Consider the following 59,423-nt stretch of genomic DNA (forward strand, 5'->3'; position numbering starts at 1 on the left):
CCCACTCACTCATCCACACATTCATTCACTCACCCACTCATCCGTCCACTTTTTTTTTTTTTTTTTTTTTTTGAGACAGACTCTCACTCTGTGTCCCAGGCTCGAGTGCAGTGGTGTGATCTTGGCTCACTGCAACCTCCGCCTCCTGGGTTCAAGTGATTCTCATCCCTCAGCCTCCCAAATAGCTGGGACCACAGGTGTGTGCCACCATGCCCGGCAAATTTTTGTAATTTTAGTAGAGTCGAGGTTTCACCATGTTGGCCAGACTGATCTCGAACTCCTGACCTCAAGTGATCTGCCCACCTTGGCCTCCCAAAGTGCTGAGATTCCAGGCATGAGCCACCGCACCCGGCCTCCATCCATCTGTTCTTCTATCCCTCGATCCACCCACCCATCCATCCATTCTCCGATCTTCCCATCCCTCCCTCTCTCCTCTAACTAGTCACTCATTATGACTTATTCACATACTTCACCGTCTATTCCAATTATCTGGACGAGACACGCCACCCCAGCCCTTCCCAGTCGTGCTTCTCTTGGGGTGAGTTGAGGGGAGAGGTGTGGGTCCAGAGCTGGGGGAGGACTTCTCCAAGTGTGTGCAGGCCAGCCTTGCTCAGCCCCATCCCACCCAAATTCCCCGGGGACAGAGCTGGGGGCTGGTGATTTAGAAGGATGAACCCCGCCCAATAGCAGAGTCTGAAATGATTAAATGTCTTTCCTCACAGTGAAAATAACTTTATTGTTCCCTTTATGTGCACAGCGCAAGTTTGCTATCACTGCTCTAACGATGCAGTGAGATGCAAGGGTTTCCGGGCTTCTCCCGCAGGTGCAATCGGTTTTTCCGACTGGCACCGCCCTCTGTCCAGCCTGCAGGCTCAGCCTTGCAACCAAGCCACACCTGACACCTCCGGGGACCACTCAGGCTTCCCTTCCTGGCTAAACCTCACTGACACCCAGGGGAGCAGCCTCTTGTTCTCCTGTGGACTCTTCTGTCTATGACACGACCTCCTGCTGCATTTCAAATCCCTGTCACACACCCATCACCTCCAGGTCCTGAGATTGGGGTAGGACAAGGTTATTCCCCTATAGTCCAGGACATGCCACCTAGTGACATCGGTAGAACGAATGAATAAATGAATGGCATGAATGAATGAGATCTTGAAAATGACTCTGAATTGTGTGTGAACCTGCCAATACCCTTGCTTGTGGGGTACACGGCATGTAAAACGCAATAGGGGTGAGGTGCAGTGGGCTGTAATCCCAGCACTTTGGGAGGCTGAGGTGGGTGAAGCACCTGAGGTCAGGTGTTGGAGACCAGCCTGGCCAACATGGTGAAACCCCGTCTCTACTAAAAATACAAAAATGAGCCAGGTGTGGTGTTGGGCGCCTGTAATCCCAGATACTCAGGAGGCACTGCACTCCAGCGTGGGCGACAGAACGAGACTCCGTAAAACAGCAACAAAAAACCACGATAGGGAGTGATGGCCCCAAGCTTGGAGGAGAGGCTCTGAGCCTCTCACCCACCCGAACTCCACCTGCCCAAGCCAGGCCTGCTCCGTTCCCCCAGCACTCAGGGATTCCAAACGGGAGAGCTGGACCACCCCCTCTGCAGCCCCAAAGACCACTCTGACTGCCAGCCTGTTGGCTCAGTTGTTTAATGAGATGATCACAGCCGCGTGGCACCCCAGCTCCATGGGCGCCTCTGCCCTCCTCTCGGAACTGGCGGGGAAGGAGAGGGGAGGAAGAGGGGGATGGGAGCGGGGCTGAAGCACGGGGAAGTGGGCGGGAGGTGTGGGTGGAGGGGATCAGAAAGCCCCACCAGGGAAAGTCGGGACAAAGCTGCCGCCTCCGCCTCCTCCGTGGATCCTCGGGCCCACCCGGGGCTCACCCACACTTCCTGATTTCCCGGCGGATCCAGGCGACATGGCTCTGGACGCTTGTGAAGACAGCTGGCAGCTGGATCGTGGAGCAGCCGATCCCCCAGCTGACCACGCCCACCTGGACCCAGGAGCCTCCCTTCCTGCAGACCAGGGGCCCTCCGGAGTCCCCCTGCAGGGAGAGGGGACAGTCACACGTCTCGCCAGGGGCCTTGGCACAACGGGACTCCTTGTCCAGCCTCGAGAGGCCCAGACCAGGAGGCGCCCCCGGGGCAAGGCAGAACCCAGACATCTTACCATGCAGGGGCCGCGGCCCAGGCTGCCGGCACACAGCATGTCTTCCGGGATGACCCTCCCGTTGGCACTGGTGTGCAGATACTCCTTGTAGCCCTCCTCACAGGCCTCATGGTCTTCCAGTGGGATGTGCACCTGCTGCAGGCGGTAGGGTGGCTGTAGTGGCGCTGGGGGTGGAGGAGGGGAGTCAGGAAGCAGCAGGGGGCTGTGTCCCCGACGCGGTGGATTCGTTCACACCCGCCACGGCCAAGGCGGCCATGGGGAGGGGTCCCGAACCGCCTGTGATGCCCGGGCCTGGGGCTCTGGTCCTGCTCTTGTCACTCCGACCTGGAGCCAGCCTGAGCCTCAGTTTCCCCATCTGTCCTGGGTGGGAGTGTGACCTCAGCCCATGCTGTGATAGACGGGCTCAGATTCCGCAGACAGACCCAGGCTGGGTGGTGTCCTGGCATTCACGTCCCTCCAAAGCTTCAGGATGGGGTCTTATTTAGAAATAGATTCTTGGCAGATTGATTAAGGTGGGATGAGGCCATGCTGGGTTAGGAACGGCCCTAATTCCAAGACAGGTGCCCTAATGAGAAGCGGAACAGGGGCGGCCCCAGCCCAGAGGAGAAGGTGACATGAAGACCCAGGCGGAGATGGGAGCCATGCGGTCATGAGCCCCGGGACACCAGGGCCACCAGAGGCTGGGAGAGGCCAGGAGGGGCCCTCCCCTAGAGCCAGAGCGGGAGCAGGGCCCTGCCCACACCTGGACCTTGGGAGAACCCATCTCCATGCTGTGAAGCACCCAGGGTGTGCGTCTTGTCATAGCCCCAGGACACAGACGGGGGGGCACCCGGGGGCCTGCAGCCCAAAGGTCCCAGAACACAGGAAGAAGCGTGACTTCCCCCATCAAAAAACATAACCAGATTCTTCCTCCCACCCCCACCCCAAAAACCCGCACACAGCAGAGTGTGAGGGCAGCAGGCTGCGGACCCGGGGACTTGAACCGATTCCGCCCCCGCCGCTGGCAGACCCGGAGAGCTGTGAAACGCCCTTTACCGCCTTTAATGTAAAATGAATATCAGAGCATCAGGGCGGCCACGGGGGGCTGAGAGGTCGCGCCGGGGGGACAGCTGGGAGCTACAGGACGCTGCTTTCCTTCCCTGTCCCATTTATTTCCGAGCTTCTGAACCAGCCCCCGAGGGACCTGCCTCCAGGAATGGGCATGGAGGGGAAAACTGGGGAACTTCACCATGCCCCTCCAGGACCCTCGCCCCCCAGCCCTTCTTACCGTAGTAGGACGTCCTGCCCCAGCCGGTCAGCCAGCACTCGTCCTCCGGGGTGAAGTTCAGGGCCTTGGGCGGCAGGGTGACCGGCTGAACGTTGCTTGCTGCGCCCACGCGGGTGGCCAGCTGCAGCAAGGCCAGGTCGAATCCGAGGTGGGCAGCGACGTAGTTGGGGTGGACGATGATCCGGCTGATGTTCAGCAGACCCCGGCCCCCGTACAGATACACGTCCCCGGCGTGGATCCGGTAGGTGGACGGGTCGGTGTCCTTCCTGGGGGAGGATGGACCTGGGCTGCTCAGGGGGCCTGGTCTGCGGTGGCCCCACTCCCACCTCCCCTCGCTGGGGTCCTCGGCCCAGGACTCACCGGAAAATGCAGTGGGCGGCGGTCAGCACCCACTGGGGGTGGATGAGGGAGCCCCCGCAGATGTGCACCCAGGAGGCCCAGTGGTAGCTGTAGATCCTCAGGCTGACCTGCCACGGCCACTTCCCCTGGGGGGCGTTGTGGCCCCCCACGATGCCCACCAGGTCATTCTCAGGGACGGGCTCTGGGAACAACCGAAGGAGGTCAGGGAGCCACCCTCCTGCAATGCCAGGAGCTTCCAGGCCCTGCTCGACGAGGGGGTCAGCTCTCTGTCCTAGCCCAGTCCCTGAGGTCCAGTGTGGGGTGGGGCCGGGACTCACCTGGGGTCTCGGGCATGGAGCCCCCCAGGCAGGGGAGGACCAGGAACAGCAGCCACAGCATCTGTGCAGGGAGGAGAGGGCTGGGTGGGAACAGCTGGGCAGGACCTGGGTCTGGAGGCCACAGATGGCTGCCGGTGGTCAGTGTCCTCACCGTGGTCTGTGGCCACAGCTGCCCTCCTGGACCCGCCAGGAGCTGCTTTATCTTCCTTGCAAAGGGAGTGGGTGGGGCTCGGTCACACCTTCCTCCCCTCGGGGGTGGGAGCAGTAGCTCCAAGCCCAGGCTGTGACCAGGCTGACCGTGAGGACAGGGGCCACCCCCAGCCCCTCGCATCCCCTCTGCTGGGCCAACAAGGGCCCCGCACCCGAGTTCCCTGTCTACACCAGTGGCTCCCACCGGGCACATTTATGGTTGTCAGGGGTATGGGGATACCACCCACATTTAGTGGGAAGAGGCCGGGGTTGGGGGGCTAAATGTCTCCGGTGCACAGGATGACCCCACTGCAGAGGATCCCTGGCCCCAAATGCCCACAGTGCCCGGGTTGTCGCCATGCTGCCCATTCTCGTGGCCAGTGCTCCAGAGGCCAAGGAAGCACCTGGGCCTCAGAGGAGAAACTGCCTGGTAACTAGCTCTCCCTCAGCCTCTCCGGCCACCCGGGACAGGACGGGCACTTGTACCCACCTCCACGGGTGCAAAAGCATCAGCCAGAGGGCCCGTCAGAGACGCTTGGACCTAGGGCCAGGGGACCCGCCTGCTCCATGGTGGCTGCCCCAGGCTCAGGCTCCAGCCTTGGAGGGAGTTTGCAGAGTCCACACAGGCAGAGCTTCTGGGTGGGCTCCAGGAACCTATTTTAATCAGATACAAACCTCAGATTGCAGGAGGGGCACACCCTGCTCTGGGAGAGGGGCCATCACCTACTGGGATTCTCAGAGGGTGGGAAGCTGCATTCTCAGGCCAGGACCCAGCCCCCTAGGCCCCAGCCTCCCACTGCTGTGCCTCGGGGCCCTGGCAGCAAATGCCTGTTTCAGCCCAGGTGGCAGACACGTTCTGGGGCCGACAGGGGCAGTAGAGGCCGAGGCCCAACCCTACAGCCTCTCCTCCAGGAGTCTTGCTTTGCCATGAGATTGTAACGGAGGTGATCGTGGGGGTATGGGAACACAAGGGAGCACTGTCAATGGGTGGGGTGTGTGCCTGTGTGTGTGCACGTGTGGGTGTAGGTGTGTGTGCATGCCTGTGCATGTGTGTGTGCATACGTGTGTGGGCATGGGGTATGTGCATGCCTGAGTATGTTCATGTACGTGTGTGCATGTGTATGCGTGTGCATGTGTGAGCTTGTGAGTGTGCATGTGTGTATGTGTTTGTATGCATGTGTGTGAGCATGTGTAAGCATGTGTGTGCATGATGTATGAGTGTGTGTGCATGTGCGTGCATGTGTAAGTGTATACGTGTGTGCATGTGTGTAAGCATGTGTGCATGAGTGTGTGCATGTGTGAGTGCATTGTGTATTTGTGTATGCGTGTATGAGTGTGTCTTGCGTGTGTGTGCATGCATGTATGTGTGCATGCAGGTATATGTGTGTGCATGTGTGTGTGTGAGTATGTGTGCGTGTGTGCATGTGTGTGTGAAAATGTGAGTGCATGCACATGTGTTAGTGTGTGTGCCTGCATGTATGTGTGTGGTGCATGTGAGTGCATGTGTGTGCGTGTGTATGCATGTGTGTGCATGCATATGTTCATGTAAGTGTGTAAGTATGCATGCATGTGAGTTTGAGTGTGTGTGCCTGCATGTATGTGTGCTTGCGTATATGAGTGTGTGTGCATGTGTATAAGTGTGTGCGTGTGTGTGCCTGCGTGTATGTGTGCATGTGTGTGCATGCATGTACGAGTCATGTGAGCATGTGTGTAAGTGTGGGTGTGTGCATGCGTGTGAGTGTAAGCGTGTGTGAATGCGTGTATGTGTGCATTGTATCAGCGTGTGCATGTGTGTCTGTGTGTATGTGGGTGTGTGCGCATACATGTGTGCATGCATGTATGTGTGCATGTGAGTGTGTATGACTGTGTGGTTGCCAGCATGTGTGCATGTGTGCCCGTGTGTGCGCCTGTGTGTATGAGTGTGTGCATGCATGTATGAGTGTGTGCCTGCGTGTATGAGTGTGTGCGTGCATGTGAGAATGAATGAGCGTGTATGTGTGTCTGCATGTATGAGTGTGTGCATACGTGTATGAGTGTGTCCATGCATGTGAGTATGAATGAGCGTGTGTGTGTGTCTGCGTGTCCTCCAGCTGGAGAAAATCCAGCTCTCTCCGTGCTACCAGCAGCTTCCTGGTGATGCCTCAGGATTCCCCGGAGGCTGAGGGAGTGGGTCCCGAGGCTGGGCCTGCAGCTGTGAAACCCTCTGCAGCCAGACTTCCGCCTGCATGCCCAGCCGTGGACCTCCCCGCGTGGGGAGGAGAGAAGCCCCAGGCTGCCTGGGATGGGCTCTCAGCCGCCTGTGCCCCTCCCTCCTGGCTGCATTCACCGGTCGTGGGCCAGGACCTCTGGCTCTGTTTTGGTAGCAGTTGCACCCCTCACTCCCAGAGCGCTTGACCCACGCCCACTTCAACGTGCTACCCAGGCCCGTGGAACGGGCAGCTCCACCTGAAGATGCAAGGAGACAGGAGAGCAGCTGAGGATGGGAGGCCTGGGAGGCCTGGCCAGGTGAGGCCAGGAGAGGCTGATGGGAGGGAAGCTCGGGTCTGGATCACCTGGGTTCCGTGTTTAGACCTAGAGGGCCAAGGAGAAGAGAGGATGGCTGCTTAGCCCGGGAGCTTTCTTGGTGATTCCTCTCCCTCCCAGGACACCAGGATAATGTCGCAGCTGCATCACAGTGCAGGACCCTCCTGGGCCCCCACCCAGCTACCGGGAGGCAGGGTCCAGGAGGCCCAGGTAAGGCGGGGACAGCACCAGCCCTGAACCAGCCAAGATCCGCAAAGCGCAGCCAGTCTGAGGGCTGCGGGGCAAGCATGGCCAGGGCCTCCAGGGAGGCCTGGAGCCTGCAGACAGGGATCCTGGGCTGTGGGGGATAGGCGGGAGAGGCCCAGGAGCCCTCGGGGCCCCGCTGAGTCCAGGCTGGGTGAGCCAAGCTCGCCTGGGAGAGGCCCAGGAGCCCTCGGGGCCCCGCTGAGTCTAGGCTGGGTGAGCCAAGCTCGCCCTGTGCGGAGGCCAGAACGTCGCATTCTCACTAGATGCAGGTGACACTTTCCTTTCATCTTTTATTCGGTGCTTTATACTTGGAATCGTGTTAGGTCGACGAAAATTGGGCATTGTTGTGTGGAGAAGGTTCTAGAAGTTGCCCAGTGCTGTGTCTGCACAGAGCAGCTCCTACAGGACGTGCAGGTGAAGGAGGAAAATACCTCGGGGGTCGGGAGCCAGGTGCCGTGGCGAGGTGAACTGCATTTGCTGAAAACACACATTCACCTGAGGCCCGGGACCTGTGAACGTGACTTTATAGGGAAATTGGTTTTTGCAGACAGAATTAATTATGTAATTAAGGACGTCAAGATGAGATCATCCTGGAATTAGGGTGGGCCCTAAATCCAACGACAGGCATCCTTATAAGAGAAAGGAGAAGGGGGTTGAGACCTAGAGCGGTGGAGGAAGGCCAGGGAAGACAGGCAGGGATGGGAGTGATGTGGCCACAAGCCAAGGACAGCCAGCAACACCGGACACGAGGAGACAGGCACGGAGCGGCCCCTCCCTCCAAGCCTCTGGAGCAAGCAGCCCTGCTGACACTCCAGGATTGAGAGAGAATAAGATTCTGCCCCTCAGTGTGCAGCACTTTGTGTAGCAGCCCCAGGGCACTGATACAGGTGATGAGAGATGGGGTGCAGGCTGCTCACCGTGGCTCATGCCTGTCATCTCAGCACTTTGGGAAGCTGAGGCAGGCAGATAACTTGAGGTCAGGAGTTTGAGACCAGTCTGCCCCAACACGGCGAAACCCCGTCTCTACTAAAAATACAAAAATTACCTGAGCATGGTGGCGGGCACCTGTAATCCCAGCTACTTGGGAGGTTGAGGCAAGAGAATCGCTTGAACCTGGAAAGTGGAGGTTGCAGTGAGCTAAGATCGTCCATTACACTCCAGCCTGGGCAGCAGAGCAAGACTCCGTCTCAAAAAAAAAGAAAGAAAAAAGAAAAGACCGAGTAGAAAGATGTCAGTAACACTTACTGTTGGCATCTGGGTGCAGTGGCTCACGCCTGTAATCCCAGCACTTTGGAAGGCTGAGGCAGGAGAATCGCTTGAGCCCAGGAGTTCAAGACCAGCCTGGGTAGCAAAGTGACACTCCATCTCTACAAAAAAAATCAATAAAATTGGCAGGGTGTGGGGGTATGCACCTGTAGTCCCAGTTACTGGGGAGGCTGAGGCAGGAGGATCACTTGATCCCAGGAAGTTGAGCAGGGAGCTATGACCACAACACTGCACTCCAGCCTGGGTGACAGAGCGAGACTCCGTCTCAAAATAATAATAATAATAAACATCACTGGATATTGGGATGGGCTGGAATCGAGCCCCCGGGAACCACAGTGGAGCCCAGGGAGGAGCTGGCTCTGGGGTTGGAGCAGGTGGAATGTGGGGACCAGCCTGGGAGTCGTTTTCCGTCCCTGGGCCGATGACAGTTTCGTCGCCGTTTCTGGTGGGCGGGGCTCTCTTCCTTGTTATTTTTTCCTCACATGGTCTTGGATACGGTGGCCCTTTCTCTTCTGAAATCAGGAGACTTCATATTGTGCTTTCAACTTAAATCCAACAAAATCTCTGTCTTTCTTTCACCGCCACAGCTGGTGTGGAGGGAAAACTAAACCAAGGGTTTTGGTGTCTTCCCGGCCAGCAAGACGATTTGTGTCTAGAGGACACTCCTGTCAGGGAGCTCCCGTGTAGGAGGTCCATGAGGGTGGTCAGTAGGTGAATCTTCAGAAGTTAGTGGGTAAATTTCGTTTCTGATGACAAGTTTTGCTTAGGGCTTTAAATGAACAAAAACAATTTTCTTCAACAGACGTTGGAGCCAATACAATTATAAAAACTTTTTTTTTTTTTTTTTTTTGACACAGGGCTTTGCTCTGTTGCCCAGGCTGGAGTGCAATGGCAAGATCTTGGTTCACTATAGCCTGAAATTCCTAGGCTCAAATGATCCTCCTGCCTCAGCCTCCTGAGTAACTGAGACTACAGGTGCACACCATCACGCCTGGCTAATTTTTGTATTTTTTGTAGAGATGGGGTCTTGCTGTGTTGCCCAGGCTCTGCATGGCTTAAAACAAATGTTTTTATAGAGATAGACTCACTATGTTGCCCAGGCTGGTCTTGAATGCTTTGGCTCCATCCGTGCTCCTGCCTCGGCCTCCAAAAGTGCTGGGATTACAGGCGTGACCACCGCGCCCGGCCGGGAAGCCCTGTGTATTGCCAGCTGTTGGTCTTGCACTGACGTGAGTCTGCTGCCTCACTGCGCTTGTGCCCCTGATACTGTCTGCAGGTGACCTTGGATGGTCTATGAAGATCACCGCATTGTGGGCAGACACTGCAGCCCTTTCCCTTCCTTTCCAGTCCTGACACTGCTTGTTCCTTTCTCTTTGGTTTTTGTTTCATTTTGTTTTTCTGTTTTTGTTTGTTTGAGACAGAGTCTCACTCTTCACGCCCAGGCTGGAATGCAGTGGCACGATCTTGGCTCACTGTAACCTCCACTACACCAGGTTCAAGCAATTCTCCTGCCTCAGCCTCCCAAGTAGCTGGGATTACAGGCATGTGCCACCACGCCTGTCTAATTTTCATATTTTTAGTAGAGGCAGGGTTTTACCATGTTGGCCAGGCTGATCTCGAACCCCTGACCTCAGGTGATCTGCCTGCCTTGGCCTCCCGAGTAGCTGGGATGACAGGCGTGAGGCGCTGCGCCCAGCCTGTTTCTCTTCACATATGTGCTGCCTGGGGCTGCCTGCACTGAGCTGGGCAGAAGGAGGGGTGGTGGTCCCTACCCGTCCCTCACTCACAGGAGGGGCTTCCCGAGTTCCACTGTTAAGTAGGACGTTTGCTGTGGGCTTGGATGAGATCCCCCTAAATTTGCTAAGAGTTTTATTGCAGGCCGGGCGCGGTGGCTCAAGCCTGTAATCCCAGCACTTTGGGAGGCCGAGACGGGCGGATCACGAGGTCAAGAGATCGAGACCATCCTGGCTAACACGGTGAAACCCCGTCTCTACTAAAAAATACAAAAAAGTAGCCGGGCGCGGTGGCGGGCGCCTGTAGTCCCAGCTACTCGGGAGGCTGAGGCCGGAGAATGGCGTGAACCCGGGAGGCGGAGCTTGCAGTGAGCTGAGATCCAGCCACTGCACTCCAGCCTGGGCGACAGAGCGAGACTCCGTCTCAAAAAAAAAAAAAACAAAAAAAAAAAAAAAAAGAGTTTTATTGCAGTTGGTGGTTGAATTTATCAACCAAAAGAATCAGATGCTTATCAATTAGATTATCAAAGGTGGTTTATCTCTGCTCCGTTAACTGACAAATTAGATGGTTAGATTTCCCAAGCGTTAAACCAACCTGATTTAGACCTGATTAGGTTTTCCTGTAATTCTGAGTACATTTTCTGAGTCAGCTTGTTAATGAATTGGGGGGATGTTTGAATCAGTGTTCGTAAGTGAATTCGGCCTGAAGTTTTCCTGTGTTCTATTAGTCTAGGCTTGTCCTGCAGGCGACACTCATCAAATCTGATCAGTCAGGACATTGGCCTCTTTTTTCTAGTCTCTGGAAGAGTTTGTTTGAAATGGGGATTATCTGTTCCTTGAAGATTTAGTATAAGTCTCACATAAAACCATGCAAGATAGATATATACACAACTATGTACCCACAAAAATTTAAAAATAAAATAGTTGAGAGAATTGGCCAGGGGCAGTGGCTCACACCTGTAATTCCAATACGCTGGGAGGCCGAGTGTGCGAGGATTGCTTGAGCCAAGAAGTATGAGACCAGCCTGAGCAACATAGTGAGACCTGGTCTCTACCAAAAATTTAAATATTAGCTGGACATGGCAGTGTGGCCCAGAGCGTCGTGAAATGAGGCTCGGGGCACACGTGGTGGACATGAGGAGTGGACGGATCCCAGGCCTTCCCGGCACAGCAGTGGGAAGAATGCAGTGGCAGGCACCCTCGGCCTGTCCCTGTGGGGCGTGGCTCTGCCCAGAGGCTGTCCAGAGGCTGTCAGACCCAGCAGAGGGTGGGTCACAGCACTGAGATGACCCACGGACAGGCACAGGACACCTCCGTGGGCCTGCATCCTCTATGAGCAGGGGGGACAACAGTGAGATTCCCGTCTCATCAGGTTGGCCCCTTTGTCCCTGTGGCAGGGCCCGGGAACAGCCATCGTGTAGCAGGTGACATGGGTGAGGGTGCCGGGGACGGCCATCGTGTAGCAGGTGATGTGAGTGAGGGTGCCAGGGACGGCCATCGTGTAGCAGGTGACATGGGTGAGGGTGCCGGGGACGGCCATCGTGTAGCAGGTGATGTGAGTGAGGGTGCCGGAGACGGCCATCGTGTAGCAGGTGACATGGGTGAGGGTGCCGGAGACGGCCATCGTGTAGCAGGTGATGTGAGTGAGGGTGCTGGGGACGGCCATCGTGTAGCAGTGACGTGAGTGAGGGTGCTGGGGACAGCCATTGTGTGTCAGGTGATGTGGGTGAAGGGCCTGCAGACTCACTCCTGGCCCTGGCCCAGGTCTTTGGGCCTCTGGACGGTTGGCGCACTGCCAGCTGCCACAGCACCCACCTGGCTCTGGCTCCCACTGCAATGTTGCAAAAGGACTTGTGGGTAGTGGGTTCTGTGCCGTTGTCCAGGCTGCATCCTGCCTTAGGCACCGGGGCCCTCACCATAGTTCTGTTCCGTCCCTGATCTGCCCCCCGCACCCCACTGTCTGAATACAGAGGCCCCTCCTCTCTGTCGGGGAGCCCAGGCATCCAGCCCTTGCCCCGTGTGGTTCTCTCCGGGTGCGGTGGGAGAAACCTGCCAGGAGAGACAAGATTCCTGCTGCTTTATTCACAGTGTGAAGCCAGAAGGGACCAGACCCAGACCTGCTCCCGGGCCGGCTTCTCTGTGCAGCCCCTTTCTCCAGCAGGAGAGTGCGGCTGCCCCTTCGGGTGCTCAGGGGCCTCCTCAGCCTCACCTGGCCCTCACCTTGGGGGTGGGGGGTACAAGAGAAAGGAGAATGAAGATTTCCCCATCTCAGGTTGAGGATGCCTGGTGCCCTGTTACAGCCCAGCAGCCTCCCTGACCCGGTGCTGGTCCCAGAGCTTCTGCGAGGTGGGCACAGGGCGGCCATATGGGAAGTCTCAGTGCTAAATGCTGCAATGCCCCTGAGCAAACAGTGGCCCGGCAACTACGGATGTCACCCTTGCTTGGGTTTCCCCAGAAGCCTCCCATGCAGCACCCTGGAGATGCCGTGGGCACTGGGCAGGGCTGGGCAGGGCTGCAGGTGGGCACTGGGCAGGGCTGGGCAGGGCTGCAGGTGGGCACTGGGCAGGGCACTGGGCAGGGCTGCAGGTGGGCACTGGGCAGGGCTGCAGGTGGGCACTGGGCAAGGCTGCAGGTGGGCACTGGGCAGGGCTGGGCAGGGCTGCAGGTGGGCACTGGGCAGGGCTGCAGGTGCCAGTTATTTCTCTCAGGAGTGGAGGAGTTGCCCAAGGGTTCAGAAGAGCTTGAATGGGAGGGGACTGAGAAGGAACTTAAAGAAGCACCCCCTCCTCCAAAACAAAAAGCCCAAGAGATCAGCAGGGCATCCCAGGAAGCAGCAAGGCAGCCCTGGGGCTACAGCAGGGTCTGGGATGAGCAACCCTGGGTGGGGACAGGGGGAGGTTGTAGGGGTGGACTTTGCTTTATCTGCTGCTTATCTGAGGGAAGGGAGTCTGCCCCAGACCAGGCACCCCAAACCCCTGCAATAATGGCATGGACCTAGAAAAAGGGAGGGGGGACAGAGGGGTGCATTAGATGGGTGGGTGGACAGACAGATGGACAGATGGACAAGTGGATAGATTAGTGGGTGGGTGGGTGGATGGGTGGATGGATAGATCAATAGATACGTGGATGGATGAGTGGATGGATGGATGGACAAATGGATGGACTAATGGATGGGTGGGTGGATGGGTGGATGGATAGATCAATAGATAGGTGGGTGGGTGGGTGGATGGATGGATGGATGGATGGATGGATGGATGGATGGATTAGTGGATGGTGGGTGGATGGATAGATCATTAGGTAGGTGGGTGGGTGGGTGGATGGATGAATGGATGGATGGATGGATGGATGGATGGATGGATGGATTAGTGGATGGTGGGTGGATGGATAGATCATTAGGTGGGTGGGTGGGTGGGTGGATGAATGGATGGATGGATGGATGGATGGATGGATGGATGGATGGATGGATTAGTGGGTGGGTGGGTGGGTGGGTGGATGGATGAATGGATGGATGGATGGATGGATGGATGGATGGATGGATGGATGGATGGATTAGTGGATGGTGGGTGGATGGGTGGATGGATAGATCAATAGGTAGGTGGGTGGGCGGGTGGGTGGATGAATGGATGGATGGATGGATGGATGGATGGATGGATGGATTAGTGGGTGGGTGGGTGGGTGGATGGATGGATGGATGGATGGATGGATGGATGGTGGGTGGATGGGTGGATGGATAGATCAATAGGTAGGTGGGTGGGCGGGTGGATGGATGAATGGATGGATGGATGGATGAATGGATGGATGGATGGATGGATGGATGGATGGATGGATGGATGGATTAGTGGATGGTGGGTGGATGGATATATCAATAGGTAGGTAGGTGGGTGGGCGGGTGGATGGATGGATGGATGGATGGATGGATGGATGGATTAGTGGATGGTGGGTGGATGGGTGGATGGATAGATCAATAGGTAGGTGGGTGGGTGGGTGGATGGATGAATGGATGGATGGATGGATGGATGGATGGATGGATGGATGGATGGATTAGTGGATGGTGGGTGGATGGGTGGATGGATAGATCAATAGGTAGGTGGGTGGGCGGGTGGATGGATGGATGGATGGATGGATGGATGGATTAGTGGATGGTGGGTGGATGGGTGGATGGATAGATCAATAGGTAGGTGGGTGGGCGGGTGGATGGATGGATGGATGGATGGATGGATGGATTAGTGGGTGGGTGGGTGGGTGGATGGATGAATGGATGAATTCATGGTTGGATGAGTGGATGGATTCAGTGGGTAGATAGATGGTAGATGGATGAAATTTGGTGATGAGGCTGACCTGTACTTTTAGTGGAGGGCTGGGCTGGGAGCTGGGCCCCAAGAGAGGAGTCATCACTGAGAATATTTCCCCGCTCTTGCCACCCATCCATCATTTCCCCCCACCACCAGTGAATGCCTGGTCTGGAGCAGCCATTTCTACAGCCCGACGGTCCAGAGCAGATGCACCCGCATCAGGAAGCCCCAGTCCCCGCCCCGCTAGCCGCACCCACACTCGGGAACACACTGGCCACTTCTGGTTTGCTTTGCTAACAGTTTAATGCGACGACACTGCAAACTGGCTCCAGGACTTCCATCCCTAACCTCACCCCCATTCAAAGCACCTTCCATGCCTCCTCCTCCCAGTGTGAGGGAGGAAGGTGCAGGTCTGAAAAGGCGGAGGGAAGTGAGGACTATGTGGGATGGAGGAGCAGAGAAGGTGGGTGCTGGAAGAAGCAGGGAGCGGAGGGGCCGAGACGAGGAATGAGCTGGATTTTAGGGAGCTGAGAGGGGCCCGGGGCTTAGAGGCGCATTTGCTGCAGGATCCAGGGCACATAGGTCTGGACTCGTGTGTAGACGCCAATGCTGGGCTGATGACTGTAAAATCCCCAGCTCACCACTCCCGCCTGGAGCCAGGTACCTTTCTTCTTGCAGACCAGGGGGCCACCTGAGTCACCCTGTGGAGAAGGAAGGCCCAGCTTGAGCAGAGACCCAGGACCCTGCTCATCCCAGTCCAGCCTCAGAACCGCAGACAGGAAAAGAGATGGCAGGAGAGAGGCGCCAGGTGTCACCTTCCAGGTGCGGCGGCCCGTGCGGCCGGCACAGATCATGTCGTCCTGGATGAACTTTCTGTCTCCAGCACCGGGAAAAGCATCGTGGATCTGCTGCTCACAGTCTGCGTTGCTCAGTGTGGGGACCTTCACCTGCTGCAGGCGGTAAGGAGGCGGCAGCATATCTGCAGAAACCAACCATGGGTGTCAGGAGCGGCTCAGGAGGGGCCCCCGGCCAGCACCATGGCAGGACCCCTCCCCACCCCAAGCCTCAGCTCAGGACCTGGGATGCTCAGCCTGCACGGCCTAAGGTGGAGTCAAAGAGGAGAACCTCTAAAGCTGCAAGAACGCAGAATGGAAATGCCAGAGTGGAGTACAGCGGCATAATCATAGTTCCTTGCAGCCTCCGCCTCCCAGGCTCCAGCAACACTCAAGCGATCCTCCAACCTCAGCCTTCCAAGTAGCTGGGACCACAGGCATGCAGCACCATGCCCCGCTAATTTTTTTTTTTTTTAAGATGGAGTCTCGCCCCGTCACCCAGGCTGGAGTGCAGGGGCACAATCTCAGCTCACGGCAGTCTTTGCCTCCCAGGCTCAAGCGATTCTCCTGCCTCAGCCTCCTGAGTAGCTGGGATTACAGGTGCCCACAACCATGCCTGGCTACTTTTTGTGTTTTTAGTAGAGTCAGGGTTTCACCATGTTGGCCAGGCTAGTGTCAAACTCCTGACCTCAGGTGATCCACCTGCCTCGGCCTCCCAAAGTGCTGGGATTACAGGCGTGAGCCACTGTGCCCGGCCAATCCATATTTCTCTTAATTCTTTGTAGAGATGGGGTCTCCCTGTGTTATCCAGGCTGGTCTTGAACTCCTAGGCTCAAGTGATCCTTGTACCTTGGCCTCCCAAAGTGCTGAGATTACAGACTTGAGTCACCGCGCCCACTCCCACCCCCCACCACCCTACCACCCCCATCCACCAATACCTCTTAAATTGGGAGAAGAGGGAGATGGGACCCTACACACATATTCTAGCGAACGGAGGCAGGACCCATGCGCACACTCTAGAAAAGGGAGGCGGGATCCACGCACGCACTCTAGAAAAGGGAGACGGGACCTATGCGCTTTGGAACAGCACCAGGTATTGCCTTTCAAAGAACAGAGGCCCGAAGCAGGAAATGAAGAAAGCCTCAGGGTCTCTGAAACCTTCAGTGGAGGAATGGGCAGATGGGTAAATTCGTGCCCTCTTTGAACCCATTTTCTTTTCCACAAAATGAAGAAAATGTCTTGCAACGAGAATATGCATAAAATACGTGTTCTAGACACGCACAGCACGGTCGCTGCCTCCTCCCACCCACCCCAAAGGCTCATTTTATTTCCTCCCTCTGTTTTATGAGCTTGTATCCCTAGGGTAGCTCACCTGAACCCTGCCCCCCCAACCCTAGCTAGAGAGACCCCAGAATGTGCAAACCAAGCGCTAATCTTTCATGAGCCTCCCAGGACCCCCACGTGTGCCCGTCCCGCGTCCCTCTGGTTCTCACCGAACAAGCCGACCTTGCCCCAGCCTGTGGTCCAGCAGTTGTCACTGTCAGTGAACTCCAGAGACTGTGACGGCAGAGCCACCGGCGCGAGAGTGTTTGTTTTCCTCACACTGGTGGCCAGCTTCAGCAGGGCGATGTCTGCCCCCAGGAAGAAGACAGAGTAGTTGGGGTGGACGATGATCCGGCTGACATTCAGCAGACCCCGGCCCCCGTACAGATACACATCCCCGGCGTGGATCCGGTAGGTGGACGGGTCGGTGTCCTTCCTGGGGGAGGATGGACCCGGGCTGCTCAGGGGGCCTGGTCTGCAGCGGCCCCACTCCCACCTCCCCTCGCTGGGGTCCCCGGCCCAGGACTCACCGGAAAATGCAGTGGGCGGCGGTCAGCACCCACTGGGGGTGGATGAGGGAGCCCCCGCAGATGTGCACCCAGGAGGCCCAGTGGTAGCTGTAGATCCTCAGGCTGACCTGCCACGGCCACTTCCCCTGGGGGGCGTTGTGGCCCCCCACGATGCCCACCAGGTCATTCTCGGGAACGGGCACTGGGAGCACCGAGAGGAGGTCAGGGAACTCGGCCTGTGCCACCAGAACCTCACCCCGCACCTGCCCTCGGGAGAAGCCGGTCTGTGCATGTGTGCCCTGGATCCTGGGGTCAGGGGTGGCAGAGCCCCTGGGAAGGGAGGGCTGTGTGGGGTCGGGACTCACCTGGGCTCCCCGCGCTGCAGCTCCCCAGGGAGGAGACGGCCAGGAACAGCAGCAGCAGCATCTGCGGGGAGAGGGCGTGGGGTGTGGGCTGGGGGCTCAGACCCGGGATCAGGGGAGAGGGCGTGGGGTGTGGCCTGGGGGCCGGGAACCGCCTGCAGGCATCGGGGAGGGGACAGTGCCCTTACCATGCCGGGACTCAGCAGCTCTCTTCCCCAGCCCCTGGGAGCCTCTTTATCCTCAGCCACAGGAGGAGGGCAGCAGGAGGGTGGGGCCCTGTGGTGGCCTCAGGTCCAGGAGGCGTCTCTTCACCCCCTCCTCCTCTCTGTCTCCCACCCACACTCCAAGTCTCCACCCTACCCACAGCCCAGGCTGGCAGGACAGGGGTGAGAGGAGAGGGTGAGGGCAGAGTGCGGCTGGGGCGGTGCTGGGGCCCTCTGGTCTGCCTGTTCCTCCAAGAGGACGCCACAGCATCACAGGGCTGGTTTGGAGGGCCAGGCCCTTGGAAAAAACTCAGGTCTGGAGCTCAGGAAGGAGCCCGAGGCAGCGGCAAGGCTCTGCCTCCCACCATGGGGTCCCCAGGACAGTTGCCAGCAGTTCATGTGCTGCAGCACCCCGTGAAGGCGAGAGGTGGCCCCGAGTGGAGGTGCGGCTCACTCCCAGGACAGGGGCCACAGGCCCAGCAGACTGTCCAAGGAAGGTGCCCACTGTGACGGTGCCCACCGCAACTGGCCAAGCCCATTCTGGCCAGATGTCCTCCAGCCGACTCACCCTGGGGTCTGCATGTGGAGACACCTCAATGGTGGGTGTGGTTGGGGAGAGGTCCTCTGTCCTCAGAGAGGCCTTCGGGACACAATTGAGTCAGGGTCTGGCTCTGTCGCCCAGGCTGGAGTGTAGTGGCATGAACACAGCCCACTGCAGCCTCCACTTCCTGGGCTCAAGCAATCCTCCCACTCGGCTCTCCCAAGGCGCTGGGACCAGCGGAGCACTATGCTCCAGAGACAGGAGAGAGACCCATGCAGTGCTGACCGGAGGGGCCCAGGGGCAGAAATGCTGCCCTGGACGTGCCACGGCTGCACCCTGGGTCTCGGGCAAGAGCTTCGGAGGTGTGGCGGCGTCAGAGCCGTGGTTCTCCCAGGGAGCACGGGACTTCGAGGACAGAGCCAGGACCGGCAACCACAGAGGCTGCCGGAAAGGCAGGGAGGGAAGGGACGGAGAGGAGAGAGATAGGGAAGAGGGAGAGAGGACCCGGGAGGAGAGTGGGATGCGGCTGTCCAGTGTTGGAGGACTCGGGGTGCCCCACATCCTGCAGCCCGGGCCATCTGTTCCCAGCCTCGGTGAAAGCTGGTCCTCCTCTGGGAACCCCCACCAACAGGTCACAGGCACTGTGAGAAAGGCCTGGCAGCTCCAGGCCCCTCCCTCCTCCAGCGGGTGCTGGGACCCCAGTCAGAGCTAATGAAGGGGCCTCGGGGGCTCACATCCTGCCCAGAGTGTAGGGAGCCTGACCCCCATGCTCCTTGAGGCCCCACGGTCCCTACTCTTCCCTCCCTCCCTCTCTGGCCTGGGCCCCCACCTGCTCCCCGACTTCTTCCTAAATCCCTTTCTCCAGTCTTAAGCCTTAAGCCCCTCCCCAATCTCTGTGTGCCCCCCACCCCTGCAGCACACCTCGGGCTTCCCAAGTTGGAGATGCGTGTAGTTGGGGTGGGCAGTTTGCACTAAAAGCCAGAAGTTCCTCGGCCAGAGGTGAGGAGGTCAGAGGTCTCTCAGCCCCTTGCCTGTCAGGCGGATGGACAGACGATCCCATCTGATGGTCACAGCCACGGCAGGGTGGCGAGCCTGAGAGCATCAGGCACCCAGGGAGACCCTCCTGCTGAGGCCCGGGGGCGGAGGCAGCCACTCTGGGCACCCCCTGCCCCATCCATCTCAGGGCGAGGCTGTCCTGCCCCAGCCTGGGGGCCGGCGGGGGAGCTGACGAGGCAGCCAAACACCCAGAGCTGGAGAGAAGGCGCCACGGTGTTTCCCCCGGCGTTTCTTCACTGAACTTTCTCAGCCGTTTCCCCGCAGACCCCTGATAACAGAAACCCGATCTGATGCGCAGTCTGGGGACGTTCAGGTCCACCCAGGGTCAAGGGCCCTGTGGCCCATGCAGACCCCCCGGGATCCCAGGAAGCCTGGGCTCTGGGAAGAATCCGAAATCCTGGTGGGGCTAGAAGGGGGTGCAGAGAGACCCCCAAGGAAGCTGTCTTCAGGCCCCTATCATGGAGGAGACCCTGGGAGGGGGGTGGATCCCCTGTTTCGGAGGGGCCCGGGGAGCAGGAGGGGCTCAGCAGGGCGGAGGCAGGGCCTCCCTATGGCTCCTGGAAGCCCACGCGGTGGGGGTGCTCCCGTCTCCCCCAGAGTTGGGGATGGGCAGTGTTGGTCCCAGGTAAGTGGGAGTGGCCATAGCTCACCAGCAGGGGCCCTGGGACCACATGGCCTCGTGATGCCCAGGCTGTGGCTGTGGCTGTGACAGGGCCACTGTGTCCTGTTTGGAGTCTTAAGGGCAACCATGGGGACCCACACCCACAGCGGCTCCTCTGCCTGGAGAGGAGGGATGAGGGAGCAGCTGCTCAGGGGCAGAGCTGGGGTACCCCAAATTCCAGGGCAGCCAGCTCCGCAGAGACCCCACAGATCAGGGAGGCTGTGTCCTCAGCTGACCCCGAGACTCCGGGAGGTCCAAGGAGGAGACCCGGCCGAGGCAGCAGGCTCAGGCTGCTGGCCCCGCAGTGCGGCTCCGTGTCGGAACTGGGGTGCAGCGAGGCTGGGTTTGATGTCACAGTTTTGGGGGAATGAGGGGAAGGAGCAAACAGCTGTCCCAGCCAGGGGTGGGTGTTGAGGAGAGAACAGGTAGCTCATCCCTGGGTTGTGGGAACCTGCGGGGAAGGCTGAGCCGCTCAGGGAGCTCAGGCACCGCCTCTGGGAAGCACAGCCCTCCCAGAATGGGCAGGAACCACACACCCTCCCCGTGGGCCCCCAGCCTGGCCTGATGGTGTGGTCACTCCAGGCTGGCCACGAGCCCTCCAGACCCTTGGGATGTGTACCAGGAAGTCCCACCACGGCCCAGGACGCATGAGAGAATCGGAGACTCGGAGGCTGCTGTTCACACAGTTTAATAGCATGGCAGACCCAGGCAGGAGGCAGGTCCCTGGGTGCGTCCTCCCCTCCCCCACATCCACGGGACACCAGCTTCTGAGCTTCCCCTGCCGCTGTGTCCTCACCCCCAGGTCAGGGAAGGACGGGGTATTTCGGGGGCCAGGCGGGGTGGACAGGAACAGGGCCTGGAGGTGGGAAGGGAAGCTGAGGGGAGGCCCGGCGGGGATGGCAGGGGGACAGGTCGGCTCCCCAGCTCTCAAAGCCTTCTCAACGCTCCAGCGGGACGTGCTGGCGGACCCAGGAGGAATAGGTCATCACCCGGGTGTAGACACCAGGGTAGTTCCCGTGCCTGGAGGCCACGCCCCAGCTCAGCACGCCAACCTGGAGCCAAGTGTCCAGCCAGTAACAGACCAGTGGGGCCCCAGCGTCGCCCTGTATGGAGAGGACACAGTCAGGGGACGGCCCCACGGCAAGGCAGGTCCCACGGCCGACACCGAGGGCAGAGGGCGGGGCCGGGGTCTCACCTGGCAGGAGCCCTGCCCCTTTCTCCCTGCACACAGCATGTCAGCCTTGATGACGGTGCCCTGGCCGTGGGCAACGGAGCTTTTGTGATACATCCTCTCGCAAGCTCGGGTCCTCACGATGGGGACCTCAGCCTCCTGCAGGTGGGGGGCTGGGGGCAGCGGTGCTGTGGGGAGGGACTGGGTGAGCATGGCTGGTCCTGGGGGGGGGGGGCTCGTGCCCTCCCTCCATCTGCCAGGGAGCCTGGGCCTAGCAGCCCCTTTTGGGCTCATGTTCCCACTCAGCAGAAACAACACACTGAAGCTCCAATGGAAGCTGGGAGGAAAGCGCAGGGCTTCGGTGCTATAGAACATGACTTTCCCAAAATTAAAGACCAGAGCTCCAACAAATAGGAGAAAAAGCCATCTAGAAAATAAGCAACAGCCACACTGAAGCCGTGAGTCACCCTGAGAGCTGCGCCTTCTGGCTTGTGGAAGATCTCGCTACTTTATTACCAGTCAGGAAGAAAAGTTGCAACATTCTGGACCTGGAGACAGCCAGTGAGGCGCCTGCAGCCCGGAAGGCCGCCTGGAAGGGAGCCTCAAACCCAGACCTTTTTTTTTTTTTTTTTTTTGAGACGGAGTCTGGCTCTGTCACCCAGGCTGGAGTGCAGTGGCCGGATCTCAGCTCACTGCAAGCTCCGCCTCCCGGGTTTACGCCATTCTCCTGCCTCAGCCTCCCGAGTAGCTGGGACTACAGGCGCCCGCCACCTCGTCCGGCTAGTTTTTTGTATTTTTTTTTTTTTTGTGGAGATGGGGTTTCACCGTGTTAGCCAGGATGGTCTCGATCTCCTGACCTCGTGATCCGCCCGTCTCGGCCTCCCAAAGTGCTGGGATTACAGGCTTGAGCCGCCGCGCCCGGCACCTTTTTTTTTTTTTTTTTTGAGGTGGGGTCTCGCTCTTGCCCAGGCTGGAGTGGAGTGGCGTGATCACAGCTCTCTGCAGCCTTGACCACCTGGGCTCAAGCGATCCTCCCACCTCAGCCTCCCCAGTCACTAGGAATACAGGCGCTCCCACCACGCCCTGCTAATTTTTTTTTTTTTTTCTTAGAGACAGGGTCTTTCTGTGTTGCTCAGGCTGGTCTGGAACTCCTGAGCTCGAGTCATCCTCCTGTCTGGACCTCCCAAAGCGCTGGGATTGTGAGTGTGAACCAGTGCACCTGGCTGCCAGATGGCTTTGAGAGAATAAGCCGGAACTGGCTGTGGCGGGGTCTTGTGATTCTGGGGAGCAGCGAGGTGCAGTGGCCTGTCTTTGACAACCGCCATAAAGAGGGTTTTGGGGGAAGAGAAACCACATCGTGAAGTTGTCATCATCATGCGTAAGTCCCAGAGGAAAACACTCAGAACGCCGGCTGTTCAGGGAGGACCGAGGGGCCAAGTCCAGCACACGATTCCCCTGCGGTTACCAGGGTCGGAACCACGAGCAGCCAATGACACAGGCCAGGTCGGCAACAGCAGGCCCGGGAGCCAAGGCTGAGGGGAGCCTCTCTGAGAAGGACAGCGTAGCTCTGTGACCCTGGGCACGCCGTTCCCCCTCCCCAGCCTGTTTCCCCACCTCAATGCCGGGCGTATGGACAAAGGGAGTTCTCAGAACAGGCACGGAATCTAGAGATGAACAGCCCGAGAGACAGGGCCAGGAGGTGAAACAGGAGCCCACTCTCCCCCTAGGATCTTCCATCGGAAAAGTACAGACACAGACCGTGCCTGGGCAGCGAGGCCAGAGAGCCATGGGCTGAAGGCCACGGCCCTGGGTACGAATCCTTGGCCAGCCCCTGGGAGTCCTGCCATCCAGATGCATCACTCGCTTTGACAACTGCAAACCGAGGCCAGGCACAGTGGCTCATGTCTATCATCCCAGCTCTTTGGGAGGCCGAGGCAGGTGGATTACCTGAGGTCAGGAGTTCAAGACCAGCCTGGCCAACATGGCAAAACCCCGTCTCTACTAAAAATACTAAAAATTAGCCGGGCGTGGTGGTGCGCACCTGTGGTCCCAGCTACTTGGGAGGCTGAGGCAGGAGAATCACTTGAACCCAGGAGGCAGAGGTTGCAGTGAGCCAAGATTGCGCTACTGCACTCCAGCCTTGGGGATAGAGCAAGACTCGGTCTCAAAAAAAAAAAAAAAGACAATTGCAAACCGAGAAATGGTGTCCAGCTCCTGCAGCTGTCTGTCTCCAAGGTTTAAACAAGAGCTAAAGATGCCTCCTGGTGGGGAGGCCTGGAGCCCACCTGTGGCCTGGGCACACACCTGCCGTCCCCATGCACCCTGCCTGAGTGCTGCCCAGTCCTTCCCCGCCCCCCTCCCCTGATCTTACCGAGGGTCCCCCAGCCGGTCACCCAGCACTTCATCCCCGGGAGGAGCATTAGCGAGTCGGGGGCCAGGGAGACCGGGTGGACGAGATCGGACAGCGTCACGGCGGTCTCCAGCTTCAGCAGGGCGATGTCTGCGCCCCCCCAGGCCGACAGGCTCATGTTGAACTTGGGGTGCAGGATGATCTGGGCCACCTTCGTCAGCTGGTCGTGGCGATAGAGCGTCACTTGTCCAGTTTGGACCCTGTATGTCTGTGGCTCCCATGCGGCCCTGGGAGAGACCAGCTGCCTCTCAGGGCAGGGGGCCTCGGCCCCCAGTGCAGCAGAAATAACGTCCAGGGGCTCAAAGCTGGGACCTCCTGTTCCACAGGCTCAATACCACCGGGAACCTGAGCCGCCTCCTGCCCCAGGACACCACCCCGCCACACTGCGGGGCCCCTCGGCTTCCGCCCGCCCGCCCGCATCTCCCACCACAGGCCTTCGGGTGAGCCACTCACAGTGCCACGCAGTGGGCCGCGGTCAGCACCCACTGGGGGTGGATGAGGGAGCCCCCGCAGCTGTGCCCCCACTGGTTTTGCTCCTTGTCGAAGGTCCTGAGGCTGACCTGCCACGGCCACTTCCCGGGAGGAGCACTGTGGCCCCCTACGGCGTGCGCCCACTCAGTCCCTGGGCTGAGATCTGGGGACACGGCGAGAGGGGCTGTGAGAGGCCCAGGCGCCCTGCCCGGGGCCAGCATGGCCTCCCACACACAGTTCCCCAGAGCCCAGGATGAGCCAGTGGCTTCCAGGGGGTGCTCAGCACCCGCCCCACCGGAGCCAGGGCAGGCCTGGGGTCAGGGCGAGTCCCAGGACAGTGGGAGCATTGGATAAGGACTCACCCGGGAACATGGGCACGGAGCCCCCCAAGCGAGGCAGGGTCAGGAACAGCAGCCACAGCATCTGCAGGGTTAGGGGGAGGGCAGGGTTGGGTGAGCAAAGCTGGATCCCAGGTCTGGGAGGACTCGAGAGGAACCTGGCCCTCACCATCGTGGTGTCTCTGGCCTCTGCCTCTGGGCGCCTCCGAGCCCCCTTTATCGTCTCAGCATAGAAAGTGGGCGGGGCCTGTGCCGCCTGTGGGCGGGGCTTCCCTCCTCCCAAGTCAGCCCATCAACATCTCAGCCGGGATCTGCACCAGGCCCCGGGGAAGGCCCCCGGTGGAGGTGGTGGCTTTGGCACTGAATGGGGAGTTTCAAGGAGTGCTCAGTGCTGTGGGAGATGCCCGGGCTGGGCCAGGCCACCAATGCTCAGGAAAGGCCTTTCCCCGCAGGAGCCGCCCCAGCACAGCCAGGGCCTGGCCTGTGCTCCAGCCCGGGGGTTCACGGTCCACAGCCTCCCTGGGAGGTGGGGTCCGGGCATGGGCCGCTGCCTCCTCCAGTGGGCCTGGCGCAGAGCCCCCAGGTCCCACCCACCTGGGAGAGCTCCAGGGCGGGCTGAGTGGGAGGCGGAGGCAGCCAAGGGGCAGACAGGACTGGGAGGGGACGGGGCCTCCCACCCTCTTCCTGCCTCTTTCCGAGGCACCGGGCGTCCGTGGGTCCTGGAGGAGAAGGCTCCCCGGCTTCCCCCAGAGCCGAAGCGCCAGGACTGGTGAGATCTCTGAGGTGGGGGCGCTCCCCCTCGGCCTCCCCCAGCCAGAGAGGAAACAAGAAGGGATTGTCCGCTGGGTACAGTGGCTCACGCCTGTGATCCCAGCACTTTGAGAGGCTGAGGCCGGGGGATCAGCCGAGGTCAGGAGTTTGAGAACAGTCTGGCCAATATAGTGAAACATCGTCTCTACTAAAAATACAAAATTTATCCAGGCGTGGTGGTGCGTGCCTGTCATCCCAGCTGCTTGGGAGGCTGAGGCAGGAGAATCGCTTGAACCTGGAGGACGGAGGTTGCGGTGAGCTGAGATCACACCACTGCGCTCCAGTCTGGTGACAGAGCAAAACTCCGTCTCAAAAAAAAAAAAAAAAGAGAGACTGTCACCATCACCCGAAGGAGTTCCCTGTTCCTGGGAGAGGCCTCCAATCAGCACGGAACCTGGGAGGCGAGGGACCAGGGTGGAGGACGCCGGTGGGCGCCGTGTCCTGGCCACCACCTGTGAGCCCTGTGCCGCTGCTGCTGGGCCCCACCCAAACCAGTGACTGCCTGAAGAGAGAAACTCCACCCCTGCCAAGACCCCGCAGAGGGACTCCCCACACTCCAATAACCGCACACGCCCAGGGTGGTCCTGCCGCAGACCCTGCCTCAGGAGGACAGGGCCCTGGTGATGCCCGACGTGCAGGGCGGGGTGCCTGGAAGGCTGGGGCCCTGTGTGGGCCCGTATGACGAGGAGGCCCCTCAGGGGCTCGTGTTGCGGCTTTGCCGTTGTGAAAGAATTGGGGAAATGAAGACTTCTTATTTTATTTTTTTGAGACCGAGTTTCGCTCTTGTTGCCCAGGCTGGAGTGCAGTGGTGGCGATCTCGGCTCACTGCAACCTCTGCCTCCCAGGTTCAAGCCATTCTCCTGCCTCAGCCTCCTGAGTAGCTGAGATTACAGGCGTGCGCCACCACGCCCGGCTAATTTTGTATTTTTAGTAGAAACGGGGTTTTTCCATGTTGGCCAGGCTGGTCTCGAACTCCCGACTTCAGGTGATCCACCCTCATGTGCTGGGATGACAGGTGTGAGCCACTGTGCCTGACCTCTTTTTAGTTTTTCATATTTATCTGGGTTTTCTTTTTTTTTTTTTTAACAGAGTTATTGAGATTGAGTTCACAAAAACCTACAATTCACCCATTTAGAGGGTGGAACTTCATCGATTTTCACGCATTCGGAGGCATGTGGCTGTCGCCATTCCCAATTGTACGACTTTTTTATCGCCCTGAAAAGCCCACACCCTTTTGGTGGCTGTCGCTTCCCATCCCTGTCACCCCTCCCCCGGGCCCCAAGAACCTTCCATCCACCGCTACGGATCTCCCTGTTCTCTCGACCTGTGGCCGCGGTGCCCGGCTCCCCTCTCAGAGTGGACGGCAGAATTTTGGGCTCTTCCCCTGCTTGGTGCCCTCCCCTGCCTCGGGAAGCCGGCTCAGCCGCAGGCTCAGCCGCAGGCCTTCGTGTCAGCAAAGACCTCCTGGAGACCCCTCGCCTGGCCTGTGAGGAGGCCTGGGTCACCCGTGCCCGGAGGGACTCTGCCGGCGGCTGCAACACGCCACAGCCGGGCGGTTTACGCACAGCGGGAATTCATTCCCAGTGACCCCGGAGGATGGAGGTCCGAGGTCTGGGGAGGACCCACCTCCTGGTTCATAAACGGTGCCTTCTCTTTGGGTGCTCCAGGCTGGGAGGGAAGAGTGAGCTCTCTGGGGTTCCTTCTCTAAGGGCATGAATGCCCTGTTTACCTTCCAAAGCACCCCCTCCCGATCCCATCGCCCCAGGGGTTAGGGCTTCAACATGTGGATCTGCAGGACCACAAATCTTCAGACGAGAGCAGGGGTCTGAGCTGAGGGGCCTCCAGGAGTGAGGAAGGGGCTCCCTTTCTCCCATGCCCGGGGTCCGGGGGGTGTCTGTGCACCCCTCCACGACCCACCTCTTGCCGCTGCATCTGGCAGGGATGGGGTGTGGGGCTGGGGAGGAAATGGCCTGAGAGCCCCTGGGAGCTGACTCTGGACAGAAGCACCAGCTGTCTCCAGGATTTATCCACGACGCGGGAGGGAGATCAGCTCTCAAGCCTTCATATTTTGAATTGCCACGTGGCTCCCAAAGTGACACTGGGCACTGATGGGAGGGACTGAAGTATCGGGGCAGGTCCCCCCAAGCTGAGCTCTGCCTGAGATTCTGGGGCCTGCACAGAAGGGCAGCCCAGGATGCCCGCAGGGAAGGCCAGCTCTGTGGGGCTGACCTCCAGCAGGCCACACACAGACAGTAAGTGGGGAGGGAGTGGCTCTCCGGCCCTGACGTGGCCCCTCGCCTGCCTTTCTGGACACCCTTGCTCTGCCGGCTCAGCAGCCCCAGCACCCGCTTCTGAGCTCTTGGTTCAAGCAGAGATTAATCAGAGCGTCATCAAGTGCACCGGCCGCCATGCTGCATCACCACAGAGCCAAGGAGACGCAACCAACCCCACACAGCATGAGGCCGATGCAGCCCAAGACGGGGACAGGACCCCACGGCCGATTCAGGACAGACAGCAGGCTCTTTCCACTAAAGTCATTTTTTTTTTTTTTTTTTTTTTTTTTTTTGAGACGGAGTCTCGCTCTGTCGCCCAGCCCAGGCTGGAGTGCAGTGGCGCGATCTCGGCTCACTGCAAGCTCCGCCTCCCGGGTTCACGCCATTCTCCTGCCTCAGCCTCCCGAGTAGCTGGGACTACAGGCGCCCACAACCGCGCCCGGCTAATTTTTTGTATTTTTAGTAGAGACGGGGTTTCACCGTGGTCTCGATCTCCTGACCTTGTGATCCGCCCGCCTCGGCCTCCCAAAGTGCTGGGATTACAGGCGTGAGCCACCGCGCCCGGCCCCACTAAAGTCATTTGTCCCAGAGGTTCCCGAGGGACGCTGGGCTAGTGTGGGGCCTGGAGTCAGGTAGAAACTGGGCAGGTTACAGATGGGGGCCCTGAGCTGTCCACCTCTCCCCACTGTGCTGTCCACCACCCCAGGACCCTCTACTTCTACCAGCACCCCCCAAGAATCTCAGGCTCTGGGCATTCAGAGGCACCTTCCTGTGCCCCAGGCCAGGTGTCCAGGATGACCAGCAGGACGTGTCACAGCCAGAAAATCCAGAGGTGCCCAGGGGCCTCCTGCTTCCCAGGGAAGCTGTGGTTGTCATGGGAACCCGTGGGCCCACAGAACCCCTGTAGGAAGCATGTCTGGGGTTGGGACTGTGGGGTCACATTTGCAGAACACAAACCAGAGAATCTTGACTTAGGACATTTGAAATCCAAAAAAGAGGATTTTGTGCCAGAAAAGGAGGAGAAAGTCTAGAGTCGGCCGGAAACACTGTCTGGGGATGGAGGGGCCTAGAGCATCGGGAGAAAGAACCGGGCCCCATGGGCACCAGGACCCCGCACCGTGCCAGCTGCTCTCAGGGCCACATGTTGTGGGACCAGGAGGACCCTGGTGGTGGGTCAGGGCGCGGGGGTTCTAGGAGGAGGTGGCTCTGGAAAGCGGAGGGAAGGAGAAGTCCGTCAGCCTGGGACTGAGGCTCCAATGTCAATGGCCCTGACAGACCTGTGTGCGCTGGGGGAGGGGGTGCAGCAGAAAGGAAGCCGTCCCCTCCCAGCCCTGGGGCCCATCCCTCTTCTCCTGCCTGGCCTGAGAGTGCCAGGACCCGGGCTCTGCAGCCAAGCCTGGCCACCCCACTCGGTGACCCCCAGCTGCTCCCACAGTCCAGACACACACCGCAGACCCAGAGCGGTTTCCACACTGTTTAATGGAGTCAAGTCACAAGAAGTCATCTAGGATTTCTGGGATTCTGTTCCCACTCCCGACTCATCTCTGAGGGCCCCTCCCCTGCTCCCTGAGCCCCCTGCCGGCAGGAAAACACAGAGCCTTGAGAGGCTGAGAGCAGCAGAAGGGTCTCGGGGCAGAGACCCGCGGGAGGGTGAGGCTGGGACTGGGGAGCAGCAGGGGTGTCCACAAGGAAGACGGGGCCTCCTGGATCATGCAGACCCCACTGCACCCCAGCTAGGGTCTGGGGAACGGAGGGACGTACTGGCGGATCCAGGACACGTAGCTCGTCACGCGGGCGTACACGCCGGGGTAGTCACGAAGGCCACAGGATTTGCCCCAGCTCACTACCCCCACCTGGACCCAGGTGCAGTTCCACCTGCACACCAAGGGGCCTCCAGAGTCACGCTGTGGGGAGAGAGATGCTCAGCAAAGCCCTTGCATGCACCCACAGCGACGGGGCTGGTGGGCAGGGGCAGGAGGAGGCAGGGCGGGGCTGGGGTCCCACCTGGCAGGAGTCCCGGCCCTCACTCCCGGCACAGAGCATGTCGTCTTGGATGACCCTGTCGTTGCTGCCTGAGGACTCGTTCTGGTACTGCTCCTCACATTCGCTGTTCCCCACGATGGGGACGTCCACCTCCTGCAGGTGGTAGGGCGGCGGCAGCGGCTCTGTGGGGAGAACATGGAGCTGAACCTGGACGTGGGGGGCCCTGCTTCTTCCTTAAAACAAAGACCTCACTCCACCCAATGCGGGGCCTCCCCGACCTTCAGCAGAGAGCACAGGGGAGCCCCCACCCATGAATCCTGACCCAGTGACTCAGTTTCCCCAAGTCCACTATAGTCAGGATCTGACCACATGACATCTGAGGGTCTGGACTCCAGCCCAGCACCAGGACACAGGGCTCCTCTTGGAAGCAGGGGCAAAGCCGCAGGACTCAGGACCCCGGACCAACCCTCCGTCCACAGCGGAGGAGCCTGGCCTCGGCTGCCATTGGCAGAGTGGAGCTGGGAAACACCGGGTCTGGAGCGGCGGCCAAAACTGCCTGCCCAGAGCAAGTCCCCGTTCCTGATGTCCGTCCCAGAAACGTCCAAAACCTGGGCTTGCAAAGGGGGTCAGGTTTGCAAGGGAGCTTGCAAAGGGGGTCCCAGAAGCCACAGAGCGAGGGATTTTCCGCAAGACCCAGCCCCTCGTCCTCCCCAGAGAGCCTCGCTGACACCCACGGTTGTGTGTAATGTCACCCCAGCCGGTCACCCAGCAGGTCTTCCCCGAGGGCACGTCCAGGGAGGCGGGCGGGAGTGAGACCGGGTGGACGAGCTCAGACAGCGGCACTGGGGCCTCCAGCTTCAGCAGGGCGATGTCCGCACCACCCCGGGCACACAGGCTCTTGTTGTACCGGGGATGACGGACGATCTCAACCACCTTCGTCGGCTGGTCGTCCTCATAGAGCCTCAGCTGCCCGACCTGCGCCCTGAACGCACAGGCCTCCAGCTCCTCCCTGGAGAGAGGAACGGGCACCTCTCAGAGCAAGGCTGGATGCTCAGGACCGGGGCTTTCCCTGAATCCCGGGAGGGGCCCCCGGCACACAGGACACCTGCCCGTCCCCACCCCCACTCCCACCCGCCGAGGGGACGGCAGGCTCCACTCACGGCTGGAGGCAGTGGGCGGCGGTCAGCACCCACTCTGGGTGGATGAGGGAGCCCCCGCAGATGTGCTCCCACAGGCCCTTCTCCATGCTGTAGAACCTCAAGCTGACCTGCCAGGGGAACCTCCTGGCCGAGACGTCGCAGCCCCCGACGATGCCCACCAGCTCACGCCCCGCGCCGGGCTCTGGGGAGGCAAGGGAGGGGCGTGAGGGGGCCGGACGAGGGTCTTCCCAGGGCTCAGGGGCACCAGGAAAGACCGGCAATCAGATGGTCCCCACGTCCCCGGCAGGGCTGGCGCTCTGAGCCCAGGGCAGGGAGGGGGTCCCGGGCAGAGGGGGCACTGGGTGGGTTGGACTCGCCTGGGTTCCTGGGCACGGAGCCCCCCAGGCAGGGGAGGGTCAGGAGCAGCAGCCACAGCATCTGTGAAGAGGCCTGCAGTGGGGAGGGGGACCCCAAACACCAGCTTCTGGGGACGGAGGTTGAGCTCAGGGATTCGGCTCTGACAGGAGCAGCTCCCTCCCACACTGGCCTCCACACGCACCCCTCCCGGGGCTGTCTCGCTCAGGGCCCCCTTTATCCTTCCATCACAGGAAGTGGGTGGAGGCTGGGAGTCCTACTTCGTGGGTTCAAGATGTGCCCAAAGAGATCTCCTCCCCCGGCCGGGCTTGGTGTCTCACGCCTGTAATCCCAGCACTTTGGGAGGCCGAGGCAGGCGGATCACGAAGTCAGGAGATCGAGACCATCCTGGCTAACACGGTGAAACCCCATCTCTACTAAAAATACAAAAAATTAGCCGGGTGTGGTGGCGGGAACCATAGTCCCAGCTACTCAGGAGGCTGAAGCAGGAGAATGGCGGGAACCCAGGAGGCGGAGCTTGCAGTGAGTCGAGATCGCACCACTGCACGCCAGCCTGGGCGACAGAGCGAGACTCCATCTCAAAAAAAAAAAAAAATCTGACCCCTTGACTGCGGCTGTGGGGCCTGATGACCAGAGGAAGCACAGACCTCACGTTCCTCCACGGGGCAGGGGCAGGGCGGGAGGTGCAGACGGACACGGGCCGTGTGCCGCCCTCCACCGGCCTGTCCTGTCAGTGAAGGAGAGTTTGGAGAGGCTGACGGTGAGAGAAGAAAAGGCCTGTTCAGGGCGGCACTGGAGCCTGTGACAGAGGGAAGCGTCTCTGAGAGCCACTGGAGGGCCTGCAGCCGGGGCCCTGAGCCCTGGCCCCGCCCTCAGGAGTCCTGCTTCTCTGGGTACCAAGTGCCCCAAGGGTCTGGACACCCCAAACCACCAGAAAAAGGCTCTAGCACGGCCCCAAAGGACACACAGTTACTAACCAGAAATAGGCTCCAGGAGGCCCAGAACCCAGGCCAAAGGAGAGGGTTGTCAGAGACCACGGGACTGGTGCGGACCCGGCCTTTCCAGGAACATACTGTTACCCAGAACAGCCGGAATGGACCACACCGTCCACTGTTAACGCCCTGCTTGGGGCGGGAGGCCCAGGAACGTCGCCCGGGATCTCAGGTCCACTGTGCTCCAATGGACACAGCAGAGTCCTCCAAGCAGGTGGAGAGAAGGAAGGGTCAGGGCACTACGGGGGTCCCAGGGACATGACCGTCCCCTCCAGTGAATCTCCAGGGTGAGGGAAGAGGAGGACCAAGCTGTCATTTGGTGTGGTCACCTGTGCAGGACCCGGGGTGGGGTCCACATCACAGCTGCCCCCACTGCAGCAATGACTCAGATACCACAGACCCTCCAGCCCAACCAGTGAAGCACCTGTCCCTGCTTCTCAGACCCTCTGGCTCCCGGTACAGCTGGATCCTCCCCGTTGGCAGATCTGGGTCACAGACGGCACCCACGTGGGGGGAGGTGGGAAGGGCACTGCCTGGGGCTGGAGAGGCCCCTCCCCTGCCGAGGCACCCAAGGTGGGACTCCATAAACCTGGAGGGAACGGGGCGCTGGCCCCAAGTGAGGACAAGCATCTGTGCCCCAACTCCATGCCTTTCCCAGCCACCCTGCATCCCATGTGACTCTAGTCAAGAGCCTCTGAGGCCGGGACATGGCTCTGGATCCCTGTGCGGCCAACAGGTCACTGGTGGACTGTGGTTTCGTTGCTGTGAAAGAATCAGCAGACAACAGTGGACGTTTCTCTGCATCTTCCCTTCCTAACAAGCCACTGTGATCCCAGCAGCCCACGCAGTGCTGCTTGAAGATGGCTTGGGCCCGGCTTCCAGGGGGTCTGAGGGTTTGAGAACGTTTTGCTAAGTGTTGGAAGAGGCGTGTGTGTTTGAGAGAAGACAGCCCGACCTGGGAGGGAGGAAGGGAGGGAGCAGGAGTCTTCCATCCCCTTAGGAAGAGGACAGGGCCTGTGGGTTCGGCGAGGAGGGGGTCCTTGTTATGGCCTGGAGTGTGACCCCCATTCCTACATTTGTTGTTTTATTTTTGAAACAGAGTCTCGCTCTGTCACCCAGGCTGGAGTGCAGTGGCGCGATCTCGGCTCACTGGGTTGAAGCGATGCTCCTGCCTCGGCCTCCCAAGTGGCTGGGATGACAGGCGCCTGTCACCACGCCTTAATTTGTATACTTCATTTTTATTTCATGCGAGGCGCCGTAGCTCTCCTTGCTCACCAGGGGAAGGAGCTTTCAGGACCTCTCGGGCCCCCAGCACCAGGGTCCTCAGGATGATGTGACGCCCTCGTGCCTGGACCCTCGGCCCAGGGTGGGTTCCTCCTGGAACCTCACTCTTGCTGCCTCAGCCGTGGCCAGCACTCCCTTCCGCCCACAGAGTTTCAGGAAGAGGTCAGAGGATAGTAACGGCAGGTGCTGCCCCATCCCTATCTCTCACTGCAGGGCCCCAGCCCAAGCCCCACCCTGCAGGGTGCAGATGCCCCCAGGCCAACCGAGGGTGGGAGCCTGCACGGGAGTGTCTCCGACACAGAGCAGGACCCGTTCTCCTCCCCTCTGCCAGGCCTTCAGTGCCTGCCACTGGTCTGCAGACCTAGGTTTGGGCATGGAGCTGGGGTCACTTAGAGAACAATCAAGGTGAAGGCAGATGCCACCTGTATGGGGGTCTCCCAGTTTCCTCCCACACGCCGACCAGTGGCCCCGATCCCCGCTTCCATCTCTTTTTTCTTTTTCTGAGACAGGGTCTCATTTTATTGCCCAGGCTGGAGTGCAATGGCGCAATCTTGGTTCACTGCAACGTCTGCCTCCCAGGCTCAAGCGATTCTCCTGCCTCAGCCTCCCGAGTAGCTGGGATCATAGGCACCCACCACACCCAGCTAATTTTGTATTTTCAGTAGAGACGGGGTTTCACCATATTGGCCAGTCTGGTCTCAAACCCCTGACCTCAGGTGATCCGCCTGCCTCGGCGTTCCACAGTGCTGGGGTTACCGTGCCCGGCCTGCTTCCATCTTCCATCCCTTAAGGCTGCTCACAGAGTCACAGGCTTCTGTCCAGAGAGAGGCATAAACGCCTCAGGCCTGGGGAGCGTCTGTGCCCTGCCACACGTTTCCCCCTGACGATAGCCCACAGCAGGCAGGCTCCCGCAAGCGGCTTCGTTCAGAGTCAGATGGACAGCCCCAGGAACACCCCACACCCATTCTTACCCAACCCCTGCCCACCCAGGCAGCTGCTCCTCTTTCTGGGCCTCAGACACTAAAGGGCTGACCACAGCCCTCGGGGGAAGGGTCGCCATCCCCGCATGGTCCACCCACGTGCAGGGAGGGAGGGCTACTTCTGTGCCTCCAAGGGGACCCAGACGGCCATTCCGTCACCACAGCGTTCCGTTTCTCCCCGGCGACGGCGTGTCTGCCGTCATCTACATTGATACCAGCGTGGCTGGTCCACGCATTTTACCCCTTGCAGTGTGGATGTCGATATGGTTACACAAGGGATTCATTCATTTCAATTGAAGAGTTTGTAGTTTTTATCTCCAGGTTCTTGCCACCACAAACATAAACAGGACTACCTTTATTTATTTTTTTTTGAGATAGAGTCTCACTCTGTTGCCCAGGCTGGAGTGCAATGGCATGATCTTGGCTCACTGCAGCCTCTGCCTCCCAGGTTCAAGCAATTCTCTTGCCTCAGTCTCCTGAGTAGCTGGGATTACAAGCATGTGCCACCAAACCTGGCTAATTTTTGTATTTTTAGTAGAGACGGGGTTTCACCATGTTGGCCAGGCTGGTCTCGAATTCCTGATTTCAGGTGATCCACCCACCTCAGCCTCCCAAAGTGCTGGGATTACAGGCGTGAGGCACCGCGCCTGGCAAACAGCACTACCGTTTAAAGAGTCTTCTGGGGCCTGTTTTTCCTCGGCTCACACAGGGTGGAAATGGCTCGGCCCATCCTGGATTGCAGCCAGCTTGCCCTGTGGGGAGGCTGGAGCCATTTCCATCCTGCCCTCGGCTCTGAGAGTGCCGATCTCCCCGGGTCTCCCCCAGCACCATGCTTTTTAGTTCTCTTCAAGCTGAGAAGCGCAAAGTGGCTCCTTGTGGATGTTTAAATAGCCCATCCACAGCGACCGAGGAGGGTGGTCAGTGTCCAGGTCCTTGACTCTGGCTGCTTCTGTGAACAAGTCTGTCTGCTTTCTTTTCTTTTCTTTTCTTTCTTTCTTTCTTTTTTTTTTTTTTTTTTTTTTTTGAGACAAAGTCTCGCTCTGTCACCGAGGCTGGAGTGCAGTGGCACGATCTCAGTTCACTGCAGTCTGCTTCCTGGGTTCCAGTGATTCCCCTGCCTCAGCCTCCTGAGTAGCTGGGATTACAGGCGGCTGCCATCATGCCTGGCTAATTTTTGTACTTTTAGTAGAGACCGGGTTTCTTTTACCTGGGTAAAAGAAACAGGGTATCTTTCTGATCTTAACAGTGAGCTGAGATCGCACCACTGCACTCCAGCCTGGCAACAGAGCAAGCCTCCATCTCAAAAAATAATAATAATAAATAAATAACTTAGAACCCAGAACATGCTATCCAAGAAAACTGCCACCCAAGGCTGAGGGCAATATAAATGCATTTTCAGGCACAGTGCATCTCGAACTTTTCATATCGTTTAAAACAGTCTATACAAAACTCTTAAATAAAAGGAAAGACAATTAGAGAAAATGTTGCAAGAGGTACATTCAGCAAAGGAAATCAAACAGCGTGATAAAGTTTAATGTTATCTTTTAAAAACTGATAACACTGAAGAAAAAGAGAAAATGTATCCACAGTAACCCAGAATTAACAGTCCAGATGGTATCAACATGCTGGATTCAGGGGACGAAGAAAGGCCAGGGGATGTGAGAGGCTGATAAACTTTCTATCTGATTGAGGGCACACATAGCTGTCTGTTTCAGGAAGGTGAGAAGGGGAAAAAAAGGAGACAAAAATAACTGAATTTATAAAATAATAAGATAATAGGAACCAGTCTGAGTAAATCAATGATTCTAATAAATATGAAAGAGTGAACTTACCAGTTAAAATATTATACAAATATTAGCAAAAAAAAAAAAAAAACTTTAAAAAAAGAGGAAATTTAAAAATACAAGCATGGCCGGGTACAGTGGCTCACGTCTGTCATCCCAGCACTTTGGAAGGCTGAGGCCGGAGGATCACCTGAGGTCAGGCGTTTGAGACCAGCCTAACCAACATGGAGAAACCCAGTCTCTACTAAAAATAAAAAAATTAGCCGGGCGTGGTGGCAGGTGCCTGTAGTCCCAGCTACTCGGGAGGTTGAGGCAGGAAAATCGCTTGAACCTGGGAGGTGGAGTTTGCAGTGAGCAGAGATCTCCCCACTGCACTCTAACCTGGGTGACAGAGTGGGACTCCATCTTAAAAAAAAAAAAAAACAAATATTCATGATGGATATAAAAAACAAATCCAGACATATACTGTTTACAGAAGAGAGAAAAAGAGAGATAGTAAAACAATGTGAAAAGATATTATAGTAGACTACTAGCTGAAAGATGGCATAATTCATTTTTAAAATACAGACGGGGTCTCACTATGTTGCCCAGGCTGGTGCTGACCTCCTGGCCTCGAGGGATCCTCCTGCCTCAGCCTCCCAAGTGCTGAGATGACAGGTTGAGCCAGCGTGCCTGGCCCATTTTAAAAAATAGTTTTCTTAGCTAGATTTTATCAAAATGAAAAACCCTTATCAAAAAATACTCTTAAGAAAATTAAAACAAAGTTACAGACAGGGAGAAAATATTTATTAAAGATACAATGTTTGTATCCAGGAGGTGTAAAGAATTCTCAAAACTCCAGAATGAGAAAACAGAAATGCTTTTAAAAAAGATTTAGGGCTGGGCGCGGTGGCTCACGCCTGTAATCCCAGCACTTTGGGAGGCCGAGACGGGCGGATCACGAGGTCAGGAGATCGAGACCATCCTGGCTAACACGGTGAAACCCCGACTCTACTAAAAAATACAAAAAACTAGCCGGGCGAGGTGGCGGGGGCCTGTAGTCCCAGCTACTCGGGAGGCTGAGGCAGGAGAATGGCGTGAACCCGGGAGGTGGAGCTTGCAGTGAGCTGAGATCCGGCCACAGCACTCCAGCCTGGGCGACAGAGCGAGACTCCGTCTCAAAAAAATAAAATAAAATAAAATAAAATAAAATAAATAAATAAATAAATAAATAAATAAAAAAGATTTAAAAGATTTGAATGGCCGGGCGCGGTGGCTCACGCCTGTAATCCCAGCACTTTGGGAGGCCGACGCAGGCGGATCACGAGGTCAGGAGATGGAGACCATCCTGGATAACACGGTGAAACCCCGTCTCTACTAAAAATACAAAAAATTAGCCGGGCGTGGTGGCGGCGCCTGTAGTCCCAGCTAATCAGGAGGCTGAGGCAGGAGAATGACCTCATTCTAAATCAGCAACTTGGCACCGTGATGCTGAGTACACGGTTTCCTCCCTGGGAGCCTCCGTTGCCTTGTGTGAAGCTTGACGGCTCTCCTGAAATAAAGCCTATGGGGGGCATGGCGCTTCTCCCCTTGCTGGAGCTGGTGCTAGTACCATCTTTCAGTCAATCAACAAATGTCTGTTGAGTTCAGTCTTTAAAACACCTGGCAGATTTTTTTTAGACAGTCTCACTCTGTCGCCCAGGCTGGAGTGCAGTGGCGTGATCTGGCTCACTGCAGCCTCCGCCTCCCGAATTCAAGTGATTCTCCTGCCTCAGCCTCCCGAGCAGCTGGGATTACAGGAGTCAGCCACCACACCCGGCTAGTTTTTGTATTTTTAGTAGAGACGGGGTTTCGCCATGTTGGCCAGGCTGGTCTTCAACTCCTGACTTCAGGTGATCTGCTCACCTCGGCCTCCCAAAGTGCGGAGATGACAGGCATGAGCCACTGCGCCCTGCCAAGATTATTTTAAAGACTTGTATTCTCTAATCCCAGAACATGCGGGTCCCATTTCTCTGTCTCCCTCCCCGTCTTGGGGGTCACAGTTGTTCTTAGGATGAAAGGGAGTGACACCTGGCGGGGAGGGGACGTTTGTCTTCTCTCCAAGAACCAGAAGGTGTCAAGTGTTGCCTGATGAAAGGTGGAGAAACCTGGCCTCTGGGAGAGTCTTGTCCTCTCTAGGGGTGGAAGTGAAACACTCACGTGGGTGCAGACCAGGGCACGTCAGCGCAGCTGCAGTGGACTTCAGACTCGGTGGGTGTTCTGACGTGTCTCACTCTGCGGAGGCTTTGTTCACAGTGCCCTGCGCGGTGTGAGAAACCCCTAAAAACACCGAGATGGAAACGCTCGCTAACGTGCAGGGCGATTTTCTATGATGTGGAGAACACGGGACAGTGTGACTGCTTTGCTCGTCCGCGAGATGGTGAGTGAGGAGATATTCACGGCTCCCGGCACCAAAATCTCCAGAGGCCTTGACCCCCAGACTCTGTGCTGAGTCTCGTGGTGGAGAACCCCCTTCAGCAGCCAGGGACCCACCCAGTGCGCTTCTCGGCCCTGCTGGACACAGAGCAGCAGACAGAGATGAAGGAGATAGTGGGAACCGTGGGCCTTACCCAACCCAAGCCGCAGCCCCCTCACCCCGCCCACGTTGCATCACAGCCCACCCGAGGAGCCGACACAGCCCCCAGAGGAAGACGCGGTGGGGCCGACACAGCCTGAGATACGGGGAGAGAATCCCGTGCCCAACTCCGGACAGAGCAGGAGCCTGGTCTCCCTCCTCTGGGTCAGATCTCCCTCCTCCAGGTCAGGTCTCCCTCCTCTGGGTCAGGTCTCCGGCCCTCCCCGGGCCTGCAGGGCTGCATTAGGATGGGGAGTTTGAGGTCAGAGACCAGTCCCAGAAACGCAGAGAGAGGGTGCAGCCCCCAGTCCTCTCCCCCACACCCCAGCAGGCTGGCTCACCGCTTCCCATGACCAGAGCCACCCCAGACCCTGGTTTTCCAGCAAGAGGCACCAGAGGAGGCCTTTGGTCAGTGCCGTGGGCAATCTACAGACAGCACAGCTGGGCCCCAACCCCAGGAAAGGGCAGAGGGATTCAGGGTCCCCTCGGAAGAATCGCCCTTCCCAGGAGAACTCAGCACCCGGCAGACCCCACAGTCAGATAGTTTCAGCCTGAGGCCCCTGCACACGCTGGCTGAGAGTGGGCGGGAAATGAGCAGGGTGCCACTCAGGTGGGGCTGTGGGCCACAGGTGGACACCTGGTCCAGCCCGGCCAGCAGCCCTGACCCGTGCTGACCCACTCTGAAGGGAAGGGGCCTGTCTCTGGTGGGCCTGGACTCCCACTCCCTGCAAGGGGGCATCTGTCCTTTCTGACTCTGACCCTGTGGAGGTGCAGGTATGGGCCCTCCCCCAAGGAACGTGTACGTCAGGCCCCCTGGGGCGAGAGAGCACCACCGTGGCCTCTGAATCCCAGGACCTGAGCTTGGAAGGGCTCCCAGAGCAAACACCGCAGCCCACAGCCTGGACTGCAGATTGTAGGGGTGGGAGCCCTGAGCCAAGTTCCAAGGAGATGGAGGCAGAACCCAGCCCCACCCCGCGGGTGGCCCTGACCCTCCTGCAGGCAGGAACAAAGGTGAGGCGCTTGACGCTAGAACCTCGGCACATCCCTGTGACCCTGTCATTTCACTGCCCCCCGGGGGAGCCAGCCTCAGCGTCACCGTCCAGCCCAAGCAGCTCCCACTGGTTAAGCCCCTCAGCTGGTCCAGGGACGCCCGGGACCCCACTCCCAGGCTGTTCCAGTGCACCCTACAGCCGTCCCCACTGCCGGTGACACCGCGCCCATGCGGTCTGTGGACACAGCTCCCTCCCTCCCGCTGTGGAAACCACCACCTTATCCAGCTGGAACCTAAGGCCTGGCCCAGGGCAGACTATTGCCAATGAGGAGGGAGAGGCGAGGGAAGGAGCAGGGAAGTGCCAGCCAGGATGAGCCCCCACAGCACCCTGGAACCCCCACTGCCCACACCCAGCTCCATGCTGCCCCGAGGAAGGGCCGGAGCTTAGAGACCCCAAGGGAAGCCTCCCCAGCCCTGTGGACAAATGCACTCGGACACACAGAGGCTGCTTTACGCACAGTTTAATCAGAGTCAAGGGCCAGGCTGGGCAGGAGGCAGGAGAGCCGGGCCTCTGCTCCCCACGCACACCCGCCTTCCTGGAGACATCAGCCTGCAGAGGCGCCCAGGCCTCTCCCTCGAGAAGGACGGGACGTGGATGAGAGGCAGGAAAGGGCAGCAGAAATGTGGGTCCCAGGCAGAGGACCACTGGGTGCCAGGATAGTGAGGCTGGAACTGGGGAGGGGCGGAAGGTGTCCACAAGGAAGGCGGGGTCTCCTCCGTCACGTGAACGCCCCTGCAGCCCCAGGGAAGGGACGGACGTGCTGGTGGATCCAGGACATGTAGCTCGTCACGCGGGCGTACACGCCGGGGACGTCGCTGTGACCGCAGAAGGTGCCCCAGCTCACCACCCCCACCTGGACCCAGGTGCAGTTCCACCTGCACACCAGGGGGCCCCCGGTGTCGCCCTGTGGGGAGACACGGCACTCAGCAAGGGCTCCCCATGTGCCTCCCCACGTGTCCCCCCCAGGAGGGGACGGACAGGTCGGTCTGGGGTCTCACCAGGCAGGAGCCGTGGTTCCCGTCCCCGGCACACAGCATGTCGTCCTTGATGAGCTGCTCAGACGGCTCAGTGTGGTTGGAAGGAAAGCGGCGGCAATAGATCTGGTTACAGAGGACGTTGCTCCTGACCTTCACCCTCACCTCCCGCAAGCTGAGGGGCCAGGGCAGTGGTTCTGCAAGGAGAGGTGTGGTGAGGCTCAGGGGCCTGGTGGAGGCAAGGCTGCGGCTTCTCATTTTGTCCAGAGCTGAGGCATACTATTCACTCACAGCTGGGCCTTCCCTGGCCGGGGGTGAGCCCCAAGGCTGCAGTCCCGGGCCCAGGAGCCCGGAACCACAGGCCTCACTCTTAGAAATGACGAGGGGCCGGGCGCTTTGGCCCACGCCTATAACCCTAGCACTTTGGGAGGCTAAGGTGACGATGAAACCCCGTCCCTACGAAAAGAAACAAAGTCAGCCGGGTGTGGTAGCTCACGCCTGTGGTTCCAGCTACCTGGGAGACTGAGGTGGGAGGATCACTTGAGCCTGGGAGTTTGAGGCTGTAGTGAGCTATGACTGCACCATTGCACTCCAGCCTGGGCGACACAGCATAACCCTGCCTCAAAAACAAGTTTTTAAATAAAAAATTTTTAAAAAAGAAACTGTTTGGGAAAAGTATGGGACCGGGACTCCGCCTGGACCGCGTTGTGGTGGGAATGAGGCTCCAGCGGCTGACGCGCTGTGGGGCCCAGGGCGAGTCCCCCGCCTCCCGTGGCTCACGGTTTATTTGCTGCAAAGGAAGAGCAGGCAACTGAGTGTGACACTGAGGATGGAGTAAACTCACAAAATGCCTGTTGGGAGGTGGACAGGAGCACCCGCATGTCACAACCCCAGAACTTGCCACTGTGACCTTATTTGGAAAAAGACCTTTGCAGACAGAATTAAGACGAGGTCATGGCTGGGCACGGTGGCTCAAGCCTGTAATCCCAGCACTTTGGGAGGCCGAGATGGGTGGATCACGAGGTCAGGAGATCGAGACCATCCTGGCGAACACAGTGAAACCCCGTCTCTACTAAAAAATACAAAAAAAAAAAAAACTAGCCGGGCGAGATGGCGGGCGCCTGTAGTCCCAGCTACTCGGGAGGCTGAGGCAGGAGAATGGCGTAAACCCCGGAGGCGGAGCTTGCAGTGAGCTGAGATCCGGCCACTGCACTCCAGCCCGGGCGACAGAGCGAGACTCCGTCTCAAAAAAAAAAAAAAAAGACGAGGTCATGTTAAATTAGAGACATCCTAAATACAGCACCCAGTGTCCATACAGGAGAAGGGAGAGGGGAGCCTGGAGAAACACGGCTGCAAGCCCAGGGGCATGGGGATGGGCAGAGGTCCCAGAAGCCGAGAAGGCATGGAACGGACTCTCCCTCGGGCCCTCTGAAAGGAAGCAGCCCTGCCCACGCCTGGAGTTTGGACGTTTCACCTCCAGAGCCGTGAGATAAACAATTCCTGCTGCTCTGAACCACCTGGCCTGTGGTCACCCGTCTCAGCAACAGCAGGAAGCCATCCGGGTGCATCTGGAGCCCAGGCCCGCACCGACATTCCAGGCCATCTCCCCACATCCCACCCAAGGGGCTCTGTTCCTGACCTCCATGTCCAATGTCACCCCAGCCGGTCACCCAGCAGGTCTTCCCCGAGGGCACGTCCAGGGAGGCGGGCGGGAGCGAGACCGGGTGGACGAGCTCAGACAGCGGCACTGGGGCTTCCAGCTTCAGCAGGGCGATGTCCGCACCACCCCGGGCACACAGGCTCTTGTTGTACCGGGGATGACGGACGATCTCAACCACCTTCGTCGGCTGGTCGTCCTCATAGAGCCTTAGCTGCCCGACCTGCACCCTGAACGCACAGGCCTCCAGCTCCTCCCTGGAGAGAGGAACGGGCACCTCTCAGAGCAAGGCTGGATGCTCAGGACCGGGGCTTTCCCTGAATCCCGGGAGGGGCCCCCGGCACACAGGACACCTGCCCGTCCCCACCCCCACTCCCACCCGCCGAGGGGACGGCAGGCTCCACTCACGGCTCGAGGCAGTGGGCGGCGGTCAGCACCCACTCTGGGTGGATGAGGGAGCCCCCGCAGATGTGCTCCCACAGGCCCTTCTCCATGCTGTAGAACCTCAAGCTGACCTGCCAGGGGAACCTCCTGGCCGAGACGTCGCAGCCCCCGACGATGCCCACCAGCTCACGCCCCGCGCCGGGCTCTGGGGAGGCAAGGGAGGGGCGTGAGGGGGCCGGACGAGGGTCTTCCCAGGGCTCAGGGGCACCAGGAAAGACCGGCAATCAGACGGTCCCCACGCCCCCGGCAGGGCTGGCGCTCTGAGCCCAGGGCGGGGGGTGGGGTCCCGGGCAGAGGGGGCACTGGGTGGGGTGGACTCGCCTGGATTCCCGGGCACGGAGCCCCCCAGGCAGGGGAGGGTCAGGAGCAGCAGCCACAGCATCTGTGGGGAGAAAGCCAGGCTTGGGGTGAGGAGATCTGAGCCCCAGCTGGGGTCTGGGAATGGAGAGGGGGGTTCGGAGTGGGCGGCATACCCGTGCCCCCGGTCTCTCTGCCTCTTCCCTGGCGTCTCTGGGAGCCCATTTATCTCTCCTACAGAGGAAGTGGGTGGGCAGGGAAGCCCCTCCTGGGCACATTCAGAATGCTGAGAGCAGGTGGGGCCAGGCGCTGAGTCCCACTGGGTGGGACTGGGTCCAGGGCACAGAACTGCAGTGTGTGAACCGTGGCCATCGGAGCTGCAGGGGTGGGAGGCAGCCCCGGTGGCAGGGGGGGGGTCTGAGAAATGGTCAACGCCTCAAAGAGAAGCAGCAGCGACACCCCAGCTAGGGAGGGAGGAAGGGAGGGATGCGTGTGTTAAAGCATAGCCCGTTCCTGTTCTCTGGCCAGGTCCCCTCCTCACCCTCACCGGGGACACCCACCGTCCTTGGGAGTGAAGGATTCACTTCCTGGTGCCTGGAGCCCGTTCTCCTCTTTGGCCCAAAATATCCGCCTCCCCAAAATAACCCTTAGTGCCTCCTATCTCACGACGGCCTCGGGCTGCGAGAACCAGCTCCAGGAGAGTGCAAGTCACCAGCCAGGGAGAGAAGGGGACAAGCCCAGGGCGCACCGAGCCGCCCGGTCCCCGACCTCTCTCTGGACCTTCCACTGCCCGGAGGTGCTGGGGTGGGAGCAAGAAAACCTGACCCAGTCTGGCCTTGTCAGCAGCTCCGAGGAATGAGGACTTGACATCCCTTTAGTCTGTTTCCAAGACCCCGAAGCTCACCCATGGGAGAGGGTCATGAGGACCCAGGAGCCCTTCCCCGCCGAACCCCCAGCACCAGTGTCCCCAGAACATCAGGATGCTGCTGGAGGTGACTGTCCCAGCGCTGGTTCCCCTGTGGAGACCCCACCTGGCCGCTCTCAGCCTCACCCAACACCCTTCTTGGCCCTGCTGGACACGGAGCTGCAGACAGAGATGCAGGAGGCAGAGGGAGCCGCAGGCATTACCCAACCTGACCCCCAGCCCCCGCCCCCCACCCACGTTGCATCATAGCCGACCCGAGGAGCCGCAGCCCCCAGAGGAAGACGCAGTGGGGACGACGCAGCCTGAGATACAGAGAGAGAACCCAGTGCCGGACCCTGGACAGAGCAGGAGCCTGGTCTCCCTCCCCGGGGGCCGTGTCTCCCTCCTCCGGGTCAGGTCTCCCTCCCCCGGGCCAGGTCTCCCTCCCCGGGGCCGTGTCTCCCTCCTCCGGGTCAGGTCTCCCTCCCCCGGGCCTGGTCTCCCTCCCCCGGGCCTGGTCTCCCTCCTCCAGGTCAGATCTCCCTCCCCCGGGCCAGGTCTCCCTCCCCCGGGCCTGGTCTCCCTCCTCCAGGTCAGGTCTCCCTCCTCGGGGCCTGGTCTCCCTCCTCAGGGTCAGGTCTCCGGCGCCCTCCCCCGGCCTGCAGGGCTGCGTTAGGATGGGGAGTTTGAGCTCAGTTAGAGACCAGCCATAGAAACGCAGAGAGAGGCTGCAGCGCCGCCCGCAGCCCTCTCCCCGCGCTCTCTCCTCCCTGCCCGCACAGCCAGCAGCCTGCTCCAGCTCTCTGTGTCCCACGGCCACGGTGGCATCCTCTAGGTCTGGGAGCGACAGCAAATGCACGCGGATCTGCTGCAACCTCAGGTCTTGCCTCCTCAGAATAAAAATTCGACTGAGGGGCAGACGTCAGGAGAGACTGAGGCAAGTTTTAGAGCAGGAGTGACAGTTTATTAAAACGCTTTAGAGGCTGGGTGCGGTGGTTCACGCCTGTAATCCCAGCACCATGAGAGGCCAAGGTGGGAAGACCACTTAAGGCCAGGAGTTCGAGACCAGCCTGGCCAAGGTAGTGAAATCCTGTCTCTACTAAAAATACAAAAATTAGCCGGGCGTGGTGGCACATGCCTGTAATCCCAGCTACGTGGGAGGCTGAGGCAGGAGAATTGCTTGAACCTGGGAGGCGCAGGTTGCAGTGAGCCGAGATCACACCACTGCACTCCAGCTTGGGTGACAGAGTGAGAACCTGTCTCAAAATAATAATAATAATTAAGAAAGAAAAGTGAGCAGCTTTAGAGCAGGAACAAAATGAAGGCAAGTACACTTGGAAAAGGCCCAAGCAGGCAACTCAAAAGGCTAGTGTGCAGTTCGACCTTTGACTAGGGGTTGTTTTTTTGAGACGGAGTCTCGCTCTGTCACCCAGGCTGGAGCGCAGTGGTGCCATCTCGACTCACTGCAAGCTCCACCTGATGGGTTCAAACGATTCTCCTGCCTCAGCCTCATAATTAGCTGGGATTACAGACATGCATCACCACGCCCAGCTATTTTTTATATTTTTAGTAGAGACGGGGTTTCACCATGTTGGCCAGGCTGGTCTTGAACTCCTGACCTTGTGATCCGCCTGCCTTGGCCTCCCACAGTGCTGGGATGACAGGCGTGCTCCCGGGGTCTCGCATCCCTTCTCTGTGATTCCTCCCATGGGTGGGCTGTCCGCATGTGCCGTGGTCTGCTAGCGCTCGGGACGGGAGCGTGTGTGGTGCGTTGGCTGGAGCTGTGCTTGTGCTCACTTGAGATGCTCTTCAAGACCAGCTGCAGATACCTTGAAGGCCACAGACCAGTTAAACTCCGCCATTTTGCTTCTTAGTGGGCCTGCTCCGGCCCGCTCGCCCAGCTCCGGAGATCGTACTGGGAAGCGGCTGATCACGTTTCAGGTGTTTGCTCTCTGCTGGGAGACTGTCGTTCCCTGGTGCCAGCTGCAACAAGTATTATGTTAGCGAGGCAGCTAACAACCGCCTGACCATCACCCGAAGGTCTCCCGACATCCTGGTGTGTGGGAGGGGAGCCCTCTCCTGCCCTGCCCATGCCTGACCGGTTGCCGCTGTCACAGGCCCAGCAATCGTAAGTGACCAGCAGGACACGTTCCTGTGACGAACAGCCACACTCGGAGAAGTTTGTTTCCCACCCAAAATCTCCTTCCTCTGGAAACCTGGGTGGGCGCCGCTCAGCCCCTTGGTCTGGCTCTCGGTCCCTCGCAGTCCTTCTCTCTTGCTTCCTCCCTCACCGTGGGATACCCTGGCTCCCCATTGGCCTTCCACCACCATGGGTGGTTCCCGAGGCCTCCCCAGAAGCCAAGCAGATACTGACACCATGCCCGTGCAGCCTGCAGAACTACAAGCCTCTGTTCCCTCTCCTTTTCTATTTTTTTTTTTTTTTTTTTGAGATGGAGTCTTGCTCTGTCGCCCAGGCCAGAGTGCAGTGGCATGATCTCAGCTCACCGCAGCCTCTGCCTCCTGGGTTCAAGTGATTCTCCTGCCTCAGCCCCTGGAGTAGCTGGGACTACAGGCACACACCACCACACCTGTCTAATTTTGTATTTTTAGTAGGAACGGGGGTTTCACCCTGTTGGCCAGGCTGGTCTCGAACTCCCGACCTCAAGTGATCCGCCCACCTCGGCCTCCCAAAGTGCGGGGATTACAGGCGTGAGCCACCGTGCCCGGCCTGACTTTCCTTTCTCCTCTCCTTTCCTTTTCCCAGGCTATTGCTCTGTCACCCAGGGACATGATCTCAGCTCATTCAATCTCTACCTCTCAGGCTCAAGCCATCCTGTCCTCAGCCTCCAGAGTAGCTGGGACTACAGGTGTGCGCTACCACGCCCAGCTAATTTTCTTTTCTTTTCTTTTCTTTTCTTTTCTTTTTTTTTTTTTTTTGAGGTGGAGTCTCGCTCTGTTGCCCAGGCTGGAGTGCAGTGGTGGTGCAATCTCCGCTCACTGCAAGCTCCGCCTCCCGGGTTTACGCCATTCTCCTGCCTCAGCCTCCCGAGTAGCTGGGACTACAGGCGCCCACCACCGCGCCCGGCTAATTTTTTGTATTTTTAGTAGAGATGGGGTTTCACTGTGTTAGCCAGGATGGTCTCGATCTCCTGACCTCGTGATCCACCTGCCTCAGCCTCCCAAAGTGCTGGGATTACAGGCGTGGGCCACTGTGCCCAACCACACCCAGCTAATTTTCTTATTTTTAGCAAAGACAGGGTTTCACTGTGTCACCCAGGATGGTCTCAAACTCCTCAGCTCAAGATTCTCCCACCTCGGCCCTCCCAAAGTGCTGGGATTACAGGTGTGACTCACTGCCTGCACAGTGGGCCCGGTGTGGTGGCTCATGCCTGTAATCCCAGCACTTCAGAAGGCTGAAGCGAGAGGATCACTTGAGGTCAGGAGTTTGAGATCAGCCTGGGCTGCACATTGAGACCCCATCTTTTTTTTTTTTTTTTTTTTTTTTTTTGAGACAGAGTCTCACTGTCGCCCAGGCTGCAGTGCAATGGCGCGATCTCGGCTCACTGCAACCTCCGTCTCCCAGGTTCAATCAAATCTCCTGCCTCAGTCTCCCGAGTAGCTGGGACTACAGGCGCCCACCACCACGCCAGGCTCATTGTTTGTATTTTTAGTAGAGACAGGGTTTCACCATGTTGGTCAGGCTGGAGACCCTATCTCTTAAAAATATAAATTAAAAATTAGGCTCGGTGGCACGCACCCGTGGTCTTAGCTACTTGGGAGGCTGAGGCGAGAGAATGGCTGTGTTACGGGAAAGGGGTCCCGATCCAGACCCCAAGAGCGGGTTCTTGGATCTCTCACAAGAAAGAATTCAGGGCGAGTCCATAGAGTAAAGTGAAAACAAGTTTATTAGGAAGTAAAGGAGTAAAGAATGGCTACTCTGGCCGGGCGCGGTGGCTCGTGCCTGTAATCCCGGCACTTTGGGAGGCTGAGGCAGGCAGGTCATGAGGTCAGGAGTTCGAGACCAGCCCGGCTAACACACTGAAACCCTGGCTCTACTAAAAATACAAAAAATTAGCCGGGCGTGGTGGCGGGCGCCTGTAAACCCAGATACTCAGCTAGGCTGAGGCAGGAGGATGCCAAGAACCCAGGAGGCAGAGGTGGCAGTGAGCCGAGATCATTCCACTGCACTCCAGCCTGGGTGACAGTGCAAGACTCCATCTCCAAAAAAAAAAAAAAGAATGGCTACTGCATAGACAAAGCAGCCCCGAGGACCACTGGTTCTCTGTTTTTGTGGTTATTTCTTGATGATCTGCGAAATGAGGGGTGGATGATTCATACCTCCCCTTTTTAGACCGTGTATGGTGACTTCCTGACATTGCCATGGCGCTGGTGGGAGTGTGGCAGTGAGGACAACCAGAGGTCACTCTCGTCGCCATCTTGGTTTTGGTGGGATTTGGGCGGCTCCTTTGCTGCAACCTGTTTTATCAGCAAGGTCTTTATGACCTGTATCTTGTGCTGACCGCCTGTCTCACCCTGTGACTCAGAATACCATAACTGTCTGGGAACGTGGCCCCATAGGTCCCAGTCTCATGTTACCCAGCCCCATTCAAGATGGAGTTGCTCTGGTTCACGTGCCTCTGACAGCTTGAGCCCAGGAGGTTGGCGCTGCCCTGAGCCATGACTGCACCGCTACACTCCAGCCTGGCAGGCAGGGCTACACTCTCTTTTTTTTTTTTTTTTTTTTTTGAGACGGAGTCTCGCACTGTCACCCAGGCTGGAGTGCAGTGGCTGGATCTCAGCTCACTGCAAGCTCCGCCTCCCGGGTTCACGCCATTCTCCTGCCTCCGCCTCCCGAGTAGCTGGGACTACAGGCGTCCGCCACCTCGGCCGGCTAGTTTTTTGTATTTTTTAGTAGACTAAAAAAAAAAAAAAAAATTCCAGGAACATGAAGATAATGAGTGACGGTTACATTGTGCGTCTTGTGGCAACATTGTAGGTAATTTATCACCTAGCCTGAAACTACAGGGAAAGAAACGCAAATACCCTGAAACAGTTTCCCGCCTGGCACGGTGCGGGGACTTCACACGCCTCCTGCTCAGGCCTCTCTGGGCCTGACCCAGGTCACAGACCTCACGTTTCCCAGGCTGCTCTGAGCCACTTTTCTTTCTCACATCCATGAGGTGGGCTCGGTGCAGCTTTCTGAACCTCGCCCTGAGTATCTCTTCATCTGCCCGCTCATTTTTATCCTCTAAGACATCTGCAAAGCAAAAATAAAATTATAAGCCCTCAACCAGCAAAACGGACCACTCCTCTCCTCCAAGGGGATTCTGAAGCGGCTCAAAACACTAGTTCAGGCCACGCTGGGAAAGGGGATTGGAAACGCCTCATTACACCCTCCTCCCTTTGGGATTCAGGCACTGCTGACCAGCCTTAACATTAAAACAGAGATCTTTTTTTTTTTTTTTAGAGGGAATCTCACTCTGTTGCCCAGGCTGGATTGCAGTGGCATGATCTTGGCTCACTGCAACCTCCGCCTCCCGGGTTCAAGCGATTCTCATGCCTCAGCCTCCTAAGTAGCTGGGATTACAGGTGCCCACCATCACGCCCGGCTAATTTTTGTATTTTTAGTAGAGATAGGGTCTTGCCATGTTGCCCAGGCTGGTCTCAAACTCCTGATCTTAAGTAATCTGCCCATCTTGGCCTCCCAAAGTGCTGAGATTACAGGTGTGAGCCACCACGCCCAGCCCCAAAATGTATTTCTTCGATATATTTTTAAATGGCCCTGCAAAGCTGCCTCTTGTGGGCGAAATTTACGTTTTGTAGAGAATTGTCTTCCCTTACTAGGCTTTTTTTTTTTTTTTTTTTTTTTTTTTTTTTTTGAGATGGAGTTTCGCTCTTGTTGCCCAGGCTGGAGTGCAGTGGCGCGATCTTGGCTCACCGCAACCTCTGCCTCCCAGGTTCAAGCAATTCTCCTGCCTCAGCCTCCCGAGTAGCTGGGACTACAGGCGCCTGCCAACACACCCAGCTAATTTTGTATTTTTAGTAGAGACGGGGTTTCTCCATGTTGGTCAGGCTGGTCTCAAACTCCCGACCTCAGGTGATCTGCCTGCCTCAGCCTTCCAAAGTATTAGGATTACAGATGTGAGCCACTGCGCCCAACCCTTACTAAGTATTTTCAGGAGCGTCTAGCACCTTTTAAGGTCTGGTAAGAGACATTTGCCATCTATTCTCTCTGAAGCCTGTTACCTGGAGGCTTCATCTACATAACAAGAACCTTGGTTTCACGATTCTGTGACTTTAGCCCCATTTTTTCCTGCAGACTTCAACTCTTTAGGCAAAATTTAACTCTTTCAATCAACTACCAGCCAGGAAATCTTTGAATCCACCTATGACCGGGAAGCTCCCCTCAGACATCCCACCTTTGCAGACTGAACCAACGTGCACCTTACATGTATTGACTGATGTCTGCCTATAACTTTGGTATCCCTAAAATATATAAAACCAAGCTGGAGACCAGAGGAGTGGCTCACACCTGTATCCCAGCACTTTGAGAGGCCGAGGTGAGCAGATCACTTGAGGTCAGGAGTTTGAGACCAGCCTGGCCAACAGGGGGAAACACCATCTCTATTAAAAATACAAAAAAAAAAGCTGGGCACAGTGGCTCACGTCTGTAATCCCAGCACTTTGAGAGGCTGAGGAGGGTGGATCACTTGAGGTCAGGAGTTCAAGACCAGCCTGGCCAACATGGCGAAACCCTGTCTCTACTAAAAATACAAAAATTAGCCATGCGTGGTGGCACACGTCTGTAATCCCAGCTACTTGGGAGGCTGAGGCAAGAGACTTGCTTGGACCTGGGAGGCAGATGGTGCAGTGAGCCAAGTAGCCAAGTAGATTACAGGTGCCCGCCATCACGCCTAACTTTTGTATTTTTACTGTAGACAGGGTTTCACCATGTTGCTGAGGCTGGTCTTGAACTCCTGACCTAGCGATCCGCCTGCCTCGGCCTCCCAAAATGTTGGGAATACAGGCTTGAGCCACCGTGCCCGGCCTCAAGACAATTTACATCTCTAGAAGGGTGCGTCTCATGGATGGAGCAATGGCGACGGCACACTTGAACAAGGGAGGTAAAGGGGTTCTTATCCCTGACACAGGTAGCCCCTACTGCTGTGTCGTTCCCCTATCGGCTGGGGTTGGACCGCACAGTCTAAGCTAATTCCAGCTGGCTACTTTAAAGAGAGCAGGGGTACGAGTCGGAGTGGCAGAGTGAGTAGTCTGGCGGGAAGGATGGTTACAGAACAGGTGACTCAGGATGAGTCAGGGCGGAGCAGGTGACCAGGGGTGACTCGGGTCAAAGCAGGTGACCGGGGAAGAGATGTGAGCTACTGATTAGAACTGGTGGGAAAGTTGTTTACTGAAACTAGAGGCAAAGGGGCAAAGAGAACCCGGAAGTTAAACTTTAAAACGGAGAATCAAAGAATAAGAAAGCTGAACTAACTCACATGCTGATGCTTTGAAGAGAAACTCGGAGTTCACTGTATTTAACACAGTGAGCTGAGATGGCCTCGCTGCACCCCAGGTGGCGACAGGACAAGACTCTCTCCAGAAAAAAAAAAAAAAAAAAAAAAAAAACCCAGCTGCAGCCCAGCCACCTTCACAGGTTCTCAAGACATCCTGAGGCTGTGTCACGGCCAAATCCTTAACCTTGGCAAAATAAGCTTCTAAATCGATTGAGACCTATCTCGAATACTTTTTGGCTTACATGTCATTTGTAATAAATCTGTAATAGTAAATAAAGCATTTCCGTGAGTTCCATGAGCCACTCTAGCAAATCGTTGGACCCAAGAACGGGGTCCTGGGAATGGCCTATTTGTAGCCAGGTCAGACAGAAATCGTGGGTGACCCACGGGTAACCATGGTCCGATGCCTGGCAGGTCAGTGTGCCAATCCCAAGGGCTGAAGGGCTGTAGCAGAGAAGGTTTTTTTTTTTTTTTAAGACAGAGTCTTGCTCTTGTTGCCCAGGCTGCAGTGCAGTGGCATGGTCTCGGCTCACTGCAACCTCCGCCTCCTGGGTTCAAGCGATTCTCCTACCTCAATCTCCTGAGTAGCTGGGGTTACAGGTGCCCGCTACCACGCCCAGCTAGTATTTGTATTTTTAGTAGAGATGGGGTTTCACCATGTTGGCCAGGATGAGGATGGTCTCAATCTCTTGACCTCATGATCCGCCTGCCTCGGCCTCCCAAAGTGTTGGGATTACAGGCGTGAGCCACCGCACCCAGCCTAAAATTCTTTTTTTTTTTTTTTTTTTTTTTGAGACGGAGTCTCGCTCTGTCGCCCAGGCTGGAGTGCAGTGGCCGGATCTCAGCTCGCTGCAAGCTCCACCTCCCGGGTTCACGCCATTCTCCTGCCTCAGCCTCCCAAGTAGCTGGGACTACAGCTGCCCGCCACCACGCCCAGCTAATTTTTTTGTATTTTTAGTAGAGACGGGGTTTCACCGTGTTAACCAGGATGGTCTCGGTCTCCTGACCTCGTGATCCACCCACCTCGGCCTCCCAAAGTGTTGGGATTACAGGCGTGAGCCACTGCGCCCAGCCTTTTCTTTACAGATGCATATATCCCCCCACAAAAGATGACTTTGCAGGGCCATTTCAAAATAGTTTTTGTTTTGTTTGTGTGTGTTTTTTTTTTTTTTTTTGAGATGGAATCTTGCTCTGTCCCCCAGGCTGGAGTGCAGCGGTGCGATCTCGGCTCACTGCAAGCTCCGCCTTCTGGGTTCACGCCATTCTCCTGCCTCAGCCTCCAGAGTAGCTGGGACTATAGACTCCTGCCACCGTGCCCGGCTAATTTTTTGTATTTTTAGTACAGATGGGGTTTCACCATGTTAGCTAGGATGGTCTCGATCTCCTGACCGTGTGATCCGCCTGCCTCGGCTTCCCAAAGTGCTGGGATTATAGGTGTGCGCCACCGCACCTGGCCTCTTTTTAGTTTTTTGTAGAGATGGGATCTCACTGTTTCCCAAGCTGGTCTCGAACTCCGGGGTGCAAATGATCCTCCCACCTGAGCCTCTCAAAGTGCTGGAATTCTAGGTGTGAGCTGTCGTGTCTAGCCTGAGAAAGGGGAACCCTTGTGTGGATGTATTAATTTCCTGCCACTGCTGTAACACATTACCACAAACATGGTGGCTTAAAACAATGGAAGTTATTTATGTGTTTATGTCCTGTCCTGTCTTCTTGGCATGATGGCTGTGCCACTCCCTGCTGCCTCCAGGGCCGTGCTGTCCCCTCCTGCTTGCGTCCCCTCTGTGGAACCCTCTTTTTTTTTTTTTTTTTTCAGATGGAGTTTCGCTGTGTCACCCAGGCTGGAGTGCAATGGCGTGATCTCCGCCTCCCAGGTTCTAGCAATTCTTGAGCCTCAGCCTCCCAAGTAGCTGGGATTCCAGGTCACCACGCTCGGCTGATTTTTGTAGTTTTAGTAGAGACAGGGTTTCACCATGTGACCCAGGCTAGTCCCAAACTCCAGACCTCACACGATCTGCCTGTCTTGGCCTCCTAGTGCTGAGCTGACAGGCGTGAGCCCCCGTACCCAGCGAGCCCCTCTTATTGGAAAGACATATAAGATCCCATTCAGGGCCCACCTGGATAATCTCCTCTCAGCACCCTTAACTGAATCACATCATGTGCTACCTGAGACACAAAGGTTCCGGGAACTCAGACATGGACATATCTTTGGGGAGCCACCACTGAGGAGGGGACAAGAGTGCACCAACCCCTTGGAAGATAATCTAGCCACACTTAGTGACATTAGGGGTACTTGTGTCCTCTCCTGGGCAGACTGCCCAGAGAGATTTCTCACACAGAAGAAGACCAGGTACCATCTGAACAGGAGTGTATCTGGAGATGGGGTGGGAGGAGGCCACAGACCGGGTAAGCTCAGTGCTGCGGGACAGGAAGACACCCCCAAACAAGAATCCTTGCCACAGGCTCTGCTCCGGGGGAACTGACGGGAGACCAGGACCTAGAGCAAACCCTGGGAAAGGTGCCCAGCTCACCCTGCATTCGAGTCCTGCCAGGGAACACGGCAACGAAGGGTGTGATGGCCCCAAGTGGATTTCACAGCACCGGGGAATCCGAGAGGTTCCGTCCAATTGCCGGATCCCGGCACCAGGAGCACGGGCCCTGGTTTTTCCTCCAGGTCCCAAGGCCAGCAGGGTTTCTCCTTCGATGGTCCTTCTGTCTGTCCTCCAGGGCTCCCTCCTCCTCTCCCCCAGCACAGCAGGCTGCCCCCGCTGCCTGCCTCCTTCACTGGGTGCCCCCCCCGCACCCCTGTACCCCCAGGTGGGAGGACTACTGGACGGCCAGCGGCCAAACCTACGCGTGTGACCTGCAGTGTATTTCACCGCCGTAGGTGAAACCTGAGAACCGCGGGGGCAAAGGTAGAACTTTTTTTTTTCCTTTCATGTCTAGTCCTGCAGAGAGGACTTTTATTTACTAAGTGAAATCATTTTTCCCTCTCAAGCTCTAAGTCTGTTTGATTCAGCCAACTGAATCCAGACATTTCCAGTCAATGGCCCCCATGGTTCTGGCTGGTTCATTCATTCATTCATTCATTCATTCCACGGATAACTCACTAAGCACACACCACAGGTCAGGCACTGCTCCAGACACCAAGAATACAGCAGTGAACGCACAGGCAAATGTCCCTGCTCTCCTGGATCCACAAGAGGGCACGACCCAGGAAACACGTTTCAGAGCCACATTACCTGAGCCTCCAAAAGGTTGAGAAATGCTGTGTAGCTAATACACCCCGAAATGCCTGCACCAAGTGAGTGCATCTGTGTACATCTGCTCCAGCACACACACGTATGTAAGTGGGTGTAAATGTGAGCGATTTCTGTAGCCCTGAAAGCCCATCGTAGAAGCTGAAGTTTGTTTAAAAAAAAAAAAAATTAACAGTGCCCGGGGCGGGGCGGGGAGTGTCGGGCACGGTGGCTCACGTCTGTAATCCCAACACTTTGGGAGGCTGAGGTGGGCAGATCACCTGATGTCAGGAGATGGAGACCAGCTCTGGCCAACATGGCAAAACCCCATCTCTACTAAAACTACAAAAAACGAGTCAGGCATGGTGCTGCACGCCTGTAATCCCAGCTACATGGGAGGCTGAGGCAGGAGAATCACTTGAACCCAGGAGGCAGAGACTGCAGTGAGCCGAGATCGCGCCATTGCACTCCAGCCTGGGTAACAAGAGCGAAACTCAGTCTCAAAAAAAAAAAAAAAAAAAAAAAAACCGGCCGGGTGCGGTGGCTCAAGCCTGTAATCCCAGCACTTTGGGAGGCCGAGACGGGCAGATCACGAGGTCAGGAGTTCCAGACCATCCTGGCTAACACGGTGAAACCCCGTCTCTACTAAAAAATACAAAAAACTAGCCGGGCGAGGTGGTGGGCGCCTGTAGTCCCGGCTACTCGGGAGGCTGAGGCAGGAGAATGGCGTAAAAACCCGGGAGGCGGAGCTTGCAGTGAGCTGAGATCCGGCCACTGCACTCCACCCTGGGCGACATAGCGAGACTCCGTCTCAAAAAAAGAAAAAAAAAAAAAAACAAAAAAAAAACAAAGTGTCAGGCTACCTTGCTAAGAAACTGAAGTTTCCCAAGCTGGCTTCAGATGGTGGCTGCGGCATCCAACCGACCGTCCACGCACATGGGAATCCCAGGAGCCCAACCCCGCCTGGCTGCAGCCCCATGTCAGGAGAGCTGGTCCAACCTGCTGCCCCGCCTCCCCACGCCCCTCCTGCTGGGTGCGGTGAGGGCTGAGAGCCCAGACGCCCTGGTGTGTGACTCTGTAGAGGAGTGACTGCGGGTCTGTCTGCCCTGCCTCAAACATCTCGGACACCAGTCACTGCCCCACTGTCCTGGCCAAAGTGTGTCCTTTGTGCCCCAACACAAGCACAGCCCACTCGGCAGGCAGGGTCTGGGCTCAGGCATCCGACGTCCCTGGAGGGGTCCCCACAGGCTCGGCGCTGAGCCTTTCCCGGGGGCAGCCCTACACTGACACCCCCACTCCAGGGCCATGGCCGTGTCCCCTGAGGCACCAGCGTTTCCCGGCAGGGCCACCAGGGGGCGGCAGGCAGCCCGGGAGGCCGACTGACCCGGTGCTCCGCCTGGGTGGACACAATGCGCTGGGGTCCCGCCTGGGTGGACATGATGCGCTGGGTCCCGCCAGACCTCCCCGCAGCTCTCTCTGCCTGGCTGGCCATCTGTTCAGCCCTGTTGACAAACCTCCCCTGGTCTCCTGCTCCAGTGTCCACCCTGCCGCAGGCCCCTCTGCTGACCCCTGCTGCCGTCGCTTGGGTCCCGGCACAGCCTTCTTGCCTCTGCCCGCCCCCTCCCTGGCTGCCTCCCCCATGGGGCTTCACGCACCTGCACAGCCTGGACAGCCAGGTCTACACTGCACCGGGTCCCAGGCTCCTGGTGCCCAACAGGACCCAACCTGAGCTCCCCGCCCGACCCCCGGCCACCCAGACCTGCAGACCTGGCATCCCCCAGCCACCCAAACACTAAGCCAGGAGGTCACCCTGGACTCCCCCTGCCCTCCCGCTCCCTGCAAGTCTGAGTCCCAGGTACCCCTCCGTCCACCTCTCTGCGTGGCCCTGTCCACACCACCGAGCCCCCACACCCCACATTTCTGCAGGAGCGCGGCTGACAGGCTCCCCCAGGGGTCCCGCCCCTCCCAGCTGCTCCACAGCTCTGACCCAAGCAGAATGCGAATCACTCGTGTTATGAAGACCCTACTCTGGTGCCCCTCTGCCCGCAGGCGAGAGTCTGAATTCCTTGCTGGGCTCGATTCAGGCAGCTCCACCCCCTGAGCCCTCAGCCTGGCCATTCCGAAGCATCTCCTGGCCCACTCTCTCTGACCGCACCCTTCACCGCTGCGTCCCAGAAACTTCATGCCCACCTCAACGCCACCTCCTCCGGGAAGCCTGCCCGGATCTGTGAGCGTGCCGGGGCCTTTTCCACCGTCCTCACAATAGTGTAGCTCTGGCTCTGCAGCAACCCCCACCTTGCTGACCATCTCCCCAGCGGCCTGTCAGCTCGGAACGGAGGTGGTGGCAGGAACAGATCCTCCTTTACCCCAGCACGGTGCTGGCCCAGCATAAACACATTCAGGGAGCCTCTGTTGTCTTGAAAAGAACAGAGAGTAAACATGAAGTTGGGCCTGGTGTGGTGGCTCATGTCTGTAATCCCAGCACTTTGGGAGGCCGAGGCAGGTGGATCACCTGAGGTTAGGAGTTCGAGACCAGCCTTGCCAACATGGTGAAACCCCGTCTTTACAAAAATACAAAAATTAGGCTGGGCACGGTGGCTCACACCTATAATCCCAGCACTTTGGGAGGCTGAGGACGGTGGATCAAGAGGTCAGGAGATCAAGACCATCCTGGCTAACACGGTGAAACCCCATCTCTACTAAAAATACAAACAATTAGCCGGGCGTGGTGGCGGGCGCCTGTAGTCCCAGCTACTCGGGAGGCTGAGGCAGGAGAATGGCAGGAACCCGGGAGGCAGAGCTTGCAGTGAGCCGAGATCGCGCCACTGCACTCCAGCCTGGGAGACAGAACAAGACTCTGTCTCAACAAAAAAAAACTAAAACAATAATAAAAATGTTGAATTATAGAGTGGGCCAGGCACAGTGGCTCATGCTGCAATCCTGGCACTTTGGGAAGCCAAAGTGGGACGATTGCTTGAGCCCAGGAGTTTGAGACCAGCCTGGGCAAAGTGGTAAAACCCAGTCTCTACAAAAGGTACAAAAATTAGTGGGGTGTAGATTAGTGGGGTGTGATGGTTCACGCCTATAGTCCCAGCTACTCAGGAGGCTGAGGTGGGAGGATCGCTCGAGACTGGGGAGGTCAAGGCTCCAGTGAGCCAGGATTGCACCACTGTACTCTAGCCTGGGAGGCAGAGTGAGACTCTCTTAAAATTAAATCAAATTATATTAAATTAGCCATGCATAGTGGCTCACACCTCTAATCCCAGCACTTTGGGAGGCTGAGGCAGGAGGGTCCCTTGGGCCCAGGAATTTGAGACCAGCCGGGGCAACACAGGGAGACCCTGTCTCTAAATCTATTACTTATTTATTTTTGAGACGGAATCTCTCTACGTCTCGCGGGCTGGAGTGCAGTGGTATGATCTCAGCTCACTGCAACCTCCACCCAGCGGGTTCAAGTGATTCTCCTGCCTCAGCCTCCTGAGTAGCTGGGATTACAGATGCCCGCCACCACACCCCGCTAAGTTTTGTATTTTTAGTAGAGATGGGTTTTCATCATGTTGGTCAGGCTGGTCTCGAACTCCTGACCTCGAGTGATCCACCCACCTTGGCTTCCCAAAGGGCTGGGATTACAGGCGTGAGCCACTGTGTCCAGCCAAGGGCTGCGATTTAGAGGATGCCGGAAAGAGCCACCGGGGCGGCTGGGGTGGGAGGGCGGGGCATGCGGGTGGGGCACTGCTCGGGGAAAGGCATGGAGGCAGGAAGCAGCACAGGTGTGCAGGGGTGAGGCTGGGGCAGAGGGATGACGTGGAGGGAACACAGCAGGGGCAGGCCACTCCTGCCCCGTCCAAGGGCTCTTGATCTCAGCAGCATCTATCAGAGGCAGAACAGGCTGCAGTGCGGGAGAGAGAGGAGGGTACCTGACCCGCCCACATGCACCAGGACAAGAATGCTGCACGCAGGGCCAGGTGGAGGGAAGGTCACGCCCCAGGCACCCCAGTCTGTGGGCTTTTCCGTCTGTTTCAGAGGGTTGGGGGCCAAAAAGCCCTTGGCTCCTGGCTGGACTCTCCCTGCCCGGGTTTCCCGGGGCTGCTGCCACTGCACCGGGCGCGCTCTTTATTCTCTGCAGCGCTCACGCCAGTCATTCCAACTGTGCCGGCCAGGAGCAGGACTGCAGACCCATCTCTCACCCCAATCTGGTCCCGGCCTCTCTCTTCGCTGACAGAGGTGATCAATTTGGGGATTAGCAGTGACAGGCATTCACTGAGGCCCACCTCTTTGGGAGCGCAGAAAATCAAAGCTGTAGGTCGCGGCACAGGGAAACGGAAACGGCCCAGACTTTGCTCCCCCCGCACCACTCTTCTGGCGGATGAGGCCCTGTGAGCCTGGTGACCACCACCCAGCAAGCAGCACAGTCAGGAGGGAGGGAGCGGGCTTTGCGCCTTCTCCCCACCCAGCCTCCCAGCCTGGGGAATTTGAGACGAGAAGACACCAAGACACCCCTAGACTCTCTGGGGCCAGTCAGAGGCTGAGGGCCCAGGCCTCTGTGGTTAGGGGGTTCCCTCAGGGAGCTCGGGAGGAGCCCTGCAGAACACGGTAGGATCGGGTCACAGCCTCTGAGCAGTATCTTTTGAAACCCTCATCCTGGCTGGTTGAGCTGCAGGGGAGACCCCCAGAGAGTCAAGGACATGTCCTCAATTGGAGGAGGAAGTGGGGTACATCCGGGCTGGCTGGAGGTGCAGGAACCAGAGTGATTTTTTTCCTTTGCCTTTTTTTTTTTTTTTCTTGAGACGAGTCTCGCTCTGTCTCCCAGGCTGGAGTGCAGTGGTGCAATCTCAGCTCACTGCACGCTCCAACTCCCAGGTTCACACCGTTCTGCCTCAGCCTCCT

The 59,423-nt window shown here is 57.9% G+C and overlaps 5 protein-coding genes across 10 annotated transcripts; all 5 read right to left on the reverse strand.

The window, feature by feature from the left end:
• Positions 1-1,640: 1,640 nt before the first annotated feature.
• Positions 1,641-11,399, reverse strand: LOC114674373 (putative serine protease 29). Its single transcript, XM_028840933.2, has 9 exons — positions 11,367-11,399; positions 7,056-7,164; positions 6,631-6,749; positions 4,795-4,845; positions 4,116-4,407; positions 3,799-3,979; positions 3,439-3,704; positions 2,172-2,335; positions 1,641-2,046 (listed from the first exon to the last, which is right to left on the reverse strand). The coding sequence occupies exons 1-9, from the start codon at positions 11,397-11,399 to the stop codon at positions 1,882-1,884; spliced, it is 1,380 nt and encodes a 459-aa protein (XP_028696766.2). The 3' UTR covers positions 1,641-1,881.
• Positions 11,400-14,649: 3,250 nt separating this feature from the next.
• Positions 14,650-17,610, reverse strand: LOC722420 (putative serine protease 29). The gene is made up of 6 exons (XM_028841470.2): positions 17,580-17,610; positions 17,395-17,455; positions 17,051-17,231; positions 16,691-16,956; positions 15,180-15,343; positions 14,650-15,065 (listed from the first exon to the last, which is right to left on the reverse strand). The coding sequence occupies exons 1-6, from the start codon at positions 17,580-17,582 to the stop codon at positions 14,910-14,912; spliced, it is 831 nt and encodes a 276-aa protein (XP_028697303.2). The 5' UTR covers positions 17,583-17,610; the 3' UTR covers positions 14,650-14,909.
• Positions 17,611-20,524: 2,914 nt separating this feature from the next.
• On the reverse strand, positions 20,525-24,763 carry LOC722427 (mastin-like). 2 transcript variants are annotated; one of them, XM_028840618.2, is made up of 6 exons: positions 24,412-24,763; positions 24,267-24,327; positions 23,887-24,067; positions 23,395-23,660; positions 21,048-21,211; positions 20,525-20,955 (listed from the first exon to the last, which is right to left on the reverse strand). In XM_028840618.2, the coding sequence occupies exons 1-6, from the start codon at positions 24,412-24,414 to the stop codon at positions 20,791-20,793; spliced, it is 840 nt and encodes a 279-aa protein (XP_028696451.2). In that variant the 5' UTR covers positions 24,415-24,763; the 3' UTR covers positions 20,525-20,790. The 2 variants fall into 2 exon arrangements, with proteins under 2 accessions (XP_028696451.2, XP_001118577.4); XM_001118577.5 differs by having other exon boundaries at positions 24,267-24,447.
• Positions 24,764-28,785: 4,022 nt separating this feature from the next.
• LOC722431 (mastin-like) lies at positions 28,786-31,012 on the reverse strand. The gene is made up of 5 exons (XM_015125257.3): positions 30,825-31,012; positions 30,469-30,649; positions 30,043-30,317; positions 29,330-29,490; positions 28,786-29,229 (listed from the first exon to the last, which is right to left on the reverse strand). The coding sequence occupies exons 1-5, from the start codon at positions 30,883-30,885 to the stop codon at positions 29,059-29,061; spliced, it is 849 nt and encodes a 282-aa protein (XP_014980743.2). The 5' UTR covers positions 30,886-31,012; the 3' UTR covers positions 28,786-29,058.
• An 8,940-nt stretch (positions 31,013-39,952) lies between these two features.
• LOC722432 (mastin-like) lies at positions 39,953-58,878 on the reverse strand. 5 transcript variants are annotated; one of them, XM_077985289.1, is made up of 8 exons: positions 58,724-58,878; positions 45,371-45,766; positions 43,056-43,343; positions 42,904-42,964; positions 42,547-42,727; positions 42,121-42,395; positions 40,506-40,678; positions 39,953-40,411 (listed from the first exon to the last, which is right to left on the reverse strand). In XM_077985289.1, exons 3-8 carry the CDS (start codon positions 43,155-43,157, stop codon positions 40,226-40,228), a joined length of 978 nt encoding a protein of 325 aa, XP_077841415.1. In that variant the 5' UTR covers positions 43,158-43,343; positions 45,371-45,766; positions 58,724-58,878; the 3' UTR covers positions 39,953-40,225. The 5 variants fall into 5 exon arrangements, with proteins under 5 accessions (XP_077841415.1, XP_077841416.1, XP_077841414.1 ...); XM_077985290.1 differs by lacking the exons at positions 45,371-45,766; positions 58,724-58,878 and adding an exon at positions 43,440-43,619; XM_077985288.1 differs by lacking the exons at positions 45,371-45,766; positions 58,724-58,878 and adding an exon at positions 43,440-43,618 and having other exon boundaries at positions 43,056-43,227.
• Positions 58,879-59,423: the final 545 nt, after the last annotated feature.

This window comes from Macaca mulatta, chromosome 20, assembly GCF_049350105.2.
Source record: "Macaca mulatta isolate MMU2019108-1 chromosome 20, T2T-MMU8v2.0, whole genome shotgun sequence".
NCBI classification, from domain to species: Eukaryota; Metazoa; Chordata; class Mammalia; order Primates; family Cercopithecidae; genus Macaca; species Macaca mulatta.

Coding starts and splice junctions, on each gene's coding strand:
- LOC114674373 (XM_028840933.2), bottom strand. CDS start 11,399: ATGCAGGCCCACGGAGGTGTCCTGTGCCTGTCC. Junction 4,846..6,630: donor GAGGTCCTGGCCCACGACCG/GTGAATGCAGCC, acceptor CCCTGGCCCTAG/GTCCAAGCGTCTCTGACGGG. Junction 3,980..4,115: donor CTCCATGCCCGAGACCCCAG/GTGAGTCCCGGC, acceptor GGTTGTTCCCAG/AGCCCGTCCCTGAGAATGAC.
- LOC722420 (XM_028841470.2), bottom strand. Junction 17,232..17,394: donor CTGCAGCGCGGGGAGCCCAG/GTGAGTCCCGAC, acceptor CGGTGCTCCCAG/TGCCCGTTCCCGAGAATGAC. Junction 16,957..17,050: donor GCCGCCCACTGCATTTTCCG/GTGAGTCCTGGG, acceptor ATCCTCCCCCAG/GAAGGACACCGACCCGTCCA.
- LOC722427 (XM_001118577.5), bottom strand. CDS start 24,414: ATGGTGAGGGCCAGGTTCCTCTCGAGTCCTCCCAGACCTGGGATCCAG. Junction 23,661..23,886: donor GCGGCCCACTGCGTGGCACT/GTGAGTGGCTCA, acceptor GGTCTCTCCCAG/GGCCGCATGGGAGCCACAGA. Junction 21,212..23,394: donor GACCGGCTGGGGGACCCTCG/GTAAGATCAGGG, acceptor CCCTCCCCACAG/CACCGCTGCCCCCAGCCCCC.
- LOC722431 (XM_015125257.3), bottom strand. CDS start 30,885: ATGCTGTGGCTGCTGCTCCTGACCCTCCCCTGCCTGGGGGGCTCCGTG. Junction 30,650..30,824: donor CTCCGTGCCCAGGAACCCAG/GCGAGTCCAACC, acceptor TTGCCTCCCCAG/AGCCCGGCGCGGGGCGTGAG. Junction 29,491..30,042: donor GGGTGACATTACACACAACC/GTGGGTGTCAGC, acceptor TTCTCCCCACAG/AGCCGCTGCCGCCGCCCTAC.
- LOC722432 (XM_077985289.1), bottom strand. CDS start 43,157: ATGTGCCCAGGAGGGGCTTCCCTGCCCACCCACTTCCTCTGTAGGAGA. Junction 42,965..43,055: donor CAGAGAGACCGGGGGCACGG/GTATGCCGCCCA, acceptor TTCTCCCCACAG/ATGCTGTGGCTGCTGCTCCT. Junction 40,679..42,120: donor GGGTGACATTGGACATGGAG/GTCAGGAACAGA, acceptor CTCTCCTTGCAG/AACCACTGCCCTGGCCCCTC.